The 72,089-nt window shown below is 36.3% G+C and overlaps 2 protein-coding genes and 2 long non-coding RNA genes across 4 annotated transcripts; 1 reads left to right on the forward strand and 3 right to left on the reverse strand.

Moving 5' to 3' along the window:
* Positions 1-3,714: 3,714 nt before the first annotated feature.
* On the forward strand, positions 3,715-4,335 carry LOC139137884 (uncharacterized). The gene is made up of 2 exons (XR_011553476.1): positions 3,715-4,001; positions 4,099-4,335. It is a non-coding gene; the product is annotated as an uncharacterized lncRNA (long non-coding RNA).
* Positions 4,336-8,025: 3,690 nt separating this feature from the next.
* On the reverse strand, positions 8,026-29,749 carry LOC139138421 (receptor-type tyrosine-protein phosphatase delta-like). Its single transcript, XM_070706803.1, has 18 exons — positions 29,647-29,749; positions 27,245-27,314; positions 22,286-22,414; positions 19,862-20,149; positions 18,989-19,452; positions 17,474-17,680; positions 16,971-17,120; positions 15,229-15,473; positions 14,645-14,711; positions 12,538-12,653; positions 12,027-12,243; positions 11,482-11,593; positions 10,953-11,120; positions 10,384-10,579; positions 10,200-10,248; positions 9,578-9,665; positions 9,171-9,199; positions 8,026-8,943 (listed from the first exon to the last, which is right to left on the reverse strand). The coding sequence occupies exons 7-18, from the start codon at positions 16,996-16,998 to the stop codon at positions 8,756-8,758; spliced, it is 1,503 nt and encodes a 500-aa protein (XP_070562904.1). The 5' UTR covers positions 16,999-17,120; positions 17,474-17,680; positions 18,989-19,452; positions 19,862-20,149; positions 22,286-22,414; positions 27,245-27,314; positions 29,647-29,749; the 3' UTR covers positions 8,026-8,755.
* LOC139139500 (fibroblast growth factor receptor 1-A-like) lies at positions 19,145-23,792 on the reverse strand. Its single transcript, XM_070708413.1, has 4 exons — positions 23,783-23,792; positions 22,286-22,414; positions 19,862-20,149; positions 19,145-19,452 (listed from the first exon to the last, which is right to left on the reverse strand). Exons 1-4 carry the CDS (start codon positions 23,790-23,792, stop codon positions 19,145-19,147), a joined length of 735 nt encoding a protein of 244 aa, XP_070564514.1.
* Positions 29,750-44,447: 14,698 nt separating the features above from the next.
* Positions 44,448-45,655, reverse strand: LOC139137885 (uncharacterized). Its single transcript, XR_011553477.1, has 3 exons — positions 45,434-45,655; positions 44,987-45,154; positions 44,448-44,636 (listed from the first exon to the last, which is right to left on the reverse strand). It is a non-coding gene; the product is annotated as an uncharacterized lncRNA (long non-coding RNA).
* Positions 45,656-72,089: the final 26,434 nt, after the last annotated feature.

Raw genomic sequence — 72,089 nt, forward strand, 5'->3', positions numbered from 1 at the left:
TGACGATTATTGTCCAAATTATTCACTAAATATTTCTATATATATATCATGTTTTGCTATCCTTCACAATAGTATGTATCTTCATCGCATTTTTAATGCAACAAAAATAATTTCCGTATGTCTGATCCGGTGCGCTTCATTCGCCTTCATGAGGGAAAATGCCGAGAGAGTTGACCGGTTAAGAAGGGCTTGACTACGCAGTTTCTGCGTAGTGAAGCGTCATTACGTATCATGGTGACCTCTGGCCAGCTGTCAATATCTTTGGGGGCTTTTGTCTTTGGCCTGCTTTGCATATGCGTCGTTGGACACGACCTGCCAATCACCCAGGTAGTCAATTAAACTATTAATTGACTGTTTACCGACCCAATTAACACTATCCAGCAGTATCAGTCATATTAATCGCGTGGCCCGGGTGGGCACAACGTAGGAACGCGTGTATTTCTATGTGTACGTTTCACTTATGGTGTTTTTGTACCATGGAGGTAGGAATGTTTGTACCATCGTGCGTTTGAAGTAAGCTTACTTGTTTCACCTACAGCATTACCTTCAAGGTGACAGGCTTACTATTAATGTTCAGTATCATTGCACCGAGTTCTGCCCACGGTGAAAACCACCTGTTTTGCCACGGTCCCTCTGTGGAGGGACCGTGGTTTTGCCTACTAATTACTGCCCGTCGCTGCCCGTCCTGAATGTAGCCTATCTATAGCTACAGTAATCAGTCAATATATGATACCCGCGCCTTATAATTTTTATATAAACCACAGTCTCTCTATCCACGAGGGACTGTGTATAAACTTATAAAATCATAGTCCGTGCCGTAAAATTGTTGACTTTCGATGCGATATACAGGTTGATCGTTGAATCGCACCGGCGCATCCACATTTACTTGCCCCATAAGTTACTACTCTGTAAAGGGTGGGTAGATGGAATTCCTGGGCCAAAAATGAACACCGGGGCGAAACTTTTTGTGAACCCATGTGAAAACATAAATCATTTATCAGTTTTGATATATACTCCTAAATTGTAAGTTTGATCATGGAGGTACCTCCATGGTTTGATCAAAATCGAGACCACATTCAAGGGCTATGCAGACTGTCCATGTACGCACACACAGTGACAAGAAGGCGGCAAACACCTACTTACCAAGCACATCGAATCGGCGAAAAGAAGCATAAAAAAGCTATAGGCTCATCGCCAAAACAAACGCGCCAAGCGCTAACAAAAACCCATACCAAGCGGCCCTTTTCAGGGCCACCAAACACTCCAAAAAGAGAACTACCAAAAAAAAACCAACATAAAATGACATAGAACACACAAACACTTAAAAGAAATAACAAAAATCGTACACATAAAAATAACGTGACAGAAAAAATGGCCGTGGAAATAAATCAGCTATTTCCAAAGAAAAGCCGACAACAACATGAAATTCAACAACAACCTATCATCGCTCAAACTATGAAACTCCGAAAAATAGTACTAGGCAAAGGCCTTAAAATTAATTCGGACGCCAACAAAACCAAACAGAATAAAACCACCTCAGGATTTCAACAAATAAAGTCGTAAAATGTGACTACGCTACATCGTGAGACACAAACAATCGCAACAACACAAATTCAAAGAAAAGTCAAATTGGGCTCCACAAACAACAAACACCAAAAACTTGAAAGCTATCTGAAGCTGCTAAATTCGCACTTCTAGAGATACCCTTTCAAACAAGGAAACAAAACATGTCGCGTGCTAAAAGAATCGCGATAAACCAGCTTGCAAACAATAGACAAATTTCGGGAAAAAAAAACCCTCGACAAGGGTCGGGTTTTCGTCATTGTCAACACAAACGATTACGTACTCGAATGCGAAAGGCAATTACACAACAAGCCAGAACAAACAGTAAACAAAGTAAACGAACTATGAATCAAAATGTACGAGAACAAGCACATCAACCAGGATACTTGTGAGTATCTTGATCCAATAAACATAAAATCCGTACCCCGTGGTACTTATTGCCTAAAAATTCACAAACCTCCGCAAAAATCTAAAAGACACATCAGTCAAAACAAAATTTACCGAAGTAAAGAAACATAGAACAAACAAACCGAACCACCAAACGGACTCACAACGTGACCAAAAATTAATATACTTGCCTCGCTAATCGAAAAGCAAGACCACTAAAATGCATTAAAATAAATTTTCACAAACACAAACTAAGGAAAGAATCTACACCGCGACTGATGAGAAACCACACCCGGGTTTCGAAACGCAAGCGTCAAGGGGCGACTCTATCAACTTTTGTAACAACATACAGTGCATTTCACCTAGGTACCCGCAACTCAGCGTACGAGACGGACACAATCCACGTACAGAACACACGATTAGCTTGGGTATCACGGACACATTCAAAGTCACCGACTCGTCGATTTATTACAGTAAACCAGCATGGGACAGCCGCTCTGTCTAGACTGAGAGATACACTTGATCTACAATGTATGGCTTTTTAGTTAGTTTCTGTTGAGAATACCTTCACCTCTTGAACTCTTAGCTGAAATTGTACAAGAAAAAGTTACATTGTAGATCAAGTCTGGTCAACTGTTTATCTCTCAGTCTAGACAGCGGCTGCCCCATGCTGGTTTACTGTAATAAATCGACGTGTCGGTGGCTTTGAAATGTGTCCGTGATAACCAAGCTAATTGTGTGTTTCGTACGTGGATTGTGTCCGTCTCATACGCTGAGTTGCGGTACCTAGGTGAAACGCACGTAGGTCCGGCTGCGTCTCGCCATAAGCTTTCCCCACACAAACAAAACATTACCGTACACACTAATCCAAACTTCTCTACAAATATCCAAAGCGAAACAAACATTTTTATTAACACACACAATCGGATAAGAATGTAGGAACACATTTTCGAAACGAATCAAACAAAAACTCGACACAAAAACATTTAGGATAGTTAGGATGGGAGCCTCTTTCACATTTTTTACATCTCGCTATACTGTCTATGATTCTAAAAATAAAGTCATCTGCCACTTTTTCTGTATACGCGGTTTGGCAAAACTCATCTCTTCAATCGAAAGTCGGGCGATTTCATGGTTCTTTTGGGTACGTCGAGCTTAAGGAATGTGGTTATATTCGCGATGTTTTATTCGAAATTATTTATTTCTTCTAGGGCAAATGCACGTAATTCATACTGTTGGAAATACTGGCCGCTCATAAACAAGACAATAAACTCGATATCTGTGCATCTTTACTTTTATTGTCAAAGTACCATCGACACCCAAAAAAACCCAAATGGTTCAGTCCACAGTCTGGCAGTGGACCCCTTATTAGCATATTTAAATAAAGAAATCATTTCGAATGAAGAGCGCCCCCACCTAGCTGAGAGCGACCGTTGATTCATTTTTCATGAAATTTTCTTTCATAAATTTTGTCGAATTTGGAGGTCTTTTATTCCTAAAAGTGGCATTACCGGTCTCCTTGGCGAGGTAAGTTTCACCACACAATTTTTTGTACACTAATTGGCATTTTCTGATGGTCGAGAAGGAAAATACCGTTTTTTGCCGGAGCCGCAATGGCCCATCTTCAACACTGCCCCATTTCAAGGCCAGGCGTGTATGTGAACAAAATATACCTAGTTAAGTGGACCAACTTCTCTTTTAGTCCCTAAGTTTGTTTTTATTTCCGTTCACGCTTTTGTAGTGTAAAAATCACGCGCGCTCTCCACTGTGTAATCTGACAGCGAGAGAGTAACATAGGACCTCCCGCTGTCCGTCTTCAAGGTCGATAGCCGATCTATTGCCGGGATCTATTGGATTAGGCGAACAACGTAGCTGTGGTTTATGTTATATCCAGTCGGGATACATTTGATTGCAGTTTCATTCATCAAATTACTGTTTCGAAGCCTTATATTTTTAGTAAGGTGGGCCTCATGCCAGAGTTCACGCCAGTTCACACAGCGTGCATACCGAAGACAACACGCCGACATCATAGGCCGGAAGGCATTATCAAAGTGCGTACTCGCTTGCCCTGTGCGTTATCAAATTGTATGCAGTACTCAGTACTCGACTGGCCCTTGTCTAATCGAGTTCCATTTTTCGTATCAACAGGGACCATAGAAGATTCCAGTTCTGGTAGGTTTGCTGTGGCGACGCTCTGGTGTCCGTATTCAGATGTGTGGCCAGCGGAAGGCTTTTAACTGGTTCACCGTATTTTCATTTTGAACAGAAGCCTTAAACAGATTTTGAGTTTGGACTCTACATGATCCTTTAAATATCGCTGTGCTGTATCAGTGTTAGAGACAATGAACATGCAAAATAAACCATCATTTGATAAGAGAATCAAAAGGAGTCTTTGTCTTACGTTGTCCTCAAAGCAAACTTTGTTAGAGCTTAGTAATTTGTATTCTGCATGTATGCTAGGTACTGTACCTTTGACAACAAATACTGACAAAGCAATAAGAAGATTAGTCTTGCCACAATGGTGGGCTATAAAAAAGTGTCTCAAGGTGTATCAGATAGATTCACATTGAAATGCAATTTGAGGCATTTGAAACAGTTTCAGATGCTTGTTGACAAACTTGGTGAAAAATATAGAAAAGACGATTTCTGTCATGAACATAATGACAGCAGATTTGATAGGAAACAGCATAAAAAGCTGAAATCTCATATGAAACAGTTTGCAACTATTCAGAAGAAATTTAGAGTTGGATTTCAATGTCCTGGAGTTTTCAAGGAAATAAACATGATCAAAAAGAGACTACTACAGTTCAGGCAACTTAAACAAAAATGTGTAAATAGAAATAAAGTGGAAAATGTTCTACTTGGTGATATTCAAGTACGAAGTGCGGATGCACGACTGGCTGCAACCGTCGTATTTGCAGGTGCTTCAAAAGGGACAAACAGTGTGGCCCTGGTTGCAGGTGTAAAAACTGCACAAATACAGCAGGAATTTACAATGTCCGCACTGTACCTGATGATATTCTAGAGTTTGAAGAAATGAATGTGTCTGTAATTGAGGACTATGAAGTAGAAATCGAGGAAGAAGAGGTGGAGTACGATCTTACAGAAAATGATGTAATTGAATTATCTGGTGGGAATGATGAAGGTCACATTGAAACAACGTACAACTCTGATTGTGACGATGATTAGATATCTGGCTGTCACTGGCTGCTACTTTCAATTTATTCTCTCATCTACGTATTCATGGCAATAATTTGTCCTCATGGTTCTAATTTGCAACGTTTGCAAAGAATTTACACGTATGCTTCTACGTTACAGTGGCATAGTATGATACAAACCCCCCATGATTCACAGTATTACATCGTACGCGTGTGTACTGTGGTGTTCATATACGCCTATGGTCGATCCCACAATACAATGACAGGTGCATTTCAACACTGCCCCAAATGCAAGGCCACTGACGAAAAATCTTAAAATTTCGCACAGTGCTGTCAAAACGATGTAACTAAAAAATGTTAAATCGGCAATTCCGTTCAAGGTCAGTAAGTTGTCATTTTGGTCCTCCGCATATCATGTGTCGGATGTGACCTTCGATCAGAACATCCACACCGTAAATAAGACAGCGTGCATATTGGATTTTCTTCGCTTTATTTTCACATATTTCAAAAACCATGAGAGAGCTAAACATCAACAGTGAATATTTACCTTGGTATTTTGCCCCGAACAGCAATATTTAGCAGTGCAAGCGGAAAAAAAAACGATGCTTCCGGGATTCGCATGTTTGTGTGGACCGCCATTGATGATTTGACCTTTGCGGGGGGTCGATTCGCAAAGGATATTATGCAAATTAGAGGGGTAGCTCCAAGACTGTCCACGCGTGGGTTCAGTCCAGGTATTTGCAACGCCAGTCACCTAGGCGACGGTAATCCGCACCACTTATCACCATCGGGAAGGTACTCCTCCCCCTATACCACTGGCGATCCCACCCTCAAGGCACTGCGTCATTCGACCAAGCATTGTTATTGTAATTTCCTGCATAAAATTAACAGCGAGGTCAACCGGTCAAACTCTCTCGGGATTTTCTGGCATTCGTTTGAGCCAAACACAAAGTCATAATGTAAATCAAATGAAAAAAACTGTAAGGTAGAATTTGATATGTCAACGTTCGGGTTAATCAACCCCGCTGCATTATAGTGCGTTTTAAGAGTTGCGAAACAACCAGTGCCTCTAGTTTTCCGCTATTAATGAGTCGGCAGCTTTTATGTCTTCGATATTATCACCTTTTACTAGTATCTAAGAAGGAAATGTGTGCATCTACTAACAACAGAGTACTCCTTCCTATTGAGATGTATGCCACACAAATATAAAAGTTTAAATCTTCCAAGCATTAGAATCACGCAAGGCACGTCAATGAAATCTTGCTAAAGCGTGCGGTTATTTGAACTGAAAATTCATAAACATCATCTGGGGAACTTACCTGACGGGCAAAGGTAAGCCTGGCACAGTATGAGTGTTCTGACGTTCAGGCGGCCCATTGACACGGCTGCCATTTTCTGTGATCTTACTGCGATAAAGTTAGCCAATCGAACAGGGAAACAAGAAATAAGTCGCTATCTCATCGGAAAATGGATTTTGATGACTGCTTAATCAGGAGACACCTACTCGCGACCCTGTCATGCCGTGTATTTGACATCAAAAGTTTTCATTTAGAAATTGAGACAAAGTGAGGATCGAATTTAACAGTGACCATATCTTCAGTAAAGAACAACCATCTCATAAATTCTAAAGATGTGAAGGAAATTTAATTTTCGGATCTCCGTGAGGTCATTTTTGCTAAAGGTAATGCAGATATTTGTGACCCTAACAAATGAACCAAATATGAACTTGTCGATCCCGGAGAACTCTATGACCATGTTTGTCATCACATGCAGACAAAAGAGGTATTTCTCATGTTTGAATTGCTAAAAACTGTATTAAATGTTCATCCTTTTTCTTTGTTGCCAATAAACAATATTTTAGAGAGTCCTGAATTGAAAAACCATGCTTAATATATTTGTTGGCATCATCACGTTAATTTTTTTCCGACAGGTCAGGGATGTCAATATTTTCATTTTTTTCCATTAATCAGTTTGAGGTTTTACAAGACAGGCTGACATAAGTTTTGCCCATCCGCCTCTGTGGACCGGACACATCATTATTTTGGGGACTTCAAAGTTATGAGTTGGAAGGGAGTTTCTTAATTTTATTTGGTTGCTGGGGCTATTTATAAATTGGGGAAGATTTTCTCGATTCTCGCAACTCCTAATCAGAGATGTCTGCGTACGCAGTCTAAAGATGGCCAGTTTAAATTAACTGATATACTTGTTTGAAATAAATACCACCTGGAAGCTGATTTGAAACAAGAATTCCTGTCACATAATGTGAACATTAGACTCAACATGTGTCACTTGAGGGCGCCTTTCACAATCTCTCTCTCTCTCTCTCTCTCTCTCTCTCTCTCTCTCTCTCTCTCTCTCTGCTCATGATCTGTGGTTAGTTTCAAAGTAGTTTCAGCATAGACATTCACGATGATCTCTGTCCGAGATTAGATGGTTGCATTTGGCAATGGAGCAATGAGTGCAAATGCAGTAACACTTAAGCTCCAAAATCTAGTCAAGTCACTTTGTATTTTGAAAAATGAGTTTGTATGTGTTAAGTATCCATTCATGACCCTCTGTGAGTTTTGAGGTAAGAGTAGCTATTTCTGATGTTTTAGATTTCCAGCATTACATGCTAGTAATGTGAACTAATCTCAAAAATTTAACGTAACTGTTTTGATGCGTGATGTTTTGACACTCTCGAGTTGACTCAAAGAGTCTCCATTTCTCCCTGTCTCCCTGTCTCCCAAAGGCAGTATGTACCTTCAAATATTACAGTTATCATCCTGAAAAGTACTTTTCAGTTTTCAAAGCTAAATTTTACTTGTCTTCCAAGGCTCTTCTACCTCCTCAAGGGAATTCACTCACCAATGTCAATGGTAGTCAATTACTAATTTTCACTTCAATAGCGGTATGAAAACATATGCGCATGCCATACTGTATAGTGCCACTGACGTTCCTTGAGTAAACATTGTGACATGCCACATTTGCCATATATGGATATGTGCTAATTGTACGTTACTGAGTTAATTAGATATACCTTCTCTGTTTTAGCAACAACGAGAAGTTCAAAGGGACTTGAATAATCATTAAACACCCAGTCTTGATAACACGAAGATGATTCTGTTGACATGTATTTGATGTTTAATTATTGTCAAACTGAACAATATATTTGCGGATATATTAATTGCAGCAGAATTGGTTTCGTTCAGTAGTATTTTGCTCTATGAAGGACAAATGCTTGTTGAACTACTTACTTAATTTGAATTCTGAATATTGAATATTTGACCAAATATTTTAGACCAAACTTTGATCGATGTCGTTACTCTTTCTTTACTCATTAACAGTAAAATAGTTTGATAACTCTAAGGATTGAGGTGTTCACAAACGTGACACGACATGATCGGTATATAAATTATACAGTATGTAAATAAATGCTTGCTCTTTGGTGTTTGAATGCTATACTAGTGTAGATGTTAATTCCTGACATATTCTTTTTCATATAAAGTTTACCTGAAGGGTATTCGAACGAAAAATAAAATTAAAGATATGGTGTCGAAAGTTGTTGTTCTAATAGATTAAGAGTTAAGTTAATCCGATGTATTCTTTGTGGCGTTGATACAGTGTCCGACGGGCGAATCCATCGTATGCGATTTCTTCCAATACCTTCATGTTTCGATAGTTGCATATACCTTTTCGTCACGTGTGGGCTTTTCAGACTCATTTTCTTGGACATCGTGCCAAGAGAAAGCGCCCTCTGCATCTGTAGGTTCCCCCTTCGTCAAGCCAGTGTATAGTGATTGGCTCCGAACATCACTGAGCTCGGTGTATTGGTCATTTTCTTCCTTTTCAGTTTCTGCAATGAGGTAAAACCAACGAAAAGTTTGCAATCTTTCGTTCAAAGCCCCCCTCTCGTGTATTTTTGTTTTTCGAAGCTTTAAATGACAATGAATATTCTAAAACTGCTACTTAGATTTAATAAAGGTGTCAATTTTCTTATCTTATTGATGATGCAAGCCCCGACTCTTCCATTGATATACAGTGTACGAATATCTTCAGTTAGATGACGTAATTCTCACTTACCTCTTGCAGGAGTCCTTCTTCGACCTGGCCTGTAAGAAGAGAAAAGCCTAATAAATGACTCTTTGACCAAGCATTAAGTTGCGTTCTACTGAATTAAAGATTCAGGAGAAAATCAGCAGCGAAACGGTTTAGAGGGAAATAAAGTATGAAATGATATTGGAAACCCACTGCCGTTTATAACTCCTTGTTCCAAAGTATTTCAATAGAGGATTGGATTCAAAATGATAGTTTGTGCTACAGAAAGTCTGATGATGAGTATATAGAATAAATAAATAAATAAATAAATAAATAAATAAATAAATATCACAAGAATAAAACATCACGGACAGAAAATACTGTAGGCAAGTCTAACTAACAGTAATAGAATGTTCTCTGATAGATTTTGAAAATGTCTTTTTTTGACAAACCTTATAAGAAAGATTGAGACGACAACACCTGCAGTCACTATTACCGTTACAATGATGACGACAGCGAGAATGACAGCAGAGGTGATATCTGCAAAAAAAACTAAGGTCATCTGTACGTCTAAACGATAACAATGAAACTGAAAAATCCTAATTGCGTGGCCTGATACAATATTGGACTAAATGAAATTTCAACTACATCGGTAGAAATGCAAACCTTACATACACATACATTGTGTACTTAATGGCATCCTTCCTCAATGGCATCCGTCCTATACATTTAATCGCTTACAATGCCATTAAAATTTTCTCTCACTGCCGCTGTTTACAATCTCTATGCTGAGTTGAAAATTACGATGCAATCGCCAAAATGGGTAAGATTGTGTCGGTTGAATATGACATATCTCTTGCGCATCTATCATATACAAGAATTTTCGACGGAGTTACCTCTGAAATTAAGTATAATTAGCTCTGATGTAATATCAGTTTGCTACCTGTTCAGGCTGATGCAACTTCAACTTGTCATTGATAATTTTAACTTTGCCAGTAACAATTTAGATCGTCAATGATTGTTTCATTGATTGGCGTCGTAAATCTTTAACAATAGTTTTACCATTTGATTTACCTTTTGATGTCTTAAATGGTTCCATGAAAGGACTGGAAGAATAATAAACCTGTAGACGGGAAACACGACCTGTTTTTGTTACTTTTATTTTACATAGATACACAATATATGCCAATTATCAATTTTAATGGGAAAATAAATAATGAATGCTTTTGTTGTACGTGAAATGTATTTTAATACGTACCATTTGTTCCTGGTCAAGATCGTCGACGTACGCTCTGGTGAATGCACTGTACCAGCTATCAGGCAGAAGTTCACCGTTATAAACCTCGCCAGAATAGATGTTTTGGTCTGCATTTCTCTTATCCTGTCCATGTCGTTGACCGTTACAAGATGATTCCTTGTCATCCCCAATCTTAACTTCTCTTTCGAATGATTTCCTAGGCCAAGGATATTGTGTACGACAAGTTGAAAGATAAACTGGATAACTACCTTCAAGTTGTGATATTACTTAAAAGACTGAATCCGAATAAAATAAAGATTACTTTTGAATAAAATTTGTTGAGCAGATGGCTTTTGGCAAACATATTTCACCACATAGCAGTGCGACTAGGATAAGTAATATGATAAAAGCCAGCCCGTATTATTACATCATAGAGGTCGATTGGTGGCAAGGCTTGTGTGTAAACTGTACTACAACCTTGACAATAAGTGTATATGGAAGAAATTTACCGCACCTACATGTGATTGCTTACAATTATACCCTAACGAGGTACTCATATGTTGTTCGTCAATCAAATAATGAAAGCATACCCAGGTATTCTGATTGCTACATATCCGATGCCAGGACTACCGACAGCCTCTCCATAAAGTAGAACTTGAGATGGAGGAAATTCTTCATCAGGGTCAATTGATGAGTCGAAGACCGGTGACCCAGTGACGGTGTTTTCAGGTATTTGTATCACGATGACTTCGTAACAGCTAGAATGTGTAGAAATTGCAATGGTGAAATCTGACTGAAATAGCAACCGATATCTTGGATATTTAATCTCCGTAATGATAATGAGAAAAAGCATTACGCCAATCTGTGATATGTATTTGTCCGACGTCGACCACGAAATGAATTTTCCAACATTTTCTACATTCGCAGAAAGAACCAGAATTATAAAATGTGCCTTAAACAACTTAAGATTAACTTGGCATATGTTGACAAAATCAATAATCAAGAGCACAATACGATCATAACAAAACAAAAATATATTAAATAAAACTATGTATCTAGACAGATCTTCTTGGATGCCATAATACACTACAATTTAGCGGAAATGTACCAATTTATTACCTTATTGGCCCGTTCTCTTTTGAGAAATTATTTATTCTGATCCACAGACTCAAAGTCTCTTTCGATTTCATGGTGGTAACACGACTTGGTGCGACGGTCACTCTTGAGGGCGCTAAAAGCCAAAGTGCTTTTAAACATTAATTTATCTTTGACGAACGTTCCTGAACTTTCTGGTAAGAGCTGTACTGGTCTTGAATATTGACACATTGAAGAATGAGCAGTCACGTTTTTTTAACTGCAGCTCTTTATAGAAGCACTCTCAAGACACGATGAAACGGCAATCAACGTTTGGATAACATATTTTATGAAAGCAATGTCGGCGCCCACTGTATTTATTTCAACTATTGTAGATGTATGAAGTTAAAGCCGGAATATAGAACGATTGCACTTTCAAAGGAGAACAAAAGACAAAAACACCTCATAATCTTCTTAACACCATAGTTAATCCTGATCAGCATATCAAACCATCAAGATATCCAAGGAGGACGCATTCTGAATAACATACATCATAATACTGTTCATGTAAAAGTTGTCGTCGGAAATACCTGCTCTTTTTGTTCTGCACCTAATCTTTTCCGAGCTGCTGTCGCTCTCCTCTGCGTAAGTAGCTGCTCTTACACTGATTTGATATTCAGAGTTTAAAGGCCATGTATTCTTCGATTCAGAATGATTTCTTGAATAGCTGTTTGCCTTCCAAAACCCCGTTTCTTTAACTGTAGGATCAAAACCGTCTTCTATTCTATCATATCTTGTGTATCCTATCTGGTGAAGAAATTTGACACACATTTTGCTCACTAATGTGTCAATTATTCTTGGACAAGATGTTGGTAAATATGAAATATTAACGTAATGTGGATTATAGGAAATCTTCACCCTTGTCTGATAGCACACTGTATACACATTGATATTTTTGTTTTTATTTTGTCGCCTTGGCTACATTTATATGAAAACAACGCATGAACTTCCAGCCAGTGTGCTCACCATCTGCACTTTCCATCTGTGTATTTGCACAAATGAAATTTTATTGATAACATCTTTTGAACAAAAATGACATACTTTGTAGTGAGTGATGATTCCATTTGGGTTTTCAGGTTCTTGCCAGCACACGTTGCAGTTCAGGGATAGGGAATCACTTTCATTGCAAAGGCTGACTTGTCTTGGACGGGATGGCTCTATGAAAAGACATTGCTTGTTATTGGAATGTGTTAAGTTAGTTAATTAAGTTTATGGTGATATGTGATATCCATTATTAAAATTACCATTCGGCATAAACTTAACATCTCCCTGCCCAATGGGCTAATATGTCACTTTAAAGATAGTGAACATTATTAGAAAAATCAGATTAAGAGCGCACTGAAAACAGAAGTCAATACGTTATTAAATATTTACATATAAACTATTTTCTTTCTAAATGCGTGTTCAATAAACTTTGATATTTCCCAAACATTTCTAGACATAAAAATATTTACACTTCTCAGAATCTGATGTCAAAGTTTGATAATCTGTGTTTGAATTCAGAAAATGTCCCTCACATCATCATAGGGATTGCGATAGAAAGCGCATTTAATTTTCTATAGCATTTTCATTACAGAAAATTGTCAACAGCTTTCCCCTATATATTCCAGTTTCTACTCATAAAGTCAACAGACCAGCTTGATTGAGCCCATACAGACTTCAGTTAACATGAAATATTCATTTGCATCTGTATTCAAATCATGAAATAAATTACACACATCAGAAGATCAATCTTACTGCTTAAGAGCAATAGTCCCAGAGAAATATTTCTTTTTTAGTCTGTTTACATCAACACCAACAAGATGATTCTAATATGTGTCTTTGCACCTGACATGAATTTAAACCTGAGTAACGAAATGTCGAGTCAGCATCGGCTGTAAATTTATGATCCCCTAAACAGAACAGTAAAGCATGGGTCGAACTGAGTCACACTTTCGATGTTTACCATAACCCAAAATAGCTGAAGAATAAAAGTCAAATATTTGAGTTACACATGAATCATATAGCTTTTATAAACTCTTGCAGCGGAAAAATACAATAGAAATTGTCAAAGGTTCGAAACCGAAACGCCTGTTGTTTTAATCTCCTGACACCCAGTGTTTGTATACGCTAGTAACCGTAGTTTTATCTTTCATACTTGCACTGTTGAGGTTTTTTATACCTTTTTGAAAGTTTTACGGTTTCGTAACGCTTTGTGTAAGCACTGAAACAAATATTTTTCAGAATTTGAACTTTGACATAATAAACCAAAAGCTCTATTAGCTGACTCTGTCAGATACGATTATGTAACAGAGTAATCTAAAAATTAACTGAAAACAATATCAAGGTACTTTTAATTAGCAGTATAATTTTAAATGTTTTGACCTATATTAAATTGAATATAACTTCTGTTGTAATCTTGTTTTGGAAAGTGAATCACCTTTTAAGTCATAATGACTGATCTCCAAGTTGACACCATTCATTTACATTATCTAACATTAACTGCTTATCAATTCACTGTCGGAAATTGTAACAACATCATCCGTGTACAAAAGGATAGACACATTGTAACTATTTTGAAATTCTATGTAATTTGCATAGTTTTATGACGTACCTGTTATATATATATATATATATATATATATATATATATATATATATATATATATATATATATATATATATATATAAATATAAAGTTTGAATTGACTCACCATACGAAATTTATGAAATATATTGACGAATGAAAAGTGACCTATGCGGGACTCGAATCCACATCCCCCGAATACACTGTGGTTGCTTTAGTTTACCAACTGAGCTAATGGATCAGTAGGCTCAATGTGGGCGTTCCTGTCTCCTAGTTTGGCAACCCTTCATTCTGTTGTGCGTGGATGGTGAGTAAGATAGCTAAATTCATCACCTACATCACCTAACTATATATATATATATATATATATATATATATATATATATATATATATATATATATATATATATATATATATATATATATATAATTGAAATTGTGACATTGTGTTAACTAAAAGGTCAAAATTCTGAACAGTCCTTGCTCTATGTGTTCGGTCTGATGATCCAGCCTGCTGATCAATGGCTAACATTTAGTATCTTCAAGAAACCCGTGAATACTAAAATGAAGTCGGTTACTTACTTCCATGACTCGTAGATGCAATATCAGCCACATCCTCGCTACAGTATAGCCGATTGCAAACATTAATCTGTTTTTAGTAAATAATAAAAAAACGGTTGAGATTTTGTATATTCTAATGCTTAATGTGGAGACATGTGACATTGTCTTCGATGAAGTTATCATGTTACAAGACTTAAGGTAAACGACTGAATTTATTCTCTTAAATATTATTTGTAGTTATAAATTTGTTTCCATCCCAATCACGCTCCTACGTAAAGAAACATTGAAATGTTTACCTATCTGCTTAATTTTAAAACCTGTTTTGTGGATGTATTTTATCACTATAAAGAATAGAATTTAGCACGTAGGCCTACATCTTAAGTTTACGATAAGTGAATAGAGATGGTATATGAATAAACTATGTGCATTCAATGCTCACAAATGCGGAAGTTAACATTTCTACTTAGAACTGCATGATATATGATACATGATACATTATATCTTTTATGGCTCGTGAGACGTTTTCAAACAGAACGTGTCTTCTTTAAAAGTTGTCTTATTTAATTTGATTGAGATTTCATCGATGTAATTACAAAAATACTTACTATTATTTTGTAAACAGTATATGGAGATAAGTGTCTAAAAGAGTATAGATAATATGTGGAAGCATTCTCTGGTGTCTCAAGATTTGTGAAAGTGTACTTCGAGACTTGCAGTCCGATAACATTGTCCAAAAGTTTAAGTTCATAACGGTTGGTTACGCCTCTTGGAGCTGGAGATGGTTTCCACGCTACTTCTAGTTCAGTGGAAGATTTATTCACAAAGTATGTTATGAAGACACGGTCTGGAACTAAAATTTGTAGAGCAGTGTAAAGTTGGTATTCTTCAACGTGTAAGTATTGAAAGGATTCAGACTATCACAGGACATCATTCGTATTGATCTTGTCAATATTTCAGCAATTAAAATACTAATATACAGTCTCTGTGATAAGGTTTTGTATACCGCTAAGTGAACGTGTTTTTCTGAATCAGCTGATACAGCAGTCATGTTCAGTCAATACTATAGGTCACTTCACTGGATACCATACACTGAATAACTGTGCACCTTATCAGAACTAGACAAATTATTGAATACGGAGAATCCCAGATATATGTTATAATGATATATTATTTTGTAATGATTTGCTTCGATAAGGTGTTGTTGAACAACTACAGGAAACAAAATATCGGCAAATTTGTTAACACAACACTTTATCTGCAGTAAATGCATATGAAAGTGATAGTTAGTTATAGGAGAAGCAATAATACTGGAATATCGGACCAGAAACATGATAGAATGTAACAACACACAGGCAGGCAAACAATGCGATCCAGTCCGTAGACCTTACTTTTTCGATAATGTAACGGTTGCACCTTATTTATTTCAACCACAGAGTAACATAGACAGAGTGGCAACACTTGCATGCCTTTTGTTCCATGGTCGTCTCGGTAGACTATTGGCTTTTCATATTAAAATGAGCTTCAAAGGTGTTAAACTTTTTGGAGGCTTTGTTTGTGGTTGATAATTACACGAGATTATGCGAAACATACGACGAGATGGCATCGTACTGCCAGTCGCGTAGCAACCATAGTTACTTTGTGAGCTCTCAGGCCAGAAACACTGCTTCACGCCAATCAAAACATAACACGCCAGCAGTTTCATAAACATGTCCTTTCTTGACGCACGTGTAAAAGACGGTATGACTGACCGTAAACCATTGAGGAAAACCAGACAGTATCGATAAAAGACTTTCAAATTTGGTTCAAACACACTCATTATATATTCATAAAAATATGAGAGGAATTTTTAAAACGGTAAAACCCACTTTCCTGAAGCTCAAAACACTCCCGTTTTTGCCAGCACATCAATTCCGATCAGCACCACACGACAACAACAACACAAACTTTGTCGAACATACTTTCGCTTAACAATTGGTGAAAATCCGGAAATTACCGAAGGATGCATGGTCGGCACTCTTCGGAAAGAGAGCCAAGAGCTTCTTGAGGCGAGGCAAACATGGATTGCTTACGTAACCGCTTCACGCCTTAAACAATAGGTGTTGCCACTGTGTCTATGTTACTCTGTGTTTCAACTAACGCATCATGGTACACCAAATCGATGTTCAAACACTGCTATGTAGACACGTCAAATACAGGGGTAAATTAGGCTGCTGTGACTACATAATCTTGACAATATTGTATGACATTGAAAAACTATGCCAATCCCGCCTGGTATATGTTCCCGTCCGTGTACAACACCGATAATTTTATGTGAAAACATAAAAACATTCACCGGTTATAACATTACCTCCTTCTAGAGTCCTGGCACTCTCCATTCTTGAGAACGAACTTTCGACATAGCTGTCAGTGTAGTCTGTGCTTATTGCAGTTACTTTTATAACATAGATGGTGTAGGCTTCTAAACCATTTATCAATAAGGCAGTTTCTGTACCAGATGCTGTTAAAATTAAAGAAACATATATCAGAAAAATGTCCGGTTAATAAACCACTCTTTTTTTGAGAGTGGGGATTTTGCCGAGTGATTCTGTCTGCAGCTTCTCCCTAGGTGACTGGATGCCGTATGTCGTTGGTTCGAACCCCGATTGAAAACACCAAATCAACATCAACATCATTTGTAGGCTGTGAATTGCACAGGACAACTATCAATAAACAGTTCCACACTTAATGTTGAATGTTATCATTAACTAAGGAAAATAGTGTGACAGTTGCTAAAAGGGTGAATTAATCATAAAAACTAAAAATCAACAGCTACAAATATAATGGTGCTCATGAATTATCGATGACAATTACTTTGTCTCGGCTCTCCATAGTCACTTTCATTCTGTAGTTTAAAGTAAATTTTGTAAGACTTCAAAATACCAAAAACAGTCTTCGGTGCCACCCACGTAACCCACAACGCTGTATCAGATATCGCTTGTACGGTGACATCTATTGGAGGATCAGGGCCTATATAGGAAAATCAAATAATTGACGGTCGAGATTTACATACGAAGAACCCTCCAAATGTAGAGAACGCAATCATTTTCCCGTTTTTGTGGTTTATTTCTCTTTCTTTTAACCAGGGATTGCCTTTTAAAAGCAGTAGCTCACTGAAGAAAACGCGAAAACAGCAGTATGAGACAATTTAAATTACCCGAGCGCAGTTGGAAAGGGAAAGCGGCAATCTACAATCTTTAATAAAGAATTTCATTATTTCAGAGAATAAATGAACACTTACGACTGCATACTGTTAATATTATGACACATATTTATAACAAGTACAGTCTAACATAAACGTTAATAATTGATTAATGTTGATTCTGTGATACAGTTTATTCCTGTAGTTTTAAGTTGAATCATCGTTGTAAAACCGGAATTTGTATGTAAATTAAATATAATTAATTGTTATGCACATTAGCTCTACTCAAGTCATCGACCGTGTCTTTCATCCGGTAAATTTACCAATTTATACAAATTGTGTTTTAAAGTCTCGCATTCATTATCATCATTTTCAAAACCTTTACTTTCCCATCCTAAATCCGATAAATTGTGATTGAACAATCGTAAATTATCTCATATATTTAAAATTCTTTGGTGTTTAAATTGTAGCCTCGGAAAAGTAACAATAATTTTTTTCTAAGTACATCAATTTATAACGTTTTCTATGTATGTAAATATTTTAGTTACATAATTAGTGTATTAAATGATGAATTGAAGGACCATGTTTAATGTAAGATACACCTTTGATAATCGAAATGTATATGCATATAGAAATTTGAAAAGAGTATGTCTTTATAGCAAACTCGAAACATAGTTTTAATAATAAAATGACCATTAGGCCTACACTTTCAAAAATTGTCTTTTAACAAATGGCAAACAATACTCTGGTACCTCGGATTGACGGTAGGTATCTAATATCTACCAGAAGTACATACAGGTAAACGAGTGTCGATAGACTCTAACACTTGGAAACATTGGAATATTATAGGAACAATTTAGTGTATAGTTGACACTCATATCACACATTGATACTAAATGATTCATAGTTGTTTCCTGTATAAGTGTGTATAATATTGCACCTTTTTCTTGATGAAAATACCATGCCATGTCTGCTCAATTTTAATAAACCTACAATTCTTGCAATTTTAAATTCACGACCATTGCATATAATAACCTTGTACGTCAACAGTACTCGCATTCTTTACCATCAATTTCAAAACCTATACTTTCCCATCCTAAATCCGATAAAGTGCGAGTAAACCACTGTAAATTATCTCATATACTTAAAATTCTTTGGGGTTTAAATTGTAATCTCGGAAAAGTAACAACGAAATATTTTTGGTGAGTAGATCAATTTATAAAGTTTTCTTTGTATATAAATATTTTGGCTACATAATAATGAACTGATGAATTGAAGGACCATGTTTAATGTAAGTCACACCTTTGACTATCGAAATGTAAATGCACATATTATTCAAACTCTCATTTCTCACCCAACACAACTAGGTTAAAGTCTTCTTCTACAACTCCATATCCATTGTCAACCTGACAGCTGTAATTGCCACCATCAGATGTCACCAATGAATTTATCCTTAGTGCACTGCTTAGGGTATATCCCTGTACATCATATGTAATTTGAATTTTGGAACCATTGTCCATCAACTGCCCTGTCGATCCACTATGCCATGTCAATGTTGGTATTGGTTTGCCATGACCAGTGCATATGAATTCTGCATCCTCATAGAATGTCAAGTTGACTCCGACCGGAATTTCTGTAATTACTGCAGGCACTGAATATAGAAATTTGAAATGAGTATGTTTTTATAGCAAACTCGAAACATACTTTTAATAATAAAATGACCATTAAAGTTTTAAAAATTGTCTTTTAACAAATGAAAAACAACACTCCGGTACCTCGGATTGACGGTAGGTATCTAATATCTACCAGAAGTACATACAGGTAAACGAGTGTCGATCGACTCTAACACTTGGAAACATTGGAATATTATAGGAACAATTTAGTGTATAGTTGACACTCATATCACACATTGATACTAAATGATTCATAGTTGGTTTCCTGTAGGAACGTGTATTTCACCTTTTCCTTGATGAAAATAAAAATACCATGCCGTGTCTGCTCAATTTTAATAAAACTACAATTCTTGTAATTTTAAATTCACAACCATATATTATAATTACCTTGTACATCAACAGTAATACTAGCAGCAACAGTTATTGCATTAACTCCCTGTCCACTAGTAGCCACACATGCATATACTCCGCTATCATGTTCAGGATTCAGATTTGTTATTCTCAAACTCACAATACCATTTTTAGGTTCTGCTGGAATCACCAGATCCGTCATATCTAAGGTCCATTTCATTTGGACATACTGACTTGGCAGATTAACGTTGCACTGTAATGCCAAGTCTGAGGCATTGGTAATTGTGTATATACTCGGCTGTACTAGTGTCACTGCAAGATCCCCTTTAAGACAAAATGAAAGAAATAGCAAAAGCAGCACATCAGTATTTAATTAGCACATATAAATATAGTAAAAACTATGCAACTTGCTTACCGACAGTTTCAAAGCCTTCAATCATATTATGGCGTAGGTTGTCTTCGGCTGAAACATCGTTTACAGTTAAATGTAACGTTTGACATTTGTTGCAATATTCCCCCCAAAATCAAATTATACTGGAGTAATTGATTTTCTCGCTGACAAATACTGTAAGCCTTGTTTTAGGAATACAATAATTGCTATGCTCAACTGAACGTGTAGAGTACCCATGGTGAGGATGTTTAAAACAGTTGTTAATAGCAATTGAAAAGGCAAGAACACTAATTACTTACTTTAAAAATATGCAGGAAGTTTAGTTGACGAAAGAGGGGATTTGAGTGGGCATGAAAATCAGAAAAAAGTAATCAAACGGACAATTTTCTTTTGTAGGTCGTTAAAAGGTTCAAGGAAAGTACTGTAAGTATTTCCCCATATTCTAAGCAGTAAGTGTGGTAGAATGAAGGCTTTGTAGAGTTTAAGTAGGATAAACTTTGGAACGAAATGTTGAAGACGTGAGCCAACTTTGGGGGTTATTTTATTTCTCACATTATTAATGTGTGGTTTCCAGGAAAGGGAATTGTCAATTATTACACCGAGATAACTAGCTGATGAAACTTCCTTAATCTGTTGATTTCCAAGGTATAAATTAACTTGTAAAGTTACACGTTTTTGACGTGTTTTAACTACCATGTAATTAGTTTTTTCTGCAGTTAATTTGTTCGCCATGCAGCAATCGTTGATTTTATGAAATTCACTACTTATATGGTTGAGAAGTAGTGTTTGAGAGTCTAAAGATTTAGAAACATTAGTGCCATCAGCAAAAAGTATGAAATTAAAGTAGCTAGTAGAGTTATGTATTATTAATGTCATTGATATGTATAAAAAAAAAGAGTTGGCCCTAGAATGGAACCCTGTGGAACTCCACATGTAATTTGACGTGGTTCTGACGCGTTTCCATCTATTACAATGAACGCTTGCGATTTTCAAAGTCATTTCGAAACCAAAGTAGTGGATGACCTCTTATTCCATAAAATTCGAGTTTTTTTAAAAGTATGTCATGGTTGATGGCGTAAAATGCCTTTTCAAGGACGACAAATATACCAACAGTTGTGCAACCATTATCCATTTTATCTGTTAATTCTGCAATAATATCTGCCAGGGCAAGTTTGTTGCTATATTTCTTTCTAAAGCCATATTGAGTTTGTGAGAGAATGTTATGTTTTTCGAGGAAGGAGGTAAGCTGCATATTTACAATTGTTACAAATTGTAAGTGTGGTATATATTAACATGGTCTTCATAATAAAAGTGAACTTTTAAACTCACAATAAGATCAAAACAATACAAGGACGATCATTAAGCTCTTACCAGAACATACCTAGCTACATAACTGTGTACTGTAATTTGTACGAATAGGGAACATTATACTAAAATTAATCAAGAAAGAAATACTCAATTACCTTACTCAGCATACATCATTCTTTTCAGAATTACCATAACTTTAAATTCGAGCGCTGAAGAATGTTGAATACCCACAATGCACAACAACACATGTTCTCACAACACGATGACTTGAAGGTTGGCCTTACATGCACATCTCAAAACAGTCCATGCAAATAATTAGCACGTTGCAGGGTTATGTAGGAACAATATCTATGTTCCCCAAACTATCTCAGTTCACAATAGAAACGTCTATCCCTTTTAATGCTAGTTGGTTGTACAACTGACTGTTGTGAACGCACCATAGAGCCATAAGAAAACGTTACGCTCAAATACACAAACCTGTAAGATTTCCATCATAGCTGATTAATCGCATAAGATATACATATCTGTAACATTCACCTTTACGATACTTAGTAGGTGCAGTATAAAATCTTAGCAATCGCAGGCAGTAAGAATATCTGCATTTCAAAAATGCCTTCATCGGGACTATCTCGGTGGTTAGCAAGGTACGTCTACGGCAGTGACTACTACATGAATCCTATTTAGGCCTATCCATTTATATAATTGATCACTTTGTCTTAGAAAAATGCAGTCACTCGTAACGACGACATGATGTTACTTACTTGTGTCACAAACCATGCGTTCGAATTGCTTGGTACAGGTACAAGCACCATCCACATGGTTGCACTGGGCATCAGGTATACATGTGCACATCTGCCTACACTCATATCCATATGTGTTGCCAGTGCAGGCTAGAATTCGAGACACAAAACATGACATTGTGCATATCAGGCGACATCTCATTTTTATCATATACCCATGCCCATATTGCTACATCCTAGTGTCGTTCACCGTAAAATATCAGCCGTGATATTTCACGGTAAACGTCGAGATATGCACGATGAACGTCATCAGTTTTAGAGTTTTCCCGAAGTACATTAGCAGTTTGTTGGTAAACAACGTAAACAACAAAATGGCTGCAGCTCCCCGCCCGACGCGATGTCGCCGACGTAAAAACTTGAAGGGCCTTGAGGAACAGGGGTATTTCTGGTTGCAAAATACAGAAATAACATATTGAGTCTTGAAATGTTTTCCCATGGTATTTTTTGTCAAGTTCTAGCAAACATTCTGCCGTTCGCACGGCGCCGGCACTGTGCACGGTCTCCCCAAAGAGGTAGTGAGCGCGTGGCGTGACAGCGATGTCGCGCTATGTACTGTTGACATGGAAACTCTCACGGTAAACTAACAAAATGGCGTCCCCTCTCCGCGCGAGCTCCATGCCGTACAACGATCGAAATCTGGATTGATTTAAAGCTGAGCACAGTTTTTGATCAGTTACAATTGTAATAGCATATTGCACCTTAAAAAGTTCCTTCTGTATGAGGATTTTGTATCCCGGTGCCTTTCTTTTTCTTCTTGGGTTTCATTGAGATATGGACGACTTGCAGCGATGTTGCGCGTGATGTTGACAGCTTCGTCGTATACTTTATGAATGAAACCTGTTCACATAAACATTCTGATATTTATGCGCAAGGCGTAATCAAGTACAGCCTCAAAATTTAAGGTTTTTCGTTCTATTAGTAAAATTATGGGCATGGGCATATGATAAATAGGTTATTACCCAATATCGCCTGTTCCTTGCGTCGTATCAGCATTCGTGTCATTTGTGCTGCGTCAGACACTCGACTTCGTCTCGTGTCTGACGCAGCACAAATGACACTCATGCTGATGCGACACAGGAACAGGCGATATTGGGTAATAACCTCTAAATATAGCCTAGACCAACAATGGTACGTTTTTCTGAACTGTCAATGAAAAGGCAATAACATTAATACTGTGCAGGACATGAAAAAGAGCACATAAAAACATATCAACTTAATACAGGTACAGCTTGATGTGTAATTTAATTAAGGTCTTCAGATGGTTATTACATCGTTGTTGTTGGTCTTGTAAGCTCTTAATGTAAAAGAAGGATTGCGCAGAAAAACTGGTTTGGGATAAAAACGAACAATGAGTGCTGAGAATTTCATCATAGCGATCATGAAGTGCCTTAAAGCCCCAATAGCGGCGAATTTGTAATAAACCAATCCCAAAATGTCCTCAGTTTTACAAGAATTTACCTTGAGTCATAATCTTCCAAATTGGCGCTCAGAATAGTAATATTTCACGCTCACAATACATTAGGGTTCTTGGACGCGAGTGATCAAGCTGTCGTTTCTTTGTTTGGACTCTAACAATGCTGGCGCCACGAAATACCAGCACAGTATCGACAACATGATCTCGCTCATTTACACATTTAAAAGAATTACCCAGTAACTAATTTTTCTCATGGAGGTATTCTGCGTACTACCCCCATGTTCTATTGTGTTTCAACCAATCGTAATATTGAGCCGTTGTTATCATTTTAATTTATTTGTGGCATTGTTAGAGTCCAAAAAAAGAAATGTCAGCTTGATCACTCGCGTCCAAGAACGTTAGTGTATTGTGAGCGTGAAATATTACTATTCTGTGCGCCAATTGAAGATTATGACATGGTCCAATTTCGAAATAGAAAAAGACCTTATTTTCAAAATAATACGTCCGTTCCCTCTGAGTTGAGAATATGACAAAGTACATTTCTTTAAAAGAAAGTCTGAAACACGTGTGATTTAAAATCATAAAATGCATGATCGCTATTAACCTAAAAATAATCCTCGCGTCTTTGACAGGTAATAATTGGGCTCTGTTGGCCTCGGAGAATAATAGTAAAGAGCGTGTAGGCATTCGGATGGCGGACTTTGTGCGTCTTCTTGTGACCATCCCTTGGTTTGCCGTCAGCATAATAATAAATAAAGTCTGTTTGTAAATCTTACTAACAAGAAAAACACGCTGGCTTAGCGTAAAACGGAAATAGAGACCTAGCATTTGTGTTCCAAAAATCTTTGCGAAAAATGGCTTTCAAATAGATCCTCATTCGTACGGAAAGTGTATGAAATGATATTTTGTTGAACTAAACACTGTTAAAGTTTTGAGAGAAGCAAAAAATGAACGTTTTCAGATTTGGGCATTCAGCGAAAGTAAAACAATTGATTTTCATACAAAGGGTAATTTGCATAACTGGGAGCAAAAGTGAACAACGAGATGCAACATTAGAAATACACAACGGAAATTTGAAAATTAAAGCAAAAAATATACAATACAACATAATGTAGATAAATTCCTACTGCGATATCACACTGAATCGTGAAACACAGTACCTTGTTTCTGAGGGTGTGACATCAGGCAGTATGACTGAGCCGACGTACCCCGCACACTACGAGATCTCGCACGATAAAATCACAGCAAATGCCAATGTGTCACTCAACAGCTGATAAAAACACTTAAGAAAAGTCACAGCTATAAGGAAAATGCAAGTAAAAACGTTTTTGTAAAGTACGTTCTTTGAAAAAAACAGTAAAGTAAATGTTTTTGTATCTTTTTGTTCGTTCATTTTTAGTCCTAGTTTTTTAGTCATCTCTTTAGGGGTTGGTCTACGGAAAGTCCTTGCTACGGATTCCTTAGCATTTTGGGTTTGGTACAGCTGACTGGAGTGAACTTGGTCCTGCTTTGAGCGGTGAAGTTCGCTTGGTAAGGCATCTTCTTCAATTCGTCTGTATCCCTGCAGCCGTCCCGTTGATTCCCCTGATATCTAGGATTTGACAGCGACTTCTGGCGAATGAATTCGTAGAGTCAACTCACTGTTCTTTTCGGGGATCGCTCGTGTAGATGACAACACGGTCTTCGCTCACGGAATAGCTATACAGACTGCAACTCACTTTGTAGGTCTGGTTACGGCGATTGCTGTCTGGTTACGGGGATCGCTCACTCTCTCGCTTAGCAGTAAAGAGGCAGGTCGATGTTCCAAGCAGACTTTTAAACCGGGTTTGGTCCTCCACCATGTAATATCTCCTTAAGAAACTCAATGATGTTCTCGGGGAATTTTCATTCATCTGGTAGAGCTGTCTCGCTTGGCGACGAGAGGTGACTGACGCCCCAATGTCAGTCTTCGTACCGGAAACTTCGGATTCTCCATCATGTATTACCGTGAAGGAAAGAAGCTGGAACTGACGACGAGTGCTGATGTATAACTGGAACTTAGTTATTGACTACGGAACCATGACTGGGCCTACCGGCCCAGCCGCTGATACATGAGTCTTAGTTGGTCCTAATTCCTAGTTTCAGTCATTCCACTAGAGAGTGACCGTGGTCCAAAGGACTAGCTTCGGTCAAAGTTCTAGTTTCTGAGTGAATGTCCTGTCTCGGTCACTCCACAAGAGAGTGACCGTGGTTATTGGTCCTAGTTAGTCTCTGAGTTAGTGTGTCCATTTATACAGTATCTTGGCTATCTGATGCCGGCGCCATAAAGAATACAATAAGACAATACTTTGATTTACCGACATTAGAAAAGGTTACAAAAGTAGAAATTATCACTTGCCCGTGCGTGGCTTGCTACAATTCTTTTGTTTCAAACCCACGCCACAAATAAATTGAAATGATATCAAGGGCTCAATATTACGATTGGTTGAAACACAATAGAACATGGGGGTAGTACGCAGAATACCTCCATGTGAAAAATTAGTCACCGGGTAATTCTTGTAAATGTGTAAATGAGCGAGATCATGTTGTAGATACTGTGCTGGTATTTCGTGGCGCCAGCATTGTTAGAGTCCAAACAAAGAAACGTCAGCTTGATCACTCGCGTCCAAGAATGCTAATGTATTGTGTGAGCGTGAAATATTACTATTCTGTGCGCCAATTTTGAAGATTATGACACTTGAATAAGGACTGAAAAAGTGTATAACACTGTCATAAGTGTCGAAAGTGGTATGCAATTTCAAACCTTTTAATATCATTTTAGATTTCTCACCATTTTCAAAAACTAATCATATGACAGAGAAAGTAAAGATTACAAAAACAAATTGTGTGCCATCGTGTGCTGTGCTTTCAAGTAAATGGCATCATGCTTGATTTTGGTATGATCACGATGGGTATGTGCAGGAACTACTGTGTTTTTGTACTTCTCCGTGCGGCGCCATTTTATGAGTGCGGCACCCGTTTATTATTCGGCCTGTTTTAACGTGTAGGCATGTTCCAAATCAGTGAGCAGTGATACGTCTATACACGTCTTTCAGTAAGCACATTTACACGAACCAACTTTTCTATTTGAAAATAAATCATGAAAATAATGTATAAAATTCGCATCTATTGAGGCTTGGATGTACGCACAAACCATAGATTATGATTCGGCTTCATTGTTTTTCGATACAAATGCATGTCATGATTGATCAATCGCTGCTGGCAATGTACAGGTAATACATTGTAGATGCAGCCTTGAATGTAGGGGAAGGGTTTCGCACACCACAGCAAACATATATATTCCAAACGTTTTCCTTCGCATCACGGCTTTTGGGTTCTATCGAAGCTACTGAGAATATTAGGCCAATTATAATAACAGCAAAGTTCCTCAGTTCAAATGAATGACGCTTGGTAAACTATTACAAAATTTCTTTGTCTTCTGCAAATATTTTCCACATGGCTACCATGTTAGGAGAAAGTCTACTCACCCAAGGTATCGGGAAGAATACAAATGGTACAGAATCCAATTATTAAACAACAAGTAATGTCCATGTTAGTCTGAAACAAACGAAAATAATTATTAATTTTCACACAGTTAAAGACCTCGTCTAGTGTTATAACTTTAAAATATGCTGTGTTGTTTATTTCTAGTATATTTGGTTATTAATTTTCAAAACCCGTTGGAATTAATTTGGGATAATTGGAGACCATATGAATGTTTGTTTAATCAGCAACCGTTAGGTCTTCTATTTTTTTTGCAATACACTTGTTTTTACGGGTAATTAGTTATCTTGCAACATTGAGCCATACGGCACCTAACAATTTTGAAAAATTGGGACTATCATAAGATCCAATTCTCTCAAATTATTTCCAGTCGTGTTCAACGTAGTTATTGAGGTAGTTTTCTTAGTGATAGCTAACAACAGAACCGTATATTTTCAGCTGTCAAGACAGCTGTCAAAACTGTCTGGACCTACGCCGAGAGCTGGAAATTGGCGCCTTCTTTTGCCAATTTCCAGCTCTCGGCGTAGGTCCAAACAGTTTTGACCGTACTCACAACCTCGAGAAAACACCTGAAGAAGCTCTAAATTTAGAGCGAAACGTTGTGTTTGAGGTATAATAAATACGTTTGGAACCTAACAACCAGGTGTGGTAGTGTGTTTCAACCCAAGTTTCTTCTATCTTCACCCCATTCCACGCTCCACTGGGATCACCTGAATTCCTACAGTTTCTTATATATATATTTAAATGTACCTGATATTTTATAAATGTACAAGAACAAATTTGGATAGTTAGCATGGTATATGTGTACAACAAATATAATATTAGATTTTCACTTAAGCATATCATATCATATCATATCAGTTCTGATATCATGTTCATGATAGCATATCAGTTCACTACACATGTCAGTCTAAGGGGTGTACACACATTTGAAAAGCTCAATTTTTGTGACAGTAAGACCTATGGTGTTGTAAAACAAGGTCAAATTCAAAGGAATCGCGGGGACTTAAAAGGATGTTAACATTTGGCCAACAAAGAAGCCTATTGAGTGAAGCATTTTTATGAAGTTATACACGCATTTCAAGCTTTTTAATTTTCAAGGCAAGGATCACATTTTACATGATGGAACACCCCCGATTTCCTCCTGCCCATCCCACCTTGTAATAACTAATACCTTCTTTATTGCATTTCTTTGAAACTGTGGGAGGGCCATAGATTTGTGTTCAAATATTTTTTGACGACATTTCAAGGGAGGGTGATGACTTTCTAAAGACTGACATCATACGAAATCCCCAACCCTACGTACGGAAGTGTATCGTTCCTGTAAATCGGTACATTTTAATTTCGCGAATAAGTAGGTTTTATTGAATAGGGACGGAACTGAAAAAATCGGTTTAATGCCATGGATATTAACAAAACATTCGCCTTGAATGAAATGGGTCTGCGGTTCTTCGCCAAATTATACTGTGGCTAACATATCTGTCATCGAAAGGGACCTTGCAACAAAGTCTCTTTCATTTGCTGTTATTAAATGCTGGGAAATGTGTTTAATTAATAGTAAAACATTTTTTATCTAATTAAATAGAAAAAAATACATCTGCACCTATCATGATCTCGAAAGATATACCGCGATCATTGATAAGGCAAACATGGCAAAAGACGGTCGAGTTAAACCATTATGACATGAGTAGACAACGATATCCATGAAGGGTCCCTTTATTTAGCAATCTTCCAAAACCGTCATATATTCTCTGAGGGAGTCTCTGATAGCAAAAATTCAGTTGTTCTAGACCAAATAGAAGATTAGTAATTTCAAATATAACGATTTGAAATTCAGTAGAAAATGGTTAAAAGATGAATAGTTCATTCTATGTACAGATCTATTATATATCTAAGTGACATTTGTGGAAAGGAGATAATCGCATGTCCTCTAGAGAAGTGGGTAACATCCTTGATGTGATTGATGTTTCTGGATTCAACAGCCTTATTTGAGCAGAACATGAATTTCAATTTTCCTAATATCCCAGCCAAAAAAATGAATACTCGAAACAACCATAGTCAAAGTTGGTGTTTGGAATCAGTAGGAGTAGAAACAGAGTTCAAAATTTTGCAAGCTGCTGACCTAGATGTAAATTTACACACTGGAAGGCTTATTTACTTTAAACTGAATTTTGGTGATTGTGATTTTCCCTCATTTGCAGTCCTCTCCATACAGTTTCATGCTCATTTTTTCGCAATTTATTTCCGTCTCGTTCATTGCTGTGTTATCTTTTAACGCCTACACTTCCATTGTGCAACGCATGACAGCTTATTTTGTCTATCGTACAAGTTTAAGTTCAGTTTGATCAGTAATGATAATTATATCAGTGCATAGATGTACACTTACCAGAGCAACGTGTTGTCGTGCAAATCGTATTAAACAGGAGCCTGTGTCGCTCATAACCAAGCACTTCACCAGGTTAAGGGTCGACGACCGCCTTAACACAAGTAAATATATTCAATGTCGGATAGGCAGTCATAGGGTCACAGAGGTGTTTGTGAGTCGGGTCGCATTGTCCCTTGTGCCCGCTATTTATATGATGCGTGTCGTTAGTTTTCCATTTAAAAAGGATAATAATAATCATTTGAGAGAGAGAGAGAGAGAGAGAGAGAGAGAGAGAGAGAGAGAGAGAGAGAGAGAGAGAGAGAGAGAGAGAGAGGGCGCTTGTTAAATGCATTAAGCCATTAAGCACGGGTCGTGATGTTGATAAGTAGGACCTATAAACTTTGATTTCTTCACTCTCGTAGAAACTTTCGTGGTCGGAAACAAAACTAAAGCTATAAAGTGAGTCGACTATTTGTACATGTAGGATGCGATTACGACGTGAATTTGGTAGGATCGCCCGAAGTCATGTTGGAACTATGACTAGACCATAATTATATGACACAGCTTGTAAATGTTATTCTATTTTAAGACAACATATTGCCACTGAGATATCATTATGTAGCCAGGATGTGATACCAATCAATCTGCCATGGTGATCCATGCATAATACTGTATCTCTGCAGCTTTCAAAATACAGAATCGAAACTGCAGACACATCATTGTCCTGAAGTAGAGTATTTTATAGAGTGTTGTCCTTAATTTGTGACAGTAGATCAGATTGTAGTCAGGGAAATTTATTGCCTCCTTAGATATTACATTAGTTCCTACCGGTTGACTATTCCAGAGTGGCATATATCAATCTTTTCAAAAATATATTTAGGGAATTTCTGAAGAAAGGTTCCTTTTACGTACGTTCTCGTTAAAATACTCCCCGCTAGTCTTTCCCTCTGGCTCTCCACGCTACTAATTTTGACCTTCAGAATGGCACAACTCTTTCAAAGTTGGCTTGTGAACAAAGGAGGATACTTCTCAATCCCACTAATGACAAAATAGTTCCCTTCTCGGTGCATTGGTCGCAACGAGAAAAAAAACCGTCAATAAAGAAACACCTTGCAACATACACGTCTTTGTTCTCGAACAACTTGCTTGACTTCCAATGGTGCTTGCCTTGTTTTCTCCCACATAATGTAATAGGATTGCTCATTCAACTATTTTGTTGGCGTATTGAAACCAAGCGGTTAAAATTTTACACAACAAATACTGCATAAAATAACTTACTTCCTTTCCTAGCGTTTAAGATATCAGTGATGGAGACCAAACGGGTGTTACATCTACTTTGTTTTCGTATTTAAGATGACAGTTTTAGTGTTATTCATCTGCATAGTTTGATAGGCAAGGAAAGGCAAGCAAAGATGGCGGTTCTCAAAAACAAAATTGAGAGCAATTTCTCAGCAGTCGAAAAGAGACTAGATAAGATTGCAATGCTCGGGGCTTTCTAACGGGTAGGGCAAACACATAGTGGAGAGAGGGTCATGGAGAAGGTATCTGATTTTCAGGGGGAGGCTTAAAATGGTGGATAATGGGTAATTCTAATCTTGCTGTGATACCTTAAAATACATGTAGTATACATACATGTACAGACACCTTTTGTCAAAATTTCATGAAATTGTTTGGTTTGTTTCCCCTTGAATAGGAGTAACTCAAGTTCTCCTTTTTCTAGAGATTATCAAACAGATTATAGTCCTCCAATATCTATCGTCTGTAATCCTTGTTCAAAAACATGGACCTTTTTCCAAAATATGTTTGCCAAGTACTGTGGGAGTCATGCTGTAGTTCCACAGGGAGGATCTAATCTGGAAAGATCTGGTTTGGATTAATTATCATTTGTTTTGGGAAGGAGGGGGTTGGGAGCTAAAATTACTCAAAATCCTAACAATTTTCACTCCCTTCATTTACATAGGGGAAGCGAACCCACTTAATGTGTGTGCGTCGACGACAACATTTTTGTCTACGCTTTCCTTCGTTGGCGAAACCTTTGCGGAGAAGGAGGACCTCAAATATGGTCAGGGCATATTCAACTGTAGGACGTCACGATGAAACACTCCTTCCAACATTTTTAAGTTCGTGATTTACATTTCAATGAAATAAACAACACTCATTTCTGTATTTAGTGTAGAACTTATCAAGAAGTGTCTGTCAAGAAATCCGATTCTTAAGAGTTCATGTCCAAAGAACCGTTAAAGCGATGAAAGCATGGAAAGAACGTACAAATTGATTTTATATAGTGATCAGAGGCCAGTGAAAGTAAAGTAGATTACACATTTGTCTTCTATCAAAGTGTACAAAATACTTCGAAATATAATAGCGTTACGGCAGACGAGAGAGGAGCTACTAAGACGGATTCAAGTCAGATAGACGGATTCAAGTCAGATAAATGTGGATTGAATAAAATTTACCGTGTCACAATGGGCATTTTTGATGCTGCCTATGAAAGTAATGTAGAGTATCGTAATTCCTAAAAATCTAATGGCTGTGTTTTGCACTTTTAAATTCACTGATCTCTCTAGGTTCTTATTTCTACCAACTCACAACACCGCTTTTTCTGCACTGTAGACTATCTAGCGCGAGCTACTGCGGATTACGTATCCGTGTGCCTTGTGAGCCACTATTGAGTATAGGCAACTACTGACCGGAGTACAGTTCGTACCTTACCGAAGAACGATCACAGCTCGAGCAAAACATAGTACATGTACAGTAAACATTGAATGAGGCAAAATGTAAAATGAAATGGATAGCAGGTGTTGTCAAACCACAGCCACTTCTTTGCACGGTTGTTCATAAGTCTCTTTGGCGCCGTCTTGGAAACAAGGTGCGTCCGGTAAATATTGTGTTTGGTTTAGTATAATGCAATACTCGTAAGGAGTCCTCACTTTTCTTAAGAATTGTTTGAATCGTAAAGTCAAAGGCTAGATGCTAGGGAGTACCGTGCAAAATTTGGTTCTAGAGAAACAAATTACCCAACATAGACCGACTCTTGAAATTCAAAATGCCCGCCATTACAGTCTGTCGGTAGAGGGACTATGGTTAAATGGATGAGGAAAATTAAACAGTAACAGTTTGAGAGTCCGAATATCTGACAGGTTCTACCTCAGGAAAACATTGTAGAAAATGTATATAAACGGCTGAAAACAACTAATTAGGAGACATGAAATAAGCAGTGACAAAGTGGCACAGCTAACAGCATCTTAAAGTAACCGACAGAGAGACCAGGTTGGTCAAGCACAAAAGTTGCATAACTTGTGGTTGTGCAGGAAGACAGAAAAGCCAAATCAGGGAAGAAGACAGTGCTGTTAGTCAAAGTAGGATTATGTTGTGCTCTAAGGATTGAGAGGGTGGCGGTCGCTCAAAATGATTTATTGCTCTGCATCTATGTTATTTAATCTCGTTTCCAGCTCCTGCTGTGATTAGTAAGTATCGTTTATAGGATTTATTGGGAGCGGGGGCGTCAGGAGATGTGGCACTTACAGAATGAGCATGCTCCATGTTGCATACTTCATGCTTCAATTAGCATCATGGAAGGCACTTGATAGTCGAAAAAACACGTACAAAAATCTAATATGTGCAAAAGAGACAGAAGCAAACAAGCAAACAAACAAACAAAACACACAAAAACAATAAATACACAAAATAAATAAACGACGACAATAATTCAATTTATCAGCGATATGTTTGTATATGTCATGTTCAACTTTAAATCTGACAAAATGACGTGCTTTTGGTCGATCTACATGATGCATCTATACATTACTTACGTTATAGTGACATAATATAAATCAAATTAAATATTGTAATTGAAAGAGTAGGTATATAAGCCCCCGGATTCATGATGAACCTCGCTGCATTTCAGGCTGTTTAAGAGTTGCCAGAGTTGTGACAGTACCTCTGCTTTCCTAACTAATTAAATCAGCTGTTAAGTCTGGGATATCAAGACATCTTGCCTGCATCTTAGAAGAAAACGTGTGCATCTACTTAAAAAGAGAGTTCCTACCCATTGAGAGATGCATTTCAGACAAATATAAAAGTGTAAATCTCCCAAGCATTACGATCACACATGGCATTTTAAATTGTTGTCAATTAAATCTTGCTAAAACGTGTGTTATTGAACAGAAGATTCAGGAACTTCATCTGTGATACTTAGCATACGTGAAATAAAGACACACCAAGGATAGTATGAATGTTCTGACGTTCAGGCGCCCTATTGACACGGCTGCCATTTTCTGTGATCTAAACACGATGAAGTTAGCACATGGAACAGAGAAACTAGAAATAAAGTCGCTATCTCATCAGTAATAGAGTTTAATAAATGATTAACCAGGAGACATCCCAATGTGGTCGTGTCATGCCGTGTTTTTGACGTGTCAAGTTTTCGTTAAGAAATTGAGAAAAAAACGAGGATCGAATTTCCACACTCACCATTATTTTCAGTAAATTACAACTAACTCATAAATTGTGTAGATGTGAAGGGAAGTTTACTTGTCGATCCCGGGGAACTCTATGACAATGTATGTCATCATATGCAAACAAGAGTTCTTTCTCATTGTTCAAGGTATAAGTACGGACACAATTGCTCAAAACAATGTTAAATGTCCATCTTTTCTCCTTGTCGCCAATAAACAATATTTTAGAGAATCCTGAATAGAAATATCATGCTTGATGTATTTTTTGGCATTATTAGGCCATTGATCATTTTTTCCAACATGTTAGGAGACGTCAGTTTGTTTAAGTTTTTTTCCATTGACCATTCTTACTTTTTTACAAGACTGGCTGACATAATTTTTCCCAGTTCAAAAATGAAATGTTTAGCCCCTCAACGCGTCTGCGGACCGAACACATCGTTTACATTAAGGGACTTAAAATTTATTATGATTTGGAAGGGGAATTTCCTGAACTTTGGGAGTTGCCAGGAGTACTTAAAATTTGGGAAGATTTTCTCGATTCTCCTAAACCTAATCAGAGAGGGCCAGTTTCAATATACTAATATACTAGTTTGAATACATGGTGTGTTCAATCTGGTCTTAACTCACAACAGTCACGTAGCGGAGCAGAAATAGACAGAACCACACTGCCTAATGCCCACGCTCTGTTACTCTTTAAAGTAATACCACTTGGAAGGCTGATTTCGAACAAGAATTCCTGTTGCATAACGTGAACTTTTATAAGGACTTAACATCCGTCACTTGAGGATATGCCCTTCATAAATTCTCTCTCTCTCTCTCTCTCTCTCTCTCTCTCTCTCTCTCTCTCTCTCTCTCTCTCTCATGCTCACAATCTGGGATTGGTTTCAACATGGTTTAAAGTATAGACATCCGCGACACTCCTCCAGTCTCTATCTGGGATTATACAAGATGTTTGCACTTGGTAATGGAGCTATGAGTACAAATACAGTAGAACTTAAGCTCCTAAATCTAGTCTAGTCATTTTGTATTCTGAAAAATGAGTTTTGTCTATGTAAGTTTTGTTTGTGTAAGTATGACCCTCTGAAGTTTGAGTTAAGAGTAACATTTCTCATTTTTTCGATTTTCAGCATTAGATCCTAGTACTGTAAACTGATGTCCATCGGAAGATGATTTCGTTTCATGGAATTAACATAAAATCTTTTTAGCTTACTTAACAAAGTTGACGTTGACAATAAACCGTACAGCTTATTATTTTTGGTGAAGGCCTGCATCTTCATTGGTGAAACTGTGTTAATTTTTCTGAGCGGGAGTTCATTTGTTTGAAATTCAGTTGTTTGGAATTAAAAGTCTTCAGATTTTGTTGACAACTGATATCTAAGTATGTAAGGCTCGAGATAAACACCAGAAAAATATACCGAGCAATATTTACACGATACTATAAAGGTTATGCTGAAATTTGATTGAAATCAGATGAAGAGATGGTGACCTTCCATCCTTGCTTGTCCTTTGCCGTTCTCGTTAGCTCTTAGTGTGTCTATCAGCTACCGAGAACATCAAAGACTGTCACGTGAACAAGGAAGTCAGAACAGAGTCTTCATGACTATTTGTGGTTGTCCTTAATTACCGATGTTTGAGAGTCTGTGGTCATATCTATATACCAACATACTGTTGCACTATAAATCACAAAATGACGACTGAAAAAATGTGTTAATAGAGCAATGGAAATCCAAATGTCCACTCATGTAAGTTAATAGAACATCCATCGAAATATTCCTCAGAGAATCAATGATAAATGCCCTACCCTCTACTGTACCACAATTTTGAGGCAGCATCACAGCTCATTCCTTGTTCAAGTTGATATTTTGAAAGGCATATCCCATAGCTTAAATATGAAGCTGTTTGCCAGGATATATATGTATCCCGTACGCGAAACCGGAAATACTTGTGGAGGAAGTCATTGCTGAAAGCAGAAAGTTGTGAGAAAGGAAAAATTTGCAGAGTGATTTTGCAAAAGTTCAGTTAAGTGAACTTCATATATAAAGCAGTGGGTTAATTTTATGAACCTTTCATGCAGGCTAGAAATATTGTGCCTGGAGCAATTTTTTGCAAGAACAAGTATTATAATCAAAAGTCAAAATATATAATCAAGAGAAACAATTTCTTGGAAGGATAAGAGATATCGACACTACCAAGAAAGATTGATACCACAAAGTAGATTTTCATAAATTTAAGGTGACGTTTAACCTTTTCTACCCATAATATTTAAGATGTGTTATAAGATCTCATTAGCTCGAGTTAACAGTTTAAGTCAATCCGATATCTCAGTGACAGTGTTCATTTAGTGCCCAAAGGGCAAATCCATAAGTTTTTTCAGCTTATGTATTTCAAAGGAATCTACATTATGTCTGCCATTTATGTATACATATGATTGATCTGTGACCTTAGATCTTTAAGATTGCACGTACTTGAATTCAATGCTCCATAATTAACAGCTTTGCCCATCCGTTTGTTACAATTGAAGTGATTGTGTCCTCAACGAAATCATAGTAATCACAATTGCTAAGTTTGTTAATTAACTTTGCATTTGCATAAGTTAGTGCGCTGTAAAGTTAAGAGAAACAGCTCCGATACATAAGATTTATGTGCAGAATTTTTATTTATTGTTAAAAAGAGATGTACAAACAGTCTTCATCCCTTTACAAGAAACAAAAAGATAACTGCGTGACCGCCATTGTGCCAATCTCAAAATATAAACTTAACAGTTTTGATGCTCAAAGGTTTGCTGCTCTGGAGTTGGCACATAGAGTGTACATTCTATTGAAACTTTGGTATATATAATTTCTCCTTATCTGCCCAAGGCAGTAAGTACCTTGAAATATTAGTTATTATCCTGAAAATTACTTTTCAGGTTTTAAAACTAAATTTTACTTGTCTTCTCAGCCTCGTCCACTTGTTCACGGGAATTCGGTCACCTATGTCTATGGTAGTCCATAACTAATTTTCACTTTAAGTGCAATGCAAAACCATGCGCCATACTGTATAGCGCTACTGACGTTACTGGACTAAACATTGTGACATACAACATTTGCCGTATATCGATATGCGCAAATTTTAGGTTAATTTGATTTGCTTTAGCAACAACGAGAGGTTCAAAGGGACTTGAATAATCATTAAACATCAAGTCTTGATAACATGAAGTTAATTCTGTTGGACGACGTATCTTTATCGTCAAACTAAAAAAATTATTTTCGGATATATTGATTGCAGCACAAATTGTAATATTTTGCTCTATGAAGGGAAAATGCTCATTTCACTACTTACTTAATTTGAATTCTGAATATTGAATATTGAATATTATTACATATGTACCACACTTTATTCGCATCGAAGCGCGCGCGTACTACCGGTATTTGCACTGCAGTGCAATACCAAAAACATTATGCCATTCCTTTATGTTAATGAGTATTTACCAATTTTGACCCGGAACTATTTTTGTTTGTAAACACAAAAAATGTCGTCTACAAGATTTCATTTCACTTTGGTTCGATTAAAAACTACGACAAAGAAAATTGCGTGTATTTATTATTATCCGGAAGAGCAGTTTGTTTGTCAGGGAAGCAAAAACATTGACAACTGGCGACGTCCGTTTCTAGTTCGATGGATACACGGTGGCTGCCGTACCACTGCGGCCATCATACATCGAAACACACGTAACTGCGGACGCAGCGGAGCCAATTAAACAGTTAACATTTTCAGAGACGTTTTTGGCAGTAGTTTTCTCACCGGACATTCCCTGTTTACAATAGAAAGTCACTGTTGCATGCAGTTTACTCTGTGCTTGTGTGTCCTACACGCTAATGATAACAGTGATCGCTGCGCACGGTAAACACTGAAATTTGATCGTTCGACAAGTTACGTTTGCCGTATCTTACTCTTAAATTTCCCGTAAAAATCTTCGAACTGTTATTTGTATCGATCATTTAGAAGAATTTCAAGCTCAAAATGTGAAAAAATCAAAAGCGTTCCATGTTCAAAGTTCCCTTCGTTTGGCTACGTATGTATGCACATACATGATGTGTAAGCGATCGCAAGCAGAGTTCGAGCCCTCCGACGTTCCTCCTACGTCAGCCTTGATAAACAAGTAAACAATAGTTTAGCCAATCAAAATAGAGGGTGTGACGGCGCTAGCCAATGAAAAGTGAAAGCTGATTCGATGCCTCATTACAGTATGTCTATGAAATATAACTCCGCAGGGTCGCCCTGAAGCTTTGACAGACAAGTAGTACGCACGACTAATCGTCGATTCTCTCGATAAATGTTGCAAATAAAAGATAGAACATATGTAATAATAACAGAACCCCATGGCCTGTGAGTGCAAGCGTGCCGTACTAGCGGTATTTGCACTCGTGCTGCGGTGTATTCGGCGGCAGTCGCTTCGCTCGTGAAAGGACTGCCGCCGAATACACCGCAGCACTCGTGCAAATACCGCTAGTACGGCGCGCTTGCACTCACCGGCCATGGGGTTCTGTCATATTCTGTTGGACAAAACTTCGATCGATATCATTACATATATATATATATATATATATATATATATATATATATATACTTGTTCTTAAGTGTTTGAATGTTTTAATAGTCGCGCCAGCGGCTTACTGACTACGCATGCGCATATTTATAATATACTATGCGAGTAACCGGAAGTGTACCCTTCTTTCATGGGCGCCGCCATGTTTTTTTTTTGAGTACTCGTAAATAAACAAATACGAAACAAATTACTATTATATAACATGCCATTTATAAAATATACCTCTTTTATTAGCCAGTAAATGTTATTATGCACCTTATCGCCGATACAAAATATCGTTTATGTAGATAAGGGGAGAACCATTTGATTTTTGGGGGAGGTATGGAGGAAATGGGTATGGGAGCAAAATTTTTTTTCCTGTCACAGTGACAGCAATTTTTTTTTCTACTGTCAGAGCTGCATCAATTTTTTTTTTTCAAATGGAGTAGCAATGCAATTTTTTTTTCTTTGTCATCAAGTTTGTGATGCGTTGTATATAAGGGAGCCGTCATTATTTACGCCTGAAACTCAGAAATTTCAGTGACACCCCCCCCCGTCAACCATGATGAATTTGAGTAACTCCCCTCTCTAACTCTGAAATTTTGACTGATCCCCCCACTTAGAAAAGTTAAATACAAATACATGTATTTGTAAAATTTACAAAATACAGCAATTTAACAGTAAAGACCTTTCAAATCCTGATGTACTCTGCAACACTATCATCAGTTATCTCATGATGGTTCAAAAAAGGTGAACCCATCAAAATGAAATTGCAAGTCACAATAAAATAAAGATATAGAAGCTCACGCAGTATCTAACCATATAGTATATTGTTTAATTTGGATGGGTATTATGACAAGGTTTTCACTAGGATATCTGACCGGGCAGAATTTTAAAGTATAGGGAGAGAACACGTGAGAAGCTTAGGGGGAAAGTGTCACAGGGGCTTTCCCCTATCTTGCATGCAAAGTTTAAGATATTGATGTGTGCAATGGTGCAGTCTGGTGCGATCTGAGAGGTGTTTTTTAATTTGTTTACTAAGTGAAACTGTTAGAACACCCCAAGGGGGAGAGCACGAGAGGGGGTTTCCCCCTCTCGTATTGGAAATTTTGGGAAATTGATGTGTTTAATGGTGCAATCTGAGAGGAGTTTCAGGTTTATTTGCATTTGGTAAAACTGTTTGAAAATGACATTGAACACTGCAATATTTTTTTACATTTTATGCATGATCAGTGTTTGTGTCACAATATTCAACAACCAAACAATGACAATACAATTTGTGAAAAACAGTTCTGTTTGCCAGAGACTTAAGATAAATAAATATACAGGAACGGAAAATTTGTGACCTTCTTGTGTCATTTCTCCAGCTGCCAGCTTCTAATGAAAAGCATGAATATGGTATGTTTAACTGTCAAAATGGTCATTGAACTGAGGTAAATGAAAACATGTTTCTGTGATAATAAAGGATGAATTCACAACAGTTCAGTTTTGTCCTAGATCCTGTGAAAATTTTGAGAAATTGATGTGCGCCACGGTGCAGTGTAGTGCAATCCGATAGGTATTTTAAATTTGTCTTTTACCAGTAACACTGTTAGAAGAGCCAAGGGGGGGGGGAGAGCACGAGAGGGGGTGCCCCCCTCTCGCATTGAAAATTTTGAGAAATGGATGTGTGCAATGGTGCAATCTGAGATGTGTTTCAATTTATTTCGCCAAAATAAATTGAGTAACCCGTCCCCCTTCTTCCTCTCCACATTTTGAGTAACGCCCCCTGAAGTTTCAATGTTTATTAGTGACCCTCTCCCTTGTATTTCATTACATTTGTTGTTCCTCAATTTTTCATTGTCAACTTGTACATCTTCCCTAATATATTTATATTGAGAGAATACTATATTGATTTTAACACTAGTTTTTAAAATTTTCACAATTTACAGAAGTCAAAAAGTCCCCTTTAGATAGTGCCTATGCCATCGAGATATTGCAACAGAAATCCTGAAATATGATTTCTTGGGTCAGGAAAGGGAAGGAAAACATTGAGTGCACTGAGGTGTAAGTAGACCTATGTAGTGCATGCTTATATCATAAGTGCTGGGAAAAAAACATAAGAATTGCTTGTGGTAAAAACATTTGCGCCGCCTATGGCGGCGCGCCGGCAAAGAATACATGAGAATAGGGTTTCCAAATTTTGCTAATTTCTGGTGCATTGTGACAATTTTTTTTTTTCACTTCTGTCTGTTATGACAATTTTTTTTTCTCAGGCCATGGCAGGATCAATTTTTTTTTTCTTCTATCTCACCTGGCGACAATTTTTTTTTTCTCAAAATCCTCCATACCCCCCCCAGAAATCAAATGGTGTTCCCCTAAAGGGAGAAAACTGTCTTGCATATGAACGGGGGCATACGCAAAGAATGCTGGGATTTAATTTTAGAAAAGCGCCCCCTGTGTCAATAATTAGATTCAAAAATTGCCAGTTTTTAGACGGAAAACTGTAGTTTTCAGCACGAGGGACCGTGTTTTCAGCTTGCAAGTGGAAGGTGGGCAGTGCGGTTACCATTGCAATGATAATGATTGCATAATACGTCCCTTGTTTAACGCAATAGGCTGTTATCATTGTAAAAATTGCCAATTTTTGTCCAAAATTTTTACACGTTACAGAAAATCTATACCTGCTCTGCTGCAGGGTTTTACGTCGTGTACGTACTTGAACTGCTTTCATCAGAGGGAAACTGGGCATAGTTGTCATATAAACGTTTATGAAGTAACAATTAATTACATTTTATCATGAATCAATACAAATAACATCGCCAATCTTAACCCCTGGCGCGACACCAAAGGCTGAGCCCCTATATAATATTAGTGTAGATGTTAATTCCTGACATATTATTTTGCATATAAAATTGACCTTAAGGTTATTCGAACGAAAACTAAAATTGAAGATATGGTGTCAAAAGATGTTCATTCAATCTGACAGATTAATAGTGCAGTTAATCCGATGCTCTATTTGTGGCGTTGAAAGAGTGCCCGACGGGCAAATCCGTCGTATGCGAGTTCTCCAAATCCCTTCATGGTTCCATAATTTCATACACCTCTTCGTCACTTATGGACTTTTCAGACTCGTCGTCGTTGACATATTGCCCGGAGAAAGCGCCCTCTGCATCTGTGGGTTCTTTTTTTGTCAAGCCAGTGTACAGCGATTTGCTCCAAAAGTCACTGAGCTCGGTGTACTGGTCATTTTCTTCCGTTTCGGTTTCTGAAATAAGTTAACACCAGCGACAAATTCATAATAAATCATTTGTCTAATGCCCCGTTTTCGTGTATTTTCCTTTTCGATGCTTTCAATTCCCTTACTTAAACTTAATTTAAGGTGTTATTTTTCTCACCTTTTTCTTATCTATTTCTTATCTATCTTATTGACGATGCAAGCCCCAACACTTCCATTCATATACAATATAAGAATACCTTCAATTATATGACTTGATTCTCACTTACCTGTTGCTAGAATCCTTCTTCGACTTCGCCTATAAGAACAGAGGAGCCTATGAAATAAATTGGCTGTTAAAATAATTCACAGGCTCCTTGAATGAAGTTGTGTTTGTTGAATTTAAGATTCAGTGGAAAATCTACGGCGAAACGGTTTTACGGGAATAAAGTATAAAAGCTTAACGGAAACTCACTTGTCGAATGCCTGTCTTTTATTTGTAATTACCGTTTACAAAATAGCTCCTTGTTCCAAAGTATTTCAATAAAGGATTTGAATCATGATTGTACTGTACAAACGATAGTTATGTACCAGACAGTCTTATGTTCAGTGTAAAATTAATAAATAAATAGATAAATAAACAAACAAATAATAATAAATAAATAAATAAATAAATAAATAAATAAATAAATAAATAAATAGCTATCACATGAATAAAACATCACGGACAGAAAATACTGTGGGCAAGTCTAACTTGCAATTATAGAGTGTTCTAAAGAAGATAACGTTCGCTGATAAATTTTCAAAATGTAATTTCTCACAAACCTTATTAGAAGGATAGAGACGACAACACCGGCAGCCACAATTACTATTACAAAGATGACGACAGTGATAGTGACAGCAGAGTTGCCATCTGCAAAAATAACTTACGGTCATTTTTACATCTAAACGTTAAGAATGAATCTGAAAATGATCACCTTTGATATAATATTTCACTTAAAGAAATTTCAACGATATCAGTGCTAATATAAAGGCAAAGATTATGTATAAAATGCATTTAAATCCTCGATTGCATCATTCTCAATTACAAGAGTAATTACCTACAATATCATTCCAATTTTCTCTCACTGCATCTGTTTACAATCTTTAAGCTGTGATGGTATGTCCACCACGTACTGAACAGTCTGTATAGAAAACATTGTACTTACTCAAATTTATCATCTTAAAAGCGCCATTAGCATTGCAGTATTAACGAATGAATATCAAAGGAGCAGTTTTTTAATTGTGTATTATTTCACCAGGTATGAATGAAATGTCCGATTTGTAATTTGCTTTACATCAGCAATATTCAGTATTGGCTTGTAACATGGGTGACGATGGATTTGCAGTTATAACGCCATTGCGAAAATGGGCAAAGAAGGTCACCATTTATCATGATATATCCGTCGCGTATCATATAATAGAGTTTGGAGGATGTAACACAGCATATATTTTGCTCAAAAATCATTTGTTGCAAATATTTATTGAATTTTGATTAATTTGTTAACCCAAGATTAAAATATTGGTTAGGTTCACCTTGTAGCTTGTCTAGTAGTCGAGACTTGTGTGATAAAGAAGTATTTATGTATGCAAATGTATGCAAATCACTCGATTTCCTGGCTTTTCCCCAATTTCGAAATTTCCAAAGAATTTAACTCCACTCTGGCTGGGTCAAATTTTCTGAAATTTCCACATTATGTTCTTTAAATGCTATATAACAAAATGAATATTTTATTTTGGCAATAGAGTTCTTACATTTTAAATAGGAGGCATTTTAATTTTCCTTATCATGATTTCAATTAATTTTTTTGATAGCAGAGCATGGTTAAACTTTAAACCCTTGCCATTTTAAAATGAGGATACATAATGCAAAATAAAATAGTAGTTCTTTTTACATATACTCTTCTTTGAAGTGAAATAGTACATTTCAGAAAATAGCGTAAAGATTTTGACTTGAATTAATTTTTATCACTAATACCAAAATTGAAGTTTTTTACCCCAAACATACACCCACTTCATTCTTTGAGAAAATAACTACTACCATACTAAATTTTAGAGACTCTTCTTTTTGAAAGTATATAGTATTTGGGGGTGTCCTTGTCATCTTTGATGAGAAACATTGCTTTGAAAGAATTGTGTTGGCAACATGCAGCTCAAATATTAATATTAATAATGTAATGTTAGCTTTGCTACCTGTACAGGCTGACGCAATTTCATTTGTACTTTTAACCTTGACAGTAAAAATTTACGTTGTTAATGATTGCCTGATTGATGTTGCAAATTTTTAATAAAGGTTTTACCATTTGATTTACCTTCTGATGAATTAAATGGTTCCATAAAAGGACTAGCAGAAAAGTAAACCTGTAGACAGGAAACATGACGTGTCTTAGTTATTTTCATTTTCAGCATCCGTTTCCCCATTGTCTTGGAAGGGGCGGCGCACGCATTACTGTATTTACATATATAGATACACAATATATGCCAACATCAATGTAGTGGGAAAAGGAAATAATGAGTATATATTTGTTGTACCAGGTAATAAGTTTTATTATGTACCATTTGTTGCTGGTCAAGATCGTCGACGAACGCTCTGGTGAATGCACTGTACCAGGTATCAGGCAGAAGTTCACCGTTATAAACCTTGCCAGAATAGATGGTTTGGTCTTCACCTCTCTTATCCTGCCCATGTCGTTGACCGTTACAAGATGATTCCTTGCCATTCCCAATCTGAACTTCACTTTCGAATAGTTTCCTAGGTCAAAGGATAATGTGTTAGACAAGTTGACAGATAAACTGAATTCCTCTTCCTCCATGTTCTGATATTACTTGCATGGTGAAATTCGAATAAAGTAAAGATTATTTTTGAATAAAATTTGATCCACAGATGATTTTTAGCAAACATGTTCCACCACATAACAGGATAACATAATACGATAAGTAATAAAGAGCCCGTAATCATAGAGGTCGCTTGGTAGCAAGGTTTCTATGTATAATATACCACAAACTTGACAAAAAGTGTTTATCGGACCCGACATATGATTGTTTACTATATACTCAAACATGGTTCTAATATTGTGCGTCGATCAAATGATGAAAGCATACCCAGGTATTCTGATTGCTACGTATCCGATGCCAGGACTACCGATAGCCTCTTCATAGCGTCGAACTTTAGAAGGGGGAAATTCTTCATCAGGGTCAAGTGAAGAGTTGAAGACCGGTGACTCAGTGATGGTATTTTCAGGTATTTGTATCACTATGACTTCGTAACAGCTAGAATGTGTAGAAATTGTAAAGGTGAAACCTTAGTACGCCGACCAAGAAATTAATTTTCCAACAGTTTCTACATTCGTAAATAAACGACAGAAATACAAAACTGTAAAAAGTGCATTAAACAACTTCAGGTTAACTTGGCATATGTTGACAAAATCAGTAGTTAAGAGCACAATACGATTATAACGAACCCACAGTATAAATAAAACTGTATCTGGACAGGTCTTCCCATATGGCATAATACACTAAAATTTTAGTGGCAATATATCAATTCATTACCTTATTGGCCCGTTAACTTCAGAGAAATTATTTATTCTGATCCAAAGACTCAAAGTCTCTTTCGATTTCAAAGTGGGAACACGACTTGGTGCGACGATCACTACTGGGGGCGCTAGAACCAAAAGTATTTCTTAAATATAGACGAATGTTACATGAAGTATCTGGATGGGATGCCATTACTGGTCTTGGATATTGACAGAACTTAAACACTGAGCAGTCCAGTTTCTTTTTACTACAGATCTTTGCAGAAGCACTTTGAAAATAATGAAACAGCAAAAACGTTCCGATACAATGTTTTCTGAACGTTATCTGGGCACATACCATAGTTATTTCAACTATTGACGATGGATTTATGAAGTTCAATATTAGACGAACCATCAAAATAATCTGATAAAAATGCCTCATGCCACCATATTAAAGTTGTAGCCCAAAATACCTGCTCTTTTTGTTCTGCAACTAATCTTTTGCGGGCTGCTGTCGCTCTCCTCTGCGTAAGTTGCCGCTCTTACACTGATTTGATATTCGGAGTTCAAAGGCCATGTATTCTTCGATTCAGAATGATTTCTTGAATAGCCTTTTGCCATCCAAAACCCTGTTTCTTTCACTGTAGGATCAAAACCATTTTCTGTTCTATCATGCCTTATATATTCTATCTGGTGAAGAAATTTTGCAAACATTTTAACTATTCGTCTAGAAGTTTTGGTATAACATGGACCACAGGAAATCATCATTCTTTTTGGACGACGCACTGTATGCACTTGTTTGGATGTCAATTATTCTTGGAGAAGATTTCGATAAAAATATGTAATATTCACTTAGCATCAAATAAAGGAAATAATCACTTTTGATGGACGACTTCCTGCGTACACAGCGATACTTTTATTTTTGCCGCTGTCGGTTCATTTATATGAGAACATAACAAGGCTTGCACTTCAGGTTTACTCTTCATCAACACTTTACAGCTGTGTATAAACTGAAATGAAATTAATTTATAACGACAGGGTCTTTTGAACGAAAATAACATACAATGTAGTGAGTGATGATTCCATTTGGGTTTTCAGGTTCTTGCCAGCACACGTTGCAGTTCAGGGATAGAGAATCACTTCCATCGCAAAAGCTTACTTGTCTTGGACGAGAAGGCTCTATGAAAAGAAATTGCTTTTAATAGAATGTTTCGTGCAAAGCGCAAATTTCCCTATGATTACATCGTAACGGAAATGTTTATTGCCGAGACCGTAATAAACAATTTGAATGCTGCCCAATGTGATTGTAAAGAATGAAGGAAGCCGGCATGCTGACATAAGACTGTTTGACAGAAGTGTAAGTTAATACCAAAAGGGCATCAAACCTGCACGTGCTCGTAAACTTCGTATTTAATTTGTATCGTTTTACAAAGAAACAGCCCCAATTTCTTCTTATTTTGAAAGTAATTGACAAAAGCAGAAGACCAGAAAAGAATTGTTAAAAAATTTCTGAGTGTCCGAGAAATGCCATGGAGTCCTGTAATATCGAATATGAACGAATGGAATTAGATCCGCCTTATTGCACATACACTGGCAGTAAAGCCGAACGTAACACGATTGGAACTAATTTGGAAAAATTGGGTAGTAAAGTAATATCGGTTGAATATGCAAATGTAAACTCGTTTGCTTATCCCTTTGAGCAATGCACTTGTATTTTATGAGTAATTTGTAATATTGCAACATTCAACTTTAGGCCGCCTTACACTTTTGAGAAATTTGAAAAATATGAAGAACCAATTATTCCAAATTAGTTCCAATCGTGTTTCCTGTATTTGTTTTGAAAACATTTGTAGATAAAAATAGTCAACATCTGCAAAACAAAAAGGCCCCATGATTATCGAAACAACATGCAGTGTACCTTTTGAATCCCAGTATGTCATGCAAGATGTGAAATGAACAATACAATCCCAAAACCGTGAAACAATATTTTCAAAATTTGATACAGAATCTCAAAAATGTTTTGGGATCAAGAGCTGTTGAGATATGAGTAGGATACATTATATATATCAACAATTATAGATTTCTAAATTATTTATAGAAGTGATGTAAACCTTTTAAGACATGATGCAATGACAATAGCAATAAGACTTACTTCCATGACTTGTTGTTACACTATCAGTGGCATCCCCACTGCAATGGAGCCGATTGCAAACATTTATCTGTATTTTTTAACAATAAAAATCACTGGTTCAGTTTTTGCAGTCTGTGATTATTTTACTGTTGACCATAGGCCTATCATTTACATGAAATGTCAACAGAACTTGAATACCTCACGAGCTGTCACAAATTATAATGCAATTAGAAGTTCATGCTTCTTGAAAGAGCACGCCCAAACAGTAAGACCGAATCCCGCATTGAAAATAGCCTTTATCGAAAGTTTTCGCTGGTGAGTCAAAGTGCGAACGAATACAACATATTATTGAAAAATCTACGATTTGATGAGGAAACGCCGCCATCTACATATTAATATATCAAGGTAGTACTTACCATCACTATGTACTCGGTATACGGTGATAAGTCTGTAAAGTCATATTTATAATCTGTCAATTCATCCTCAGGACTTTCAAGATTGGTGAAATTATAGTGATTGATTAGTTGCCCGATTTCACTTTTAAAAAGTTTGATTTCATAGCGGTTTGTTGCGCCTCTTGGAGTGTCAGATGGCTTCCATTTCACTTCTAGTTCAGTTGATGACTTATTCGAAAAATGTACTATAATAACCTTTTCTGGAACTGAAATGTTTAAAGAAACTATTGTCAATCAAAGTGAAATTTTGATTTGCTACTTTAGATAACATTGCAACATTGTATTTGTCACCCTCCCATAACGTTCAGGATTTATGCCATACCACATGGCTAATATGGGAGCATATAATCTGTCAATTGTTTCAATTTATCAAAGGTGTTAGGTGCTCTATAGCTGAAAGTTACAATATTACAAATTACCCATTAAAACAAGGAAAAGTAAAAGAAAAGTAGATTAACTTAAATTTGCAGATTCAATAGATATTACTACGATATCTTATGTCCCAAATTAGTCCAATAGTGTTCTTGGGCAAAATTTGACATGTTTAACATATAGGCTATGGCTATGTCCTGTGTTTCAGAGATATATATTTTCGTATTGCATGTAGTTATACAATCGCAATGTGATAAAGACAACATAATTTTTACAAGATGTGACTGCCCGTTCTATTTGAAATTGTCCGAAAATATGCACAGAGTAACATGTATTTCTAATAAAATTAAAATCAGATGAGCATATCTCTTGTAAAGTATAGCATCATAAGAATTCTAGTCAGTATTACTTCCTTCTAGAGTCCTGGCATTTGCCATGGTTGAGAATGAACTTTCTTCTAGATCACCGCCATGTAGGTTTGTGTTAATTGCGGTCACTTGGATGTCATAGATTGTGAAGGTTTTCAACTCATCAATTTTTAGAGAAGTTTCTGTACCGATTGCTGTTGAAATAAAAATTATATATATTATGTGTGTCTATCTTTTAGACATATTGAACGACAAGAGGGACATACATGTATTTGACAAGCTTTCTTGTTTGTGGGTGACAAGTTGCACGGGGCAAAAATCAATGAAAAGCTTCTCAAATCAGGTACATTTTACCCTTGAACTTTGCATAGTACAATATGTCTTCTTAAAGAGGGATAAATCACTCTACTAATGATACTCCACCAGCCAGGTTATGTATAAGTTAGGCTAAGTAGATGACTGACTGTAATAGCTATTGCATCCCAATATTTTTTCTGTTAAAAGTCTATATCATATTTGTGACATGTCCTCGTAGCAAATTGTATAATGTCTACGAGAAAAACTGGTAGAATTTGAAATTAACTGTAATTTGCTATGTAAACTTTGGCGTATGGGGTATGTTTTTGCCCTATTGCGTATTGCAATATGTCATTGTAAAGACTAATAAATTGCCTTTCTAATAATACCAAAGAAGCCAGGTATAACTTACAAAATAAGCCCAACAGATGACTTACAAGAAGAATAATTTAACAAAAAAGGTGCCAGCCTGCAGTACTGTGATTTTGCGTTACGCTTCAAAATATGGCTGTTACATCTATACAATCCCAATATTTTTTCTGTTAAAGTCTATTTTATATTTTTGACATGATTCAGTAGCAAATACAACGGATTTAATACCAAACCATTGCCCTTTTTATCATGTCTAGCTAAAAAATTCGCAGAATTTGATCACGCTAGCTATGACAGTACTTTCTATATGAACCTCGGGGTATTGGGTAAGTTTTGGTCATATGTCATGAAAACTATACGAGATATTGCATTTTTCTATATTTCATTTTAACGACTAGTAAATTACCCTTATAATGATACCTAACATACCATATTATATTCATAAACAAGCTCAGCATACGACTTACAAGAAGACAGATTTAACAAAAACGTATGCGAGTCACAATATTGTGATTTGGCGGTATCCTTCAAAATATAACTGTTATTGCTATAACATCCCAACATTTTCTCTGTTAAAGGTCTATTTTTATATTTCTAAAATGTTCCTGTACGAAATAAAACATATTTCATACAAAAAATTGCCGTTTTCTATTATGTGTAGGTAAAAACTTTTAGAATTTGAAATTAGCTACGACAGTATGTTTGGATATACACTTTGGGGGATGGGGTAAATTTTGGTCATATTTAATGAAAACAGTACAAAATATTGCCTGTAACAATATGTCATTTTAAAGAGTAGTATATTACCTTTGTAATGATACCTAACAAACCAGGTTATATTCAATAAAAAGCTTAGCTGATGACTTATAACAAGACAGATTTAACAAAAACGCATGCGAGTCAGGAATACTGAGATTTTGCGGTACCCTTAAAAATATGACTCTTGCAGCTATAAAATCTCAATATTTTTTCTGATAAAAGTCTATTTCATATTTTTTACATGTCCCAGTACCAAATAAAATAGATTTCATACAAAACACTGCCCGCTTTTAATGTCTAGGTAAAAAATTGGTAGAATTTGATGTTAGTTATGACAGCAATTTTCGATGAAAACTGTGGGGTATGGGGTAAGGTTTGGTCTTATTTCATGAAAACTATATAATATATTGCATATTACAATATGTCATTTTAAAAATTGGTGAATGAAATTGCTAATGATACCCAACAAGCCACGTTACATTCAATAACAAGCTCAGCAGATGCCTTATAAGAAGAGAGATTTAACAAAAATGCATGTGAGTCAGGAAAACAGTGATTTTACGGTATCCTTCAAAATCTAACTGTTACAACGACAGAATTCCAATATTTTTCCTGTTTAAAGACTACTTTATATTTCTGACATGACCCATTACCAAATTAATCAAATTTCATACAAAGCATTGCATTTTTATTATGTTTAGCTAAACAATTGGTAGAATTTGAGATTTACTTGACTTTGCGATATTAAATTTTGGGGTTTGGGGTAACTTTTGTTCATATTTCGAGAAAACTGTTGAAGATATTGCACATTACAGTATGTCATGTTAAAGACGAATACATTGCCTTTCTAATGGTATCAAACAAGAGAGGTTATGTTAAAAATAAGCTCAGCAGGTGACTTACAAAAAGACAGATTTGACGAAAATGTATGTGGATGGCAAAATTGTGATTTTGCGGTACCATTCAAAACATGACTGTAACGGCTATTGCATAACTACATTTTTTCTGTTATATTCCATTTCGTATTCTAGGGATCCCGAGGCTTCTGAAAAGTACAGGTTTGTTGTCCTGTGAGGGGGGGGGGGTCACGTAGACCCCCTCTGGCCCACGGACTACAAACTGTGTTCGAATTGATTTGAATGAAGTTGAATGATTTGTATAGACTCCAATGTAATAAACATTGGATGGAAAGGAGCGAGAAACTGTAGACTGTCTTCAATTTGATAAGTGGTCCTAACAATATCGTTAATTTACCAATAGCATAAAACACTTAATTTACTTTGCATAATTTCTTGTATTTCCTCTCTATGAAAATCAAATACCTAAAAATTTCAAGCATATTGGGACATCCCCCCTTGTAAGACTAACCCGGAGAAACATTGCAGAAGAAAGAGTTTTACACTAAAATTGACAAGAATGTTGGTCAAAATTAAAGTAATTTTCATTTTATTGGGATTTGAATATAAAATGTATGTTTATATCTATGAGAATATCTTTGTAAACTTGTAAACCAACTTTCAAATCAATCTAATGAACAATTTCTGAGAAATATTTGTTTCTGAAATATCTAGAAAAAAATTACAGAAATAAACAATTACTTATATTACTTTGAAACTACTAAAATTTCATGGGTAACTACAAAATTAAATTCAAGATGATTCTGAATGGTAATTTTTTCTTAGTTCTTGGCATTTTACTATTTTCACATTTTATGATAATCGCAATCATACCAATCCATACTCCAAAGACATTAGGTCAGAATTATGATCTCATTTTTGACATTCCTATATTTGAATATTAGAAGCTCTTCGTCTCATGAGGCATCTGTACATCAAATTTCCAAGTGATATATAGCATTTTGTGATTACATGAAGTGAACAGAGAACAAGACAGATAAACAGACAAATATACATACATACATGTTCATAAACACACTTGCAGGTAAGCTTCCATTATCATATACTTGTGACAAACTGGGAGTTAGAAATCGCCTAAAACATGATATGTAGCATGTTTTATCCCAATTGCAGCAAATCTGACTCGCATAATCCCAATGAACCTATATAACAAACTCTAAAACAATTAGACATGTGAATTCTAAGAAGGTTGTTTCACTGATAGTGAAAATAAAATATTGCATAGCTCATCTGAATTAGATCATCCCCAGGAATTTTCGTATCTAGTTGTAATTTCAAAGCAAAAGAAGAAGTCTAAGAAAAAGCCAATCGTTGATGGACAACAGACTGGCAATGGGCAGAACAGACCATTGACCATGATATAGAAGCATTGTATCTATGGGGGTTCTTAAGACTGAGAGAACAGCATAACAGTTTTGCTTCAAAATACTATTCATACTTACTGTGCCTAGGTTCTCCATAGTCACTTTTACTATGTAGTCTATAGTAAACTTTGTAATACAGCAAAATACTATGAACAATCTTGGGTGCCACCCAGAGCACAAGCAACTCAGAGTCAGATTTTGCTGCTATGGTTACATCAGTTGGAGGATCAGGACCTACACAGAGAGAATCAAAATTACTTAATTCTGTCGAGTAAATCAAATTACAGGGCTCATACCTCAAAGTATCAGAAATTTTTGAAACTTTTCAGCAATTTAAAGTATTCCTTTAGGTGCCACAATCCACCTCAAAGGACTAACAGTAGAAATACGGTTAGCCGTGACCTACAAATGTACATGAATACATGTACCTTTTGAAGTTTAAAAAATGCACATTTATTTTCAAGACTCTGTTTTATTTCTGTTTGGGAAGTGGCTTACTGACAAAAGGCACTAGGAACAGCAGTACCCAATAAAAACACAAGGATGTGCCTTAAGAAGAGGAAAGGATCCACAATTAGGTATCAAAGTAAGACTTTTTATGAGCCTTGTGTTATATGGATAAGATGTGCAAGTATGGTATACACGGTGCAAACCATGAGTGGATTGCAAACGGTTTAATTAGACAACAGCGAGTTGTCATCAATGGCGCATCGTCTGAATGGGTGGATGTGTTATCAGATGTGCAACAAGGCACAATAACAGTGTTCACTATACAATATTCTCAAAATTTCTGGAACTAAAGAAGTGCATAGCACCTGCTGTGGATAAAACTTAAATGGGCATATCTTCACTTTTCACTTATGTTAAAAACTGTATTGCATACAAACTTCTATATTATTTGCATAGAAAGCAAGCACTACAAATATATATCTGTTAAAGGCCTTGCTATTCTTTATACATACATGTAAAGTGTACACGTAGGTCACTAGGATCATTTTAGTTATATATGGGTACTTTTCGAGAATTTGCTCGTTCCGCATTTATATTTCCATAATTTCTAATGTATGGTGCATCTTCCACAGAGAAGGGAAACTTTATAGTTCTTTCCCGTATGATATTTCAGAAACAATTTCCCTCGTGACACATATATTATCAATGCGGAGTTTACGTCTCACAAAAAGTTTGTCAGTGGTCTGCTCTGACATTCTTTCTAAAATACTCATAGTACTACTATATCTTCAACAAACTGTGACTCAATAGAACGTTAACTTCATCGGTAGGTAATGTATCGATCAACTGAACCGTTGACAGCTGCATGATTTTGTCATTCCGATAAGAGAACATATACGTGGATACTAAAAAGTTTGTTTGTAAACTACTTACTCGTTATTGGAGTATTCACAGTTTGACTTTCAGTAAATTCACTGTATCCAAGTTCATTTCTACACCCCACTCTTGCTCTATACTCTGTAAATGGTGTAAGTCCTTCAATCTGTACCATGAACATGGGTCCTCCTCCATCCACTGCTTTATAGAATGTCCATAGAGTCCATGCTTCATTTGATTGGCGATACATGTATTCGACATTGCAGTTGTAAATGACAAGGTTTCCATCAAATGTCACAGTCCAGCTGAGATCGACGCGATCCGCGGTCACAGCTTTGAATTGTGTAATAGCGACAGGATCAGGTACCTCTGTATTTAAAAGAAAAGCTTACTCTCAATCAGAGGAAATGTGACGTACATTTACCAATATAACATTAGCTCTGTATTCTTGACGTGTAACATGTATATCAAAATGTTACAAAGCTTATAAACCTCTGCAAATTTGGTGATATAATCATCATCTCTTAACGAAAAAGAGCCTGAATACAGGTTTACTAAATGATATGAGACCTGAAAGTCACTACGAAAAAAATGACATTTCAACAAGACACACACTCTCATAAAAGACTAAGAATATTCATTCACCGCAGTAGCCATTTGCACATGTGGATGCCAGTGAACCGGGAAAGGTAAAATATACACCAGTGGAAGAAACATTGAGATTCATTTTTGTAAATAATTCTGTTTATAAAGTTATCTTCAAACAATACCTATTAATTAACATATTCCTGTTGATGAAGTGAAGGAATATTGTTTAACAAAACTCACTCTTCAGCAACTGATCGTTACATACATATATTTTTCAAAATGCTAATTTCTCACCAAACACAATCAGGTTAAAGTCCTCTTCTACAACCCCATATCCATTGTCAACCTGACAGCTGTAACTGCCGCCATCAGATCTCACCACTGAATATATTCTTAGCACACTGTTCTGGGTATATCCTTGTAGATCATAAGTAATTCGAACTTTGAACCAATTGTTCATCAACTGCCCCATAGATTTTCTATGCCATGTCAATGTTGGTATTGGTTTGCCATGACCAGTGCATATGAATTCTGCATCCTCTGAGAGTGTCAAGTTGACTCCGACAGGAATTTCTGTAATCACTGCTGGCACTGAAAATAAATTGATAATAAATACGTTTATACTAAACTTAAAAACTATTTTTCAACCATCAGATGATCATCATAAGTTTACAGGTAGTCTTTTAACAGATTAGAAACGATAATCCAGTATCTCTTTCTGATTGATGGTAGCTGGTATTTACCAGAACTGACGGTATATACAGATAAGCATGTGCCTACTGTAGCACGTGGAAACATTTGAGTACAGCAGAGAAACTTGAGAGTATAGTTGAAACTCATATCATATATTGATACTATTTCGGTTCATATTTAATTTCCTGTTGGCGAGTGTTTTTCAGTTTTCCTTCATCCACATGAAAAGATTATGTTGTGTATGTTGAATTGGAATATTACTATAGTTCGTCTAATTTTAATTCAATTCACAAAGGATTTGTTTACATGTAATTACCTTGTATATCAACAGTGACACTAGCAGTATCAGTCATTGCATTGGCACCCTGTCCACTTGTAGCCACACATGAAAATACACCGCTATTACGTTCAGGATCCACATTTGTCCTTATCAAATTTACGATGCCATCTTCAGGTACTGCCGGATTCACTAGATCCGTCATATCTAAGGTCCATTTCATTCGGACATACTGACTTGGTAGATTAACATTGCATTGTAATGCCAGGTCTGAGGCATTGGTAATTAAGTGTGGACTTTGCTGTACTAGTGTCACTGTAAGATCAACTTTGAGAGACAGTGAAAGGCAAACATTACTTGCAGCACGTCAATATTAAATCAGCAAATATCCATGCTGGTGTGTTGATTTTCTCGCGGACGAATACGAAAGTAACAATATGTCTTGTTATCTGACTGCATGTGTGTACATTTATATATTTGATATTCCATTTTAATGCACAGCACTTACGTAAAGACTATGATGATAAAATGAATGATTGAAGAAATATGAATTGTCGAAGAAATGCAGAACAAAAGTGTTAAAAAGTCAAACTTGATATTTACTATCGGGGGTCTTAACGAAGCTAATGATCTCTGAAGTTGTAAGTGTGGTTATGTGCAAATATGATCTTCATAATAGAAGTGAAACCCATAAGGGGGCGCTGCACCCAACAAAGCATATTTTCCTCAAAAATCACTGTTTCGCAAATATTCATTCAATTTTAATTAATTTGTTAATCTAAGATTGAAATATTAGTTGGGTTCACCTTTTAGCTTATCAAGAAGTCGTAAGTTGTGTGATACAGAAGTGTTAATTTAAGCAAATGTATGCAAACCACACGATTTGCTGGCTTCTTTTCCTCCCAATTCAAAAATGTCCAAAGAATTTAACTCCACTCTGGATGGGTCAAATTTTCTGAAATTTTAACATTATGTTCTTTAAATGCTATATAACAAAATGAGTATTTTGTTTGGCAATAAAGTTCTTAAAGTTTGAATGAGTCATTTTTATTTTGCTAATCATGATTTTAATCATTTTTTTGAGTGTCATTCTTTCAAATCTAGCCATTTTAGAATAAGGATAGATAATGCAAAATAAAAGTCATTTTTTTCTACATATACTCTTCTTTTAAGTGAAATATTACATTTCAGAAGACATTGTCAAGTTTTTTTACTTAAATTAATTTTTATCATTTATACCACAATTTAGATTTTTTACCCCAAATATACACCCACTTCATCCTTTGAGTAAGTTACTGCTACCATACTAAACTTTCGAGTCTCTGCTTTTTAAAAATATATAGTATGAGGGGGTTTCCTTGTCAATTTTGATGAGAAATATTTCTTTGACAAGAACTGTGTTGGCAACATGCAGCTCCACCTTAAACTAACTATAACAATAACTTCCCAGAACATACATTTCAAAAACATTTCAAATTAAAAATATTTAGAAAAAAATCCTAACGACTTACCTACCCTAATTTTGAAAACTGTATCATCGGAACAGCACAATTTATTTTGTTTGGCGTTGAGTAGTAAGTGGCAGTATAAAATCTTAGCGATTACAGGCATTTAGTGTATCTGTATTTCAGAAGTACATTCATCAGGACTATTTAGGTTCTTAACAAGGTAAGTTTACGGCACGGGCTACTACATGTATCCTATCTATCTAGCTACATAATTGATCTCTTTTTCTTAGAAAATGAAGTCACTCTCAACGACTATATGATGATGCTTACTTGTGTCACAAACCATGCCTTCGAATTGCTTGGTACAGTTACAAGCACCATGCACATGGTTGCACTGCGCATAGGCTATACATGTGCACATTTGACTACATTCATCCCCATAGGTGTTGCCCCTGCAAACTAGAATTTGAAACACAATACAGGGTATTTTGCCTCAACAGTCGATATCTCATATATTTAGCTATAGCTAAAAATCGTAAGTTTTATTCTGAACTTTCAATGACAAGGCAATAACATATATGTGAAGGACACGACTATTCACTGAAGGTCTTCAGGTGGTTGTTATATCATTGTTGTTGGCCTCGTAAGTTCTTAAGGTAAATGAAAGATTGCACTGAATATAATCTAAAAGCAAACAATGTGCAGAGAATTACATCATAGCATTCATAAAGTACCTCCATAGTATGTACGCGCAAATCGTAGATTATGGTTGGATTACATCACCAGCAGAGTTCAGAATATAGTGCACGACGTGTTGCGCTTAAACGAAGATTGCTGGTTAGTTGTAATTGTTTGACATTTAGCAAGTAATACACTTTTAAGCAATTGCTAAATAGATAAAATAGAAAAGAATATGCGAGATATGAAGACGTTCTTGTTAGCATTATGAACAATCTCCATTTATGATTTTATATATGTCGCATTTCTACAGTAATCTCCTTGCTGGGCGACACCAAATAATTTAAAGTGCATCAAGTTGCTATTGCCCATAATAGTAAGCTCTTTGATTTTATTAATATAGGAGACTATCTTAGGCTAGCACAGTATCAGACAATTCCATTTGGCTGCATGTAGACATGCAATAAAGAATCCTTGCAATGTCGTCAATTTCTTTCACAAGAGACTTGGAATGAAAAATCATATTCAAAAAATGGTGGTGTCACCATGCCAGATTTCAAGTAAATTGCCAAGATTATTGTTGTCCATACGAAAGAAACTGCAAAAGATGCTGTAGAGGGAGTCAATGATGAATATGAAACAGCTGTGAAACATAAAGTGAAAAAAAAAACCATTGAGAACACAGGTTACGTATTTTGGCATTCATCTTGCAAAGTGTAGCAAAATGGCAGATGAAAAACATTTCTTACTATTACTAAAATAGTGCATTTATTATAAACGGAAATATTAAGTATATGCTCACATTTGCATATCAATGACTAACCTGTACAAGTGTAATCACTTCCAGTCCATGTTTTGTCGGCTTGACAAGTTCTGGATTCTGTACCAGATCCTTCATATCCTGTGTCACAGCTAAATGTACACATACTGTTGTATGTATCACCATCGGAACAGTCCATATTCCCATTTGCAGGAGAAGTCAAGGGGGAACAAGATACAACTATATAAACAAGAGCGAAATATAACGTTAAGTACATACTTTTGCCATTCACCTTGGAAAGTGTAGCAAACTGCCAGATGAAAAATACCTCAATGTTACTGAAATAGTATATATATATATATATATATATATATATATATATATATATATATATATATATATATATATATATTTATATATGTAAGTGTTTGTGTATGTATGTGTGTGTGTATGTTCATTTTTACATATCAATGACTTACCTGTACAATTAAAATCATTACTTCCACTCCACATTTTATTGGCTTGACAAGTTCTGGATGCTGTACCAGATCCTTCATACCCCGTGTTGCAGGTAAATGTACACACACTTTTGTATGTATCACCGTAACAGACCATATTTCCATTTGTAGGAGTAGACAAAGGTGGACATGATACAGCTGTTAAATCAAGAGTAAAATAAAACATTAAGTACATACATATTTGGACACTCATCTTGGAAAGCATAGCAAAATGGCAGATAAACACCTCTTAATGTTACTATAACTGTACCTTTATTATAAACATACATATGTAGCATATAAAATCATTTGCATATCAACGACTTACCTGTACAAGTGGAAACACTTCCACTCCACATTTTATTGGCTTGGCAAGTTTTAGATGCTGTACCAGATCCTTCATACCCCGTGTTACAGGTAAATGTACACACACTATTGTATTTATTACCATTGGTGCAGACCATATTTCCATTTGTAGGAGTAGTCAAGGGTGCACATGATACAGCTGTTAAATCAAGAGTAAAATGAAATATATAGTACATTCATATTTTGGCATTCATCTCGGAAAGTATAGCAAAATGGCAGATGAAAATCACTTCTTAATGTTAGTACATTTTATTATAAAGTTATTATGTAGTATGTGCTCATATTTGCATATCAACGACTTACCTTTGCAAGTGAAAACACTTCCACTCCACATTTTATTGGCTTGACAAGTTCTGAATGCTGTACCAGATCCTCCAAACCCTTTGTTACAGCCAAATATACACATACTATTGTATGAAACACCGAAGCAGACCATAATTCCATATGGAGGAATAGTCGGAGGCGAACATGATACAGCTGTGAAAACACAAAGTTAAATGAAACATTAAGTACACACATATTTTGGCATTCATCTTGGAAAGTATAGCAAAATGGCAGATGAAAAACACTTCTTAATGTTACTATAATAATACATTCATTATAAACAGATATATGTAGCATATGAACACATTTGCATACCAATGACTTACCTGTACAAGTGTAATCATTACCTACACTCCACATTTTATTGGCTTGACACACTCTAGAAGCTGTACCAGATCCCTCATACCCCGTGTTACATGTAAATGTACACACACTATTGTGTGTATAACCATTGGAACATACCATATTTCCATTTGTGGGAGTAGTCAAGGGTGAACATAATACAGCTGTGAAAATATTTTTATGATGTTAAACATTGCGTAGATTTTCATTGAGGCATGTATTATGTAAACTTAACTGGTTACCTGTAAAAGGTTTAATTTACATCTCCAATTTATATTTTCAAAAATATAGTCAATTATGTAGTTTTAAATTTGGAAACGGTATTGTTATCCATATATGATATATCATTTGTTAAAATACTGAACTGCTTTTGGCATATATCTGCACACTTACTTCAGTAGCATTGTACTTTCATTGATGAGTTCATATATTTTAGTCATTGTCGCATTCTCATAATAAACTATTCATTAATGACATTCAACGTTTTGATGAAATGAATTCACTAACAAGAGAAGAGTCAAGACTACTTCCTTCTCGTAATTGATCCCCATTGGATACAAAATAATTATGTACAAATAAACGAATCTAGCTTTTACAAATCATTACACGTCCCTCTGATGGAACTCCACGGTCAATTTGACTGACATGTTATGCACTTCAGTGTCATCACTGCCGATTTTCTACCTAACATCGCAGGTATGTTGATATGAAGTACCAACTGATGTTGGAATTATACAAGTAGTTGGTTTAGCATTTGATACCGAGGAGCTTGGTCACATCTTACAGAAGCTGCTGCATGAAGACTTAAAACTAACAGAAAATGTGAAATGGGTGGAATAATTTTATATTCAGCCGAATATCAATTCAGCTGAATATAAAAAGCTTGCAAACACCATCTCATTTGCATACACTGTACTAGGTAAGCAATAATACAGTGCAGCTTACTGAATATTCTAATGAAGATTACACACCTATGATTATATCAAAATTTATCACCATACATCATTGATTACTAAAAATGAATGAAGCTTCCAATGTACTAACCGTCACAGTTTATGACACTTGGACTCCATTGTCTAGTTGATAGACATGTTGTTGTCACTGAAGTGTCACCACTGCTTGTTTCATATCCAGCATTGCAAGTATATTGACATGAAATACCGACTGACGCTGGAACTGTACAGGTGGTGTGTGCATTATTAATTGTAGCGGGAAGGCTGTTGCACGTCACAGCTGCAGGTAGATATATATTCTAAATTGTTTCTTTTGACATCATGGTTTTTGTGTTCTTATCGTAGTGAAACTACAAAATTTAATATTATTAAAGCTGCAAGCAGTGTTGGCGGGGCCCAAGCGGTTGCCATGTTTGGAAGTACTTGCACTGATGATACAATGTGCAAATTTTGAGTTTCAATGTGTGTCATGTGTAGAGATTTCTTTGTACTAGTTGTTAACACATATGAAAATTACCTTGAAAAGCTCATGTATCTCAATTCTCATTTAAATGATTTTGAAACGTATGCTGAATAGAGAGAGGCGAACTAGCATTTTAATAAAAATTGATGTATACCATCATAGCTCACTTTGGAAATTTACCATGTGTCCTATATGTTGACAAATCCTTGGACTAGTTCTTAAAAGTGAAAATTACCTGTCACAGATCATTTTTCTCATTTCCAAATTTGGAAAAGTATGTTTAATAGACAAACGGAAAATATCATTGCAATAAATTTCCCACTGATTGTGTTGTCACTTGTCAGCCATACAGAATAACCTGATTAATATTGAAAGTCATTGAATCATTATGAAACAACATGATATTTTGTCCACAGGTATCCCACTACATGCGCAATGTGACTCTGGTCTTGTAACTGCTTCCTCGAAATTATACTACAATATTTCAACTAGTAATATATCAGGGCTCGAAATTAGCGGTAGTCCCGCGTCCACAGACTACCAACTTTTCCCTTGGGCTACCAAAGTCCATGAAATGGTAGCCCACACGGACTACCAAAGCCTGGGACATGAAATACTTGGCGTGCGATGTTCGTCACTTTCGGACGAGCTAAATGCAGTCAACATGCAGTTTCATTTGTTTGAAGCAATTATCCTTTCATCTGTGAAGAGTTATTTTTTTGGTGACTATTACAATTTTCACAGCTATGTTGTTGTTTTCACAAGATGCTAGAGCGTTAGAATGTTGAGTTGCTTTTCCGTGTGCAGTCTTTGCATGCCAGTTCACCTATGCTGTTGATTGGCGGCATACAAGACGTACTTGTGTCAAGTTTTGGGATTTTGATGTTGAAATTTCACAAAACTGTCACTTCTATATCAAGAGATTGTGTAATCAGTTTGATTTGAAATAGTAATATAAAACAGTGTGTCAGTTAAGCTTGGCTGAGTTTCGCTGTCTTTTATCTATGGTTGTCGGTCAATATCAATGTATTACGTTCTGTATAGAGAGACGGGTGTAACAAGCCATGCCAGTTCATAAAGATCATGAGAATATTTTTTTCTGTTTTTCTTTACTCAAGTTACAAATTCTTTGGATATATAAGCCGATTGAAAGAGATAGAAAGACGTGTTAAAATGTAGATAAATTAGCATAAATTAAGCGTTCGTGACAAATAACATGGGGTTTCTGGAGTTGAAGCCCCTAGTTTTACTGCTATTTTGTGTTGCTGACCCGGGCCTTATACTCGGACGAGTACAGTATCCCTAAACTAAAACATTCATGGACTACCAGCCATTGTCACTGGGCTACCAACTTCAGAAAATGGTAGCCCGAGTGGACTACCAGTGTAAAAAGTTAATTTCGAGCCCTGTATATAATCGAATATCTTGAGATTTCACATTGATGCCTTTATGCAGAACTGGGAAACGTAGACGACAACTAACGTCCTTAGTACAAGTCCAACAGTGGGAATCAATATATACGTGAACTCACGAATCGCAAAGTCATGCTACCATGCTTGCTCCAGCAAGTGGATGAAAGCTTTACCCCAGCACCCGGGCATGCACAGAAACCCATGCTGTGAGCCATGTTCCTGGTCAATGCAACCATAGGGATAGACTTGCTCCAAGTCTGGGGGCATATAAATTTCAAATACATTACAGGAATTAACTTCAGCAGACAGTCAGACTATGTGCTAGGCTGGTGCTTAGATCGTTTAGTGAACGCCTTGCTTGGCCGGACAGAACCAGCTCTGACGACACAAGCCAAGCGACTGGGCAGCCAGTCTATCACAGGGACTGTGATGCAACTAACCTGACAAAAATGATACACAGGGCCTGGTATTTACAATGTTTACAGAGTGTTCCGACTATAATAAGCTGTGCAAACGCATTCTGAATTACAGGTTAATAAGTAATTTAGCACTTCCTTTGTGTGTTCTAGCCAAATACTCTAATGTATTTCTCAGTGTTTTCAATTCGATTTCAAGGTTTATGTAGTGTAAAAGTTGAAGGCATGCATTTTCTAGGGGGGGGGGGTTAAATTTGTCTTTGACAGAGAAAGCCGTATACGTGAAACTGCATGCACTCCACTGTTTATCAATTATCAATGTGTGTCCATAAAAACAGATTGGCAAATTGTGTATAATGTCGAGAGAGCTGAGAGGCTGTAGCTGTATGGAGATTTGGGCTTCCACTTATGGACAGAAGGGGCCGGGTTCAGTTCAATCGGTGCGGTGGTTCTGGAGAAGAAGATTTTTAAAGATTAAATTGTTATTTCTCAAAAATCAAATATGGCGGCCATCAGGTCACGCGACCGCACATGTTTTATTTGCAAATATCAAAGACCTAAGATCATGCTTGCTACACACCAAGCGGTTGTCATCGTTGTTAGTAGTTGCACTAATGATTGTGGAAATTTTGAGCTTGAATGGTCTTTTAAAAATATTATTCGCTGCTAATCATAGGTTTTTTGCAAAATCCTATATGCCGCCAAACCACGTTACCGATTAAAATGATTTTCAAAAACTTAAACGTTCTCACACTAAGGATGACACAAGCGAAATTTAAACAGTAAATGGTGCATTGGTTCCGAAAATTGAAGAATTTTTAAGATAACATTGGGATTTTTGCAAAATCCAATATAGCGGCTAAACCACTTGCCCGATCCATATACCTTTCGCAAACTTGAAAGTGCTCACACTAAGAATGATGTGAGTCAAATTTCATATCAAATGGTACATTGGTTCTGGAGAAGAAGATTTTGAAAGATAAAATTGGTATTTTTGAAAATTCAACATGGCGGTCAAACTATGTGACCGTGATATCCCATGATATCAATCAGGGACTCTGAGTCACCGACTAGTTTTAAGAAATCTTGTAACAACTTTCTGTATTCTATTAACTTGTCTAATGCCTCTTCATAGTTTTTTATATTTGTACTTCTGTGTTTTTTGTGTTTTCAAGTTGGTGCTCTAATATGATTTTCTTTTGTCTATTTGACCTCCATGAAATGAGGGTTTTCACCTATGGAGTTATCGAGTTTAAAAAAAAGATTAATAATAATAATAATAATAATAATAATAATAATAATGATACGAGTAAAATTTCAATTCAATCGGTGTGTTGGTTCAGGAGAAGAAGTTTTTTAAAGATTAAATGATATATTTCAAAAATCCAATATGGTTGCCAAAGTCACGTGACCGCACGTGATTTTACTTGTTAATATTAAAGGCCTAACATCATGCTTGCTACATACCAAATTTCAAATCGACCAGACCACTAGGTCATCAGAAAAATCAATTTTAAAGTTTTGGGAAAATCCAATATTGCCGTCAGGTCACGTAAACAATCGAACTTTGTAGGGTTAGGTGCACTAGTACTCATATGTACCTATTAGCCCTGCAATTTGAGAAGTTTACGTCAGGCGGTGTTTGAGTTCTAGGGGAGCAACAAATCCTGGAAGAACATGAAGAGGAAGAAAAAGAATATTGATCGCCTACAAAAACAATAGGGCCCAGCCCATAGACTTGGGCCTCTAATAATGTGAATAATCATAGCATCATAGTGAAGCTACAAATATTATTAGATCAATAATCATAGCAAAGTTCCTTGATTCACAGAAATGAGTGACGCTAGAGTAAATATTTTGTTCTTCAAATCCATTGATGATTGTGTTGACGTAGAGGAAGTCTACTTACCCCAGGTAACGGGAAGTAAGCATATCGTACAGAAACCAATGATTAAACAAGAAGTAATGTCCATGTCAGTCTGAAACGAACGAAAAGAGTTAATGTTCATCTAGTTAAAAACGTCGTGTAACTTTCAAATATTTTGTGTTATTTATTTCTAATATTATCAGAAGATTAATTTCTTCATTTCCACAGAAGAGGATTTTCTATAATTATAATTATTGCAACACATTTCAAAACTTTAAAGAGGGTTGATCATGGCCATCGCATGAAGAAAACCTAATTGGAGTGGCCCGCCAAAGGCGTCTGCTCGTTAAGAGGGTCATGGGTAATACATAATGTACATTTATTGTAGTGGGCCGCCTAAGGCGGCCCGCCGGTAAAGAGGGTCGATCATGGCCATGGCATAAAGTGAACTTTATTGTTGGTATTATGTTTTTGAAAATGTGGTGACCCCCCCTTTCCTACCAGTGAAAAAGCGATGATCCCCCCTTTGCGGATTCCAAAATTACGATGACCCCCCTGGATTTTGCCGGCCCCCCGGCCGTAAAAACTAAACGGTCCCTAAGTAGTTGGGCGTGAATTTGCAGAGAAGAGGGCCGGAGGATTGATGAGGGTCACAAAAAAATTTTAACCGCTATTTTTGGGAGGGTCACATTATTTGAGCCCCTATGAAGGAAGAACACAGTTTTTTGGCAAAATGTCAGTACAGCAAAAGTACAAACTTTTTGCAGAAACATTTTCATGCATGAAATAATTTATCATTTACTACCCGACTAAACCACAATTTTTCTTTACATACATCTCTTAATTAGTTTTATCAACCCCACCAACATCACAACTAGGATTTCTCCTTGGTCATCACTCTTAAAATAGCTGCCGTTTTAATTGTTTTTTTATGTCATTACTGTTGAAAATAAATCATCATCACCATGACTACCACTACTACCACCACCACCACCATCATCATCATCACCACCACCATGATAATAATCATGATCTCTCTTGAAAATAGTCTTCATGTTTCTGATATCTTCTTTGGGCATTGTTTACACTTTCTCCACAGCTATGCTATTAACATCTACTGTTGTAGTTGTATAAGAAGGGAACAATATTCTACATTAATCGATGGCTGTACACATTGCGCTATTTTATTCTTAGGTTCTAAACCTTTCGCCTGTTCTGTTTCTTTTTGTTCTATTTTTATTTCTTTTTGCCTTAGTCGTTAAGGACGTCATTTCCGTTTTAATCGAGGGCAATTGTTTCATGTAGCTAGGGGATCCGTTTACAATGGTCAATTATGTCAGTGACTACATAAATATTTAACATGTGATGTGACGCTTTTCCGGTTATGGTAATTACGCTTGGCGAATTTTTCGGTTTCAACATTTTTCACAGTTACATTAATTTCTGCATTTTCTTTGTCTTCATTTTCTTAATCAAGAATAATTTGATCAAATGGTTTTAACACGTAGTTTTCTTTCAATAGTTGGCCAGTAGTGTATCGAAGTCATGGAATATATACCATGCACTCAGCTCGTAGATTGAAAAATAATCACAAATATACCAATCCATAATCCAATGACAGCAGGTCAGAATTCGTAAGACAATAGTTGTAAACATAGACACAATAGTTGTAAACATAGACACATAGAACAGAACAGACAGTAAATAGACGGTACACAAACAAAGTCATATTCATGAAAGAAAGATATATGGACCTCTGGCCAGAAGACCAAGAAGTGATGTCAGGTGTTTCAAAACTTCGGAATTATCAGAGCCTATTGTAGACACATATGAATATGCGCAATCGTGCATATTGTTATAAATTTACAAATGTGAAATTAATTTTATACGCATCATTGTCTGCCTTCATATTTAGTTACCCGTCTGTGGTTTATATCTTTACTCAGTAGTATAAGCCTAGACGGTATTAAAATGTTTCCATTGCGGAGCTTCCACTTATTATGATATGATATTAAGAGGACGTTGGGGCGGAGAAATTGAGGGGGTATCGGGAACTAAACTGTATAGCTGTCCCAGGACACATGCATTACATCCCGTACGTTTAAAGCATAATTGTGTTTACTATAAATATTACAGGTGACATTGGCGTCGAGTGTGTATATCTAGCAAGCGGCCTCTATGATCATAATGATTATATATATATATATATATATATATATATATATATATATATATATATATATATATATATATATATATATATATATAGATGTGCTCATTTAGCTAGTTTGTATGGGGAAATGGATTTTTGCAATATATATATTCGCAATGGATATTCGCAATATATATATATATATATATATATATATATATATATATATATATATATATATATGTACAGTTAAGTACTGAGATGTATACTGAGGTCTATATATATTGTTTTTTAAGCTCTTGTCAAGTTAGAATTCAATCCCCTGTATTTTTTATAAGCTTAAATAAATTCGTTTTATAATTAAGGAAATGGCTGATTTCAAACCCCTTTTTGGTCGTAACTGCGCTCATTCACGCTCAAAGTAGAAGTTTCTTAAGGTTAAATGCACACAGATGGCGTCAGCTAGCACATTAGCTACAAATATACTTGACTAGAGAGGGATGATTGAATATTCATATGTGTTCAAGTCATTTTGGATAATTTTATTTGCGAATATCCATTTTCCCATACAAACTAGCTGAATTAGCATATCTTTATACGTTGACAATTGATATGAAGGCACTTTACTAGATTAGGGTGATTTTTAAAAGTGCAGTTATGTTCAACAATGTGATATATGATATTGGAATTTCACCAAAAAATATCAGTTCACTGTTGTCTGTGGGGGAACGCTAAATAACCATTATTTTTTATACAAAATTAGCTAAACACCTGCATTTATATATGCTTGATTATTGTTGATTATTGATATAAGTATACAAAGCAAAATCGGAGTAGTTGATATAAGATTTTCACTAAAACATGTCAGTTGACTTAACATCTGAGTAAAAGGGGTATACATACATACAGTTAAACAGGAAGTGTACTTCATATCTTAAGAGAAGTATCTTTTTTTGATAGTAAGTCCTACAGTGTGTTGCAATACAAGGTCAAGTTCTAAGAATAATTGAATGACGGGCATAAACGAAAGGGTGATAACGTTAGGTAAACATAAAAGCCTATGGCGTGAAGCATTTTGATAAGGTCATACAGGCATTGCAAGCTTTTTAATTGGGAAAGGGAACGTGTTTTAAAGATTGGAAGGGAGGGTGTTTTAGAGATTCGAAAAGGGAACAGTTTCGATAGATTATTAGGGAAGGGTTATGATGGAGCACTCCGATTTCCCACGGCCAATCCAACCTAGTAATAACTAAGAGCGTATTCATGGCATTTATTTGAAAAAGGAGGAGGGTCATTGATTTTTCAGCCTTTCTTTATAGAAGGTTAATATATTTTTGGCCATATTACAGGGGAGGGTCATGATTTTTTTAAGGACTAACATGCAAAATTCTCCGACCCTACAACGCTAAATTACGCCCAGTCCCTTAGACGCACTATTTTAAATCTACTTACGGAATTATATGCTCCATATGAAAAAGGAAATGTTTATTTCGCGAACAAGAAGATTTTTATAGAGACAGGAGGATCTCTAAAACTGAAAATAAATCGTTGTAATGGCAGAAATATTAGCACTGGCCTTGGATGAAATGGATCTGCGGGCCTTCGCTAAATTATACTATGGCTAACATATCTGTCATCGAAAGGGACCTTGCAACAAAGTTTCTTTCATGTACTGTAAAGTAAGTGCTGAGAAATATATATTTCATTAATAGTGCAACCTTTTCTAGCTCCTTGAATAGAAATTTAAAAATAAACACATATGAATGTATCTGCACCTGTCACCTTGTCTCAAAAGGTATACTGCAATCATTAATAAGCAAACATTAATGCCAATGAAGGTCGAATTAAACCATTATAACACGAATGAACGACAATATTCAGGAAGGAGACCTTCACTTGGCAACTCTCGAAGCCCTCATATTTTTTCCTAGGAGTCTCTGATAACACCACTTCGGTTGTTTGTTCTAAACCAAGTAAAAGATTAGAAACTTTATATTTACCAATTTGAAATTCAATACAAAATGGCTACAGGATGAGTCTATGTACAGAGCTATGAACATTTCAATTATATTTGTGCAAAAGGCATTAGCGCATTTCCACCAGAGAAGTGGGCAAACAGGCTTATGTGATCGATGTTTTTGGATTCGACATCCTTAATTTAAAATAATATTATTACAAGTTTGCCAGACACCCCAGCTAAAATATTGAAATACTCGAAACTACCATAGTTTAAGTTGCTGTTTTGAATCAGTAGAGGTAGTTACAGGGTTCAGAAGTTTTCAAGATGCTGACCTAGATGTAAATTATAAACCGTAAGATTTCTTTATTTTACTAATAGGCTGTATTTTAATGATTTCCCCATTTGCAATTCTCTCCAAAACACAATTTCATGTTTCATTTTACCGGATTTTATTTCCGGTTTACTTCATTGCAGTTGCATCCTTAAACCCTTACTCTTCCATTGTGCAGCGCATAGCACCTTATTTTTGTCTAGTTTACCAGTTTTAAGGCCAGTTTGATCAGTTATGATAATTATTTAGGTTTCTGTATGTACACTTACCAGAGATTCGTGTCGTCATGCAATGGCTACCAAATTTCACATGGGAGCCTGTGTCGCTCATAACAAAGCGCTTCACCAGGTTAGGGTTTGGCGACTGCCTTTTCACAAATAGATATATTTAAGGTCGGATAGGCAGTCGTAGGGTCATAGACGTGTTTATGAGTAAAGGCTGAGCGGGTCGCATTGTCCCTGATGCTCGCTTCAGTTGTTAACGATACGAACTATTTATATACACGTACTATTTATATGGCGCTTGTCGTTAGTTTTCCATTCAAATAAGCTAAATAAGACCCATTAATTATTTTATTTATTCACTCTCATATACGCTTTCGTGGTCGGCAACAAATCTAAAGCTATAAGTCGAGTGGACTGTTTATAGTATGCAGTTACGACGTTACTTTGATAGGACCGCCTGGAGTTATGTTGGAACTATGATAAAACCATATATGACACTACTGATGAATGGGTGTTATTCTATGTCAGACAAAGTATTGTCACTGAGAACGCATTAAGTAAGCCAGGAAGTGATGCCAATCTGCCTGCCATGGCGATTCATGCATAATACCGTATCCCTCTGCAGCTTTTAAAATACAGAACCGAAACTGCAGACTCATGATTGTCTTGACATCGAGTATTTTACCGAGTATTGTCCTCAATTTGTGCCATTGGAGCAGATAGTAGATGGGGGATTTATTGTCTCCTTAGATATTGGCGTTCTATAGTTCAAATCGGTTAACTCTCCCGGAGCCGCACATTATCAATCTTCTTAAAATATATTTAGGGAATTTCTGAGGAAAGGTTCCTTTCACGTTCTCATTAATGTACTTCTTACTGAACGACTTAAGATGAACTTCCCGCCAGTCTTCCTCTCTGGCTTCCCACACTATTAATGTTGACGTATGGAATGGTACAACTCTTTCAAAGTAGCCTTATAAACAAAGAAGGACATTTGTCAAGCTCCCCGATGACAAAAATGTTCCCTTCTCAATGCACTAGTTGCAACGAGAAAAAACACCGCCAACCAAGAAATACCTTGCAACATACACTCCTTTCTTTGCGAACAGCTTGGATGACTGGCAATGGTACTTGTATTATTTTCCCTATATAATATAATAGGTTTGCTCAATCACTATTTTGTTGACATATTAAACCAAACGGTTAAAATGTTAAAGAACAAATAATGGAAAAAATATTTTTATTTCCTTTCCTGGCATTTGAGGTATCAGCGATGGGGACAAAACGGGTATTACAGCTATTTCGTTTTCGTACTTTACAATGATAATTTTAGTACTATTCTGCTACACTGTTTGATAGACAAGAAAAGGCAAGCAAACATGGCGGTCCATACAAACAATATTGCGAGTAATGTCTCTGCGGTCGATGGCAGGGCGCTGTACCCTTGAATCATTGGACTGGTAAGGGGCGAGTTGGCAATTTTGATAACCAGTGGATGAGGAAATGCTACCTTTTTGCTAAGCTTGGAACTCTGATGAAAACAGAAATATGATAAGATTGCAATGCTTCAGTTTATGGCGGCATATAAGCCAATTAAGAGAATGATAAAATCAGCAATTTGTAACTTTGGGAAAATACTTTATTTTTTTCAAAACTGGTTGTGATTCGGTTTATATGCCTATTCAAAGCCCCTTACTAAAAGGGACTGTGTCATATCCAGCCCATAGTATACATTTGTCAAAATAATGATGCTGTAGATACACGTTCAGAAGAATATTTTGAATGACGTATTCGAGTTAAACAAATGCGAGATAGTCTTGTCTTGTAGTGGAATATTTCTGTATCGATTAAAAAAAACCATCTAGCAGGTGGGAGTTGCAAAGAATCAAATAAAAGTATGACAGTTCTCTTCACTGGCTGAATTCCTGATTTCTATTTCCTCTGTGAGACGCTTTATCTCAAAACAAAGATAAGGTTTTTAAAATACTCATACCATTCATTTAAACTGATGACATTTGAAGTATAACTTTTACGGTTCACACATGTCTTAAAAATGAGCCATATGTCTGAAGAACCACCCTCCTTGAAAGCGTGTAACAGTTTCTCCTTAATGGTATCTTGATAGTTTTTTTAACTTTACAAGTCTCTTTGAAAACTTTCTTTGCTGTCAAATACTCTTTTAAGTGAAGAATATGAGCTTGTTTTCCGAAAGTCTTTCAACTTGTCGTACATATCTCTTTTTTTGAAATAACATGAATCGTCAAACCTACCTTGCATTTTACGACGATTTTTGTTACAATCTGAACCTTTCATACCTTCACCTGCAAACTGCAATGCACTGGTAAATTTACGAATAGCTGTATTTACATCAGGTAAGCTAGCAGTAGCATCTTCGAAAGAATTCACCACTCTTTTTTCAAATTTTTTATGAATTCATCCAGTAGCAATTTTTACATCTTCATGTATACTCACTCGATTTTATAGTTCATTTATATTCATATAACAGAGAACTATAAATCTCTTTAAAAACCACCATTTATCTCTCCGAGCGAGCCTGTAGAATAGATGCTTGATAAAAAGT

The sequence above is a fragment of the Ptychodera flava genome, chromosome 8 (genome assembly GCF_041260155.1).
Source record: "Ptychodera flava strain L36383 chromosome 8, AS_Pfla_20210202, whole genome shotgun sequence".
Lineage (NCBI taxonomy): Eukaryota > Metazoa > Hemichordata > Enteropneusta > Ptychoderidae > Ptychodera > Ptychodera flava.

Excerpts from the sequence above, each read along its gene's own strand:
- LOC139138421 (XM_070706803.1), bottom strand. The coding sequence starts at position 16,998 with ATGGAGAGTGCCAGGACTCTAGAAGGAG. Across the intron at positions 12,654-14,644 it reads TGCATCTACGAGTCATGGAA|AGCCATCCCGTCCAAGACAA; the intron begins GTAAGTAACCGA and ends GTCTTTTCATAG. Across the intron at positions 12,244-12,537 it reads GAATCATCACTCACTACAAA|ATAGGATACACAAGATATGA; the intron begins GTATGTCATTTT and ends TTTCTTCACCAG.
- LOC139139500 (XM_070708413.1), bottom strand. Across the intron at positions 20,150-22,285 it reads ACGCATGGTTTGTGACACAA|GGGATCTTGCAGTGACACTA; the intron begins GTAAGTAACATC and ends TTTGTCTTAAAG. Across the intron at positions 19,453-19,861 it reads TATTACTGTTGATGTACAAG|TGCCTGCAGTAATTACAGAA; the intron begins GTAATTATAATA and ends TTCTATATTCAG.